This window comes from Bubalus kerabau, chromosome 6 (genome assembly GCF_029407905.1).
Source record: "Bubalus kerabau isolate K-KA32 ecotype Philippines breed swamp buffalo chromosome 6, PCC_UOA_SB_1v2, whole genome shotgun sequence".
Classification (NCBI taxonomy): domain Eukaryota; kingdom Metazoa; phylum Chordata; class Mammalia; order Artiodactyla; family Bovidae; genus Bubalus; species Bubalus kerabau.
Genome location: NC_073629.1, coordinates 74,528,184 through 74,600,272, shown reverse-complemented (window position 1 = coordinate 74,600,272; position 72,089 = coordinate 74,528,184). Strand labels below are relative to the sequence as shown.

At 37.2% G+C, this 72,089-nt stretch overlaps 1 protein-coding gene and 1 long non-coding RNA gene across 5 annotated transcripts in view; one reads left to right on the top strand and one right to left on the bottom strand.

Moving 5' to 3' along the window:
* The window catches only part of ZRANB2 (zinc finger RANBP2-type containing 2), an 18,097-nt gene extending 8,704 nt beyond the window's left edge, over positions 1-9,393 (bottom strand). For all 4 annotated transcript variants that reach the window (XR_008715865.1, XR_008715866.1, XM_055585486.1 and 1 more), the window contains exons 1-5: positions 9,197-9,393; positions 6,646-6,698; positions 6,449-6,557; positions 5,290-5,372; positions 208-284 (exon numbers count right to left, since the gene is read on the bottom strand). Coding sequence is in view for 2 of the 4 variants with exons in the window: in XM_055585486.1 (XP_055441461.1) it covers positions 208-284; positions 5,290-5,372; positions 6,449-6,557; positions 6,646-6,698; positions 9,197-9,252 (378 nt within the window). In the remaining 2 variants the exon portion in view is untranslated. The remainder of the gene's footprint in view (positions 1-207; positions 285-5,289; positions 5,373-6,448; positions 6,558-6,645; positions 6,699-9,196) is intronic.
* Positions 9,394-32,871: 23,478 nt separating this feature from the next.
* LOC129655276 (uncharacterized) lies at positions 32,872-69,862 on the top strand. Its single transcript, XR_008715864.1, has 5 exons — positions 32,872-32,946; positions 33,677-33,781; positions 34,187-34,232; positions 35,487-35,545; positions 69,437-69,862. It is a non-coding gene; the product is annotated as an uncharacterized LOC129655276 (long non-coding RNA).
* Positions 69,863-72,089: the final 2,227 nt, after the last annotated feature.

Here is a 72,089-nt window from a genome sequence, read left to right as displayed (position 1 = left end):
TTATATATTTAGGTGTCAACATGTATTTTTTAGTCAATTTTATGTTTAAGTCAATTATGATTTCCAACAAAATGATAAGCTGCTGTAAAAGACTTAATGTGTACTTACAAAAATGAGATCCATTTAGTATTTTCTTTTTTCATTTATGATACTTTCTAGCATGTTTTTCTAAGTTGCATTCAGCCTACATACTAATGTATATCTTACCTCATCATATTCACCATCAGATTCTTCTCTTTCTATGTATTCAACATTTTCTCTTTCATTAAAACCACCACCATATCCTAAGGAGGGGGGAGCAGAAATTGTTATGGTAATTCACCAAAACCGCCTACAAGTAACAGGAAAAAAAAATGAAATCTTAATCAAAGACATCTGTTTATCCCTTTAATAAATTATTGGTCTCAAAAAAAAAAAAAGTATCACTACAGAGAACAGCCTCAAAGTTGGATATAGCTGGAAAAGTCCCATGGCTACAATTTTAGCTCTTCTCAATTTTAAAATGTCCTGCCTGTATGATTTCAGCAATACATGGAATACATGGATGGACAACATCTCCTTAAATATCTGCTATAACCAAGTTTTAAAACGACTTTCCTCTGTGGTTTTAATCATAATTCTTTTGGGAGAAGTGGGCTCAGTAAGAACTAAAAATCAAATTTCACTGTTTACTAGTTAAAAATAGCTTGAAATCTTTTGATACACTGAAATTTTGCTGGGCTAAAATACAGTTAAGAGCTTGGAAAATAATTATATAGGCAAATATAATGACACAACAAAAAACATAAAAATAGGTTTTAAATACACAGTTAAAAGTCACTCAGTTTTTCTGAAGCAGCCAGTAAACTTTTCAACTGAAAATATTCTAATAAAGACCAATCAAGATCAATACACCATTATTATTTACTGCCACAACTACTATCTACAATTTAGACTTACAGATCTCTGACAGGCTTAACAAAGATAGGAAGAAGAAAGTGAGTGAGTTTTAGAGAAAATGGGATAAGAACTTCTGAAAAATATCTCCCACTGAAAAAAATAAAGAGGTGGTTAAGAGTAATATAACCTAACTATCTCACATATTTCAGAACAGTACCAGCACACAAAGAGTACTTCCCAGTTTTAAGGATTTAATGAATCAGCAAAATGTTAAATTTATAGACAAAAAAAGCATTTTTTAAAAATTTAAGATTTGCAACTTTAAATCTGTCAGTCACAGGCATTAAAAAACTCATCACTTACTCTCTCATCATTTTATAAGAGCCACAAACTAAGATTTTTAGTAGAGAGGATGTAAGTGTTCCAGTAAAATAAGGCAATAAAATTAACTCACTTAAAAAAAATCCCACATTAATGCAGTGTCCTTTCTTTTCCTCACCATACTCTGTACTGGTGAAAACTGCAAAATATCAGTGTCTATCCTCAGAATACTTGATACCATCCCTTTTTTCCTCTTCCTACCTTGTTCCAGACAAAATAGACTCCAATTGTAATATACAAGAATTTCCTCATTTCTATGCATATGACACAACAGTGAAGTGTTTTAAATTATCAATAACAACTTTTCCTAAGTAAAATCCTGGCTCTAGTTTTTCAGAGTATCAAATATTAAAAGAAAAAAAAAATCAAGTAAAATTAGGTATATGATCATCTCAAGAAAATACCTCAGGGATTTCCTTGGTGGTCTAGTGACTAAGATTCCATGTTCCCAAAGCAGGGACCCAGATTCAGTCCCTGGTCAGGGAACTAGATCCTACATACTGGAACTAAAAGCCTCCATGCAACTAAAAGCTAAAAAGCATCCTGCGTGCCAAAATGAACATCAAAGATCCTGCATGCTGCGACTAAGACTAGTAATTTAAAAAAAGAAAAAGGCTCATATTCAATGATAATTTGAGAGATAAATGCTGTAGAAAATTATAATTCAACAATATAGTTTCTTGACTCTAGATACATATTTAATAGCATGGCAGTATGTCCCGAGACGTAAGAGATGTAAAGACTTAAACCTCACAATACTTTGAAGTAGGTAAAAAACTAACGCAAAATGATTCACCTAAGAAAAAAGGAAAAAAAAATTATATAATAGGATGGCTGTAAGCCAACAGTACAGAAAAACTGGACTATTTGTATGTGGAAATGTAAACATATTAAAGCACTACTATTTAAAATCAATAGGCTTTCAGTAGAGTTCTTTGTCCAATCAGTAATCTGAAAGTAAAATAATGGTAAGGCAAACATGGGGAGCCAAAGAATTTATACCAAGATTTAAGAAGCAAACAGGTAGGCAGTTTTGCATAGGAAGCGTGATAGCAAACACAAAGCTATTCTCATGTTCTCTCACACAGTCATAGAAGAACCTAAATAATCTGCTAGCAATACATTATTAAGGTATGTTGTGTGAGTTCATACAACAAATACACCTCATGAAGTCTTTCTATGTGGGAAATCAGTAGCTATAGCATTAGAAAAAAAAAAGCCTTCAGCATCATCTCCACTGAATAACAAGGGAGAGGAATAACTGGTTTATGTGTGTTTCCCTCACTCTACTGGTTTGACACTTTCAGGGAATGTTGTAAAAATTGGTCTTCTTGCTTCGATGCTTGCCACTCCCACCCCCTAATTCTTTTTCTATAAACCAGTAATGTTTAAAAATTAGAAATGTCAATCCCTTATTAAAAATTGTTATTTCCCATTATATTTAGAATGAAATAAAACTTCTTACTATAATTTACATGGCCTTTGCCTATTTCTGAAGTGTCTTCTGGAGCTGCTAGGAATTCACCCAATATGCTAAATTCTTTCAAGTGTCAGGGCCTGATTCATATAAGCTGTTTGCTTTTGCTTGCAATGATCTCTCAACTTGCTACTAACTTTCACTGCTTAGCCTAAACATTGCTCTCTTGAAGACTTCATTAATTTTTGCCTTTACACTTCTAGTTTGCTTAACCAAGTATTCCCCTGCATCATGGCCAATAAATATTTCCTCAATTCTATACTCAATATTTGAGTATAGGAAACAGCACAGTCCTGGCATCACTTATGATACAGTTTATATGAAACAAGCAACCTCTATAGACTTTTAGCAAGTATTAAAATAAAAATTATATCTTAAGATTTGTCTCAAAAAATGTAAAATGTGAGCAAAGATCAGTAAAGGATCAATCAGATTTAAAATAGGCCTGAATTAGGGTTGTGACAATGGAAGTGAAGAGAGAAAAGGGGATGAATGTAACATGTGCTTCAAAGGAAGAACTGAGACACTACTTTGAAAATTCTGAGAATCTATATTTTGATTAATCAGCAGAGAACAAATAATAAAGACAAACTAGACAGCAACAGTATTATTAGTTCACATCTTCAACAATGACAGGCTAAGACAACTACTTATATCAAGGGAAATGGTAAAGGGTCAGGACACAAAAAAGATAATGGGTAAAGGAAAGTGAGGTTATTAAACTTCGACAACTTCAGTTGATAAGATTTTAGCTCTTGCATTAGCGAAGCTTTTAAAGGAGGAATCACAAAACAGGTCAAAGAGAATGTGAATAAATAAAAGGCTTCCAGGGATTACAATTCTTATAACTGTTAAGATTCTGGACTTTTTCCTAAAAGCAATCAAAACAAAATGTTTTAAACAAATGGAGTTTTAGTTTAGAACAAAGAACTCCTGGCAGTGTGGGATATATGTACAACAACAAGGTAGCTGGTTTTTTTTCCCAAAAAGCAAGATAAAGTTGCATCTCTGCCTAGGAAAATGATGGAGTAGACTTGTGGGGGAACAAGAGAGATGAAGGAGTTATTAAGAAGGATGTCCAAGTTTCTGGTTTATGTAACAAGCATATGGCGGGTGGTACCAATCATGAGAAAGAGATCACTAGAAGAGGGCCAGATCCTCGGGGAAAATCGCGAGTTCAGTTTAGATATAATGAGTTTGACATTTACATAGTGATGATGAATAGGCAGCTGAATATACAGGTCAAAGAAGTCTGAGCTAGAGACATAAATTTGGTTATCATGGTGTGCCAGTGCTTACTTAAACTTGGGTCTTCAAGAAAATGCCCAGAAAACAGAGCATAAAAGAGAGCTTAGGAATTGGACCTAGAAGAAACCCAACATTCTGTGACCACGAAAATACAATGTAAAAGGAAACAGAATAACCAACCAGAGGGGTGTATGTGTGTTAATTTAAAAAAAAGGGGGGGGAATATAAACGTTAAAGAGGTAAGAGAAGGAAAAAAAGGCCTTATTAAAAGGCCTTAATCTACAGACAGTGCAACTGTCTAAAGTCAGGGAGGAGAAGGAAACAGGGAAGTAGTTTATTAAGTCTAGGTCTGATAAGGTGACTAATGTATCAACAGAAGGAAGCCTTTGACTGTACAAGTTGCTGAATGACAAAATCAGATGTGAAGTATACTGATAATGTGTTTGCTCTAACTGATGATAATGGGAAACTACATTCTATCAGGTAAATATTTCCACCCAACTACTGACAACACAGAGGCTTCCCTGGTGGTGGCTCAGACAGTAAAGAATCTGCCTGCAATGCAAGAGGCCTGGGTTTAGTCCCTAGATGAGAAAGACCCACTGGAGAAAGGAACGGCAATCCACTCCAGAATTCTTGCCTGGAGAATTCCATGGACAGAGGAGCCTGGCCAGCTATAGTCCATGGGGTCGCAAAGAGTTGGACATGACTGAGACTAATAATGCTGACAATGCAATAACTGACAACACACAGAGTCAATGATGGGTTATTATTTAGACCAATGGTGACCAAATACCATCTAAAACACCTGCAAATTTTTGGGACCCACCACCAAGGAGCTTTGTCAGCTGTTTAGGAATCTGGATTTTCAGTTTCTCAAATGATTCTAATGCATGGCTAACTTTTAGAACTATTGCCTAAACTTTAGACAAATACTTTAAAAGGTGCCCCATGTTTGTTTTTGTCATACTAGGAAATCAAATGAATGAAAAAAATGGAATTATCCTATCATTATTAATAACAAACATTTAGACTATCAAAGGACAGAGAGGAATAAAGCATTTCTAAAACTATCCTAATGTCGAGTAATTATTAGGATACAGTACTCATGTACTGTACTTTGTAAACTGTGAAATTATCATACAAAAGATGACTCTGGATGAGAGAAAAAAAAAATTAAGATAAAAAATATAAGAGCAGAATAAACAATCCTAATTTACTGTGCTCTTATAAAGTGATATAATTATTAGCTTCAATGTTTAGTGGTTTTAAAATCATTTAGTTGGAATGAGTTTGACTCTTACCTGTTCTTTCTTCCAGTTTAGCATACTTTGGAGTATTACACATGTTACATTCTGATCTTCTGGCCCAATTCACATTACTGCAACTTTAAAAGTGAAAAATATCAAATTAGTAGATTATAACATAAGACAAATAGTAAATTTCAAAATATTTAAAAAATTTAAACTGAAAAGTAGAGTGAACTCACTACCATAAAGAAATGTTTACTAAAAGGATGCTACAAAGGAAATGTACTGATGTACCTTTTCTGAGAAGAGAGTATGGTTAGAACAGACTGAACTACTTAAGCAGAGAAGCAAAAGCTATATAGTATGAAGAGTGCTTCTGTCTTTTTATGATAAATCAATGAGAAATTATATTTACAGAGATTCTGCTGTCTTGCGGGGGGGTGGGGGGGAAGGCGGGGAATACCACTTTAAATGAAATGTTCTATTAATTTCCCAGTCTCCAAATTCACCTCAAGAGTAAGGTTATACTCTGCAAATAAAAGTTAAAAAAATTTTTTTCTCTCCTGCAGAATCTTTTCATGCACTGGATCCCAAATTCAGTGACTTAATCTGTTGCTGGAAAATTATTCAATACTAATTTAGTATTTTTAAGATCAGAAATTTGTGTAAGACCCTCTTCTGATTCAGTCCTTTCATGCATATTTGATTCATCTGCTTAAAGAGAAAAGATGGATATTGGAAAAATCAATATAGCACGTAAAAATCAGAAATATTAAGAAACCTAATTAGGAATAATTATCTATAGGATGCAACTTATGATTCTAAAATTACTGTGCAAACAGACAAAAGATATTTCATGATATATTTCACACTAATGATACAGGCTAAAAGTTTTTGAGATTTTTCAAAAATAGGACAAAATAGGTTTTTAGTTCTTTTAAATACCCTTCTCTTTTTGAATGTTAGCTCATCTTGAGATCGATTTACTGGTATACATAATTCATCTTACTAACAACTAACATTACCATTAAAAATAAAGTTTAAAAGTTCTTTATACTTAAATATCAGATACAGAATGAATAACAATCAACAGATCTTTGATTTAAAGTCTACTGTGGCTTGCCAATGTGACTAAAAAGAGTAGGTAGTATTAACAAGTAGTGGCTACATACATTATGGGAAAAAAGTCAGGATGATCGTTTAAAACACATACGTTTTACACTGCCAGTCATTAGCACTAAATAAGCCTCGGCTCTTTTCTGCGAGTGTCTTTCCTATTTCAGTGCCCCCTGCTTTCATCATCTTAGCCTCAGTTGTTTTCTCTGAAAATAGAAAAATGCAGTATGAATCTGCGGAAATAAAGAAATGGTCTGTATAAACAGTCTTAACAGAAGGTCCTTAAGTGCTTACCTCGACCACATCTATTACAGCTAGTTCTTCTAGCAAAGTTTACATTTCCACATCTGAAAATAAAGTAAAAAATACTTAGAGAGACACATATTAAACTTACGTAATTTTAAAGATTCTATTACACAGTTTTTTAATGTGTCCTCCCTATATACCTGGGTCCAGAACTTCTACTTCTCTTTTCATGTTAATGTCAATGTTAACTACAAAAAAAACAAACAAAAAAACCCCTCACAATTTAGGTGGAAAAAATACAAGATTTGAAGTTACAAGTCATGGATAAGAAACTCCAATCTCTCAATTACCAATTACGTGATTCTGGTAAGTCACTTAAGGATCTCTATGCCTCAGTATTCTCAAGTGGCACACATCATTAAGTACAACAAGATACCCTTACAAAGTTTAAGTGAGATGTGAGTCCACTTGAACAATTACTGATGAAGCACCAGGGAGTTCAAAAAGATTCAAAGTAACTTTCATATAGAAAATAAGATTATACAAAATTTTGTTAAGACTTATAATACAAAATCCTAAAGGTGAACCAAGGGGGAGAAAATGGGTAAGTCAGAAATGGCTTCATGGATCTTAATACTACCCTCTTGTTAGAAACAGAAGGTGGGATGGTAAAAAGACAAAGGAAAATTATGACAAAATAGAAAGAGGTTGAATAATTAAAAGAAAACTCAGTTTTGGGGTTATCTATTAAACCTCTGAAACCTAGTTGGAAAACTACAACCAATAATATCAACACATCAAGTAACATATTGTAACTTTACGATGATACTAACAACCAAAAAACATGGGTTCATGAACATGGTTTTTATAGTGCATCTGCAAATCATAAAAGCATGCTAAATGCTCTAAATAACATGTAAAGCTTAAACTTTAAAAAGTTGATTTCTTTTTTTTTTTTTTTAGGTATTATACTAGAATGGAATAAAGATGTCAAGTATGGAAGAGACACTCAACTGAAGCACACCACTAACTAGGTCATTCCCCTCACCCCCCCCCAAATAAAGAATATCCTTTAGGACTCCAATAAGCATTTGAAATACATTCTGAACATGTCTTCTGGATTTATATACATTGTAGAAGTTAGTCTGTTCATATATTTGTAACTGAATTGAAATGCACTCTTAGAAAAACCTTCAAATATTAAATATCATTAATGACACTGTCAAAAGCAAATTATTCTAACAAGTGACCAACAACACAAAAAGTCAGTTGTTTGTTCTACTCAAAATTGACTTGATACCCTTCAAGTAATCTTAATCTTTATGTAATCGAGAAACATCAACTTTTTATGTAAAGAAGCACGATGCTTCATTTCAGTTCAGTTGCTCAATCCTGTCTGACTCTTTGTGACCCCACGGACTGCAGCCCGCCAGGCTTCATTTAAATTGCTCAAAATATGAATGGAAGACATATGCTGCGGAAATAAGCCCTTAATCTTCTTTGACATTTGATTCTAAAACTAATATTTATAGTTATTGATTGATGAGTAAATACTCATTTTATTGCTACATCTTATTGCTCTACACAATCTATGCTGTACCATTTTAAGGGAGATCTTCTGTTTTTTTAAGCAAAGTAAAATAGCCTAGGTAAAGTTACATAAGCAATAGGATTGGAATTAATTTTCAAAGTTTTCACTCTTTACTACCAGGCACTCCATATGCCATCTGTGGCTTGCTTAGAGACAAGTATTCAAAAGTTTTTATTGGAACACGAGATGCGGATTCTTTTTTTTTTGACAATTACTTTTCATAATAATTTTTGTATATCTCCAAATAAATACACCTACTTAAACACCCGCCAATAAAAAATCTTCCTAAACAATTTAATAAAGGACACTGGTTTCAGCAGAGCCACTAAAACACGTGCTTCTTTGAAGCAGGCATTCTCCAGGGCTGAGCAGGCAAAAACACAGACCTCATATGTTTCGGTTCTAAAGAGGCGAAAGGTTCAATTCTTGTGGGGAAATTAAAGACCAATAAAGAAAAAAAAAAAAAAAAGCCAGAATTCCTGCAACCAAAGGAGGTTAGCGTTCGGCAGGAAAAAGTAAACACAATACGGAAAGAAAGTTTGAATTAAAAAAAAAAAAAGAAAAACAGCAAAATGAACTAGGTGAAGCAAACAAATGAGTTCAAGAAAGCAACGTTTTCTGAACAAGAGTCAGGTTCTGCAGGGAAAAGTCACGTGGGGGAGATCCGACACCGAGCTGGCCTCCACGGGGGAGGTTTCCTTATCGCAGAAACCTGGCCGGGGGTGGGGTGGGGAGTGAGGAAAACGGGCGGCCATCTCCTCCCCAAACAGCTGGCTGTCTCGGAGAGAGATAATCGAGGAGACGCTGAAGACTTAATCAAACGAAAGGTTCTTGAAAGACCCCATCGTGAGGAGACTAAGAGCCTCCTTCCCGCCCGGGATCCGGCAGTTCTCCTCCACCACTCGGCTGACGGCATCAGCGACCGTAAAAACGGAAAATGCTCAATCGACTCGAGAAAGCCTCCAACGACAAACCCCGCTTCAAACTCGGGACCCTTCACGAACTCACTTTTTGTCTGGGCAAATCCAGTCACCGTCACTGACTCTGAAATTCTTGGTCGACATCTTGGACGCCGCCACCACCACAACCACCCGCAGCTACGTCTTCACAGGAGGGAGCGGGCCGGGGACTTTTGGCGCTCCGGGGCTGTCCTCACACCGCCTGACTCCTTTCCAACACTGCGACAGGGTTTGATAGTGCGAACACTCGGCCTAGATTGGGTTTGAACGTTATTGTCCAGAAAAAGATGCCTGTGAGATTTTTTTTTTCTGGCCGAAAGAGTTACAATGAAAATATATTATCTAGGACTAAACTAACAGGCGCTGCCAGGACAGCCCAGGCGGGAGGCATTCGTGGCACTAGATGGCTCGGAGAGCCCCCTACAGGCAGGAGGACCTGAAAGGAAAGTACTTCCGCTCAGATGGGCGGGACTAGGGAGGTGGGGCGGAAGTGACTATGACCCTCGGGGGCTGGCAAAGGCGAGTTTCGCTAATCGGTAGGGGTGAAGTGGACTTCTCCTGTTTTTGGAAAAGTGATTTTTAATAAAGTCTCGAGAATTCTGTTCTTTCACCATGCACATAGGATATCGTTTAAAACATATTGTTTTGGGGTACGTAAATAGATGTAACAGATAAGTAATATACACTTGGGAAGTGAGCAGTAATTTTGGAACTAGGAGGTTGCCACTATGGTTAAAAGACCTGTCTTTTCCCCATTCCATTCCCTTGGTTTCCTCCAGAGGTAATACTCACTTGTTGCTGCCGCTACTGCTGCTGCTGCTGCTAAGTCGCTTCAGTCGTGTCCAACTCTGTGCGACCCCATAGACGGCAGCCCACCAGGCTCCCCAGTCCCTGGGATTCTCCAGGCAAGAACACTGGAGTGGGTTGCCATTTCCTTCTCCAATGCATGAAAGTGAAAAGTGAAAGTGAAGTCGCTCAGTCGTGTCCGACTCTAGCGACCCCATGGACTGCAGCCAGGCTCCTCCGTCCATGGGATTTTCCAGGCAAAAGTACTGGAGTGGGGTGCCATTGCCTTCTCCAATACTCACTTGTATTTGGGGTTTATTCATTTGGTTTTAAAAATGTAGTTTATGGCTAATAAACGGTTGAACTTTACAAGGATAGTTTATTGTTATATAATCGTCTGCAGCTTTCTTTTCGTCAACAATATGCTTTTAAAAAGTCGTAGATTGTTGCATGTATTTGTATTTGTTTAATTTTGCTGTTATTTATTGGTAATGTTGCTTCGTGTGACAGTTTATCCCTCTGTTTCTCAACTTTTGTTATAAATTTGGATACAAAAATGCAAGAATTTTTCTAGAGTACAGCTTGTATCTCAGAGAACATTTTCAGCTGCATTCTAATTATTGCTTTATTGGCAGCTGTTTATTTTTCCTTAATAACTGGCCCTATTTTTCCAGTTCTTTGTTTATTGAGTAATTGTGATTTTTATCCAAGACATTTTGAATATTTTGTTGCATAGACTCTGGGTTCTGATTAAAGCCTTTGGGGATTGTTGATTTTTTGTTTGTTTGTTTTCTTTTAGGAGGCCATCAATCCAGTTTGGTTCATATCTTAAGTTGAGTCTCACCTGTGGGTGCTGGTTCCATGTCAGATTGGTTTTCAGAGGCTTTATTGTGTTACATTGAATCTGTTTTATACATACAACACTCAGGAATTATTTTGGAACTTGGGAAGTAATTTAAGTTGTAGTTCACATATCTTTTGCTATGCAGCTTTTTTCTATTCTGCAGGTGCTTAGTTGAAGGTGTGAGCAGAGAACTTAGTCAGATTCATACGAAGAATTAGGGAGTTTGCTTCTCCAGCTCTTCCTGGTTTTGATGTTCCTCTCTGTTTTGCAGAGTCTCATTTTCTTGCTAGAAATATGAGGTTTCTCTTGGAGTTTTAGCTTGGTGCCATAGCTACAGCATCTGACTAGGGCACACACTGGAGCAAAGAGGTGAGAGAAAAGAGCAAAACAAAAGATGAATTCCCTCCCAGAGGTGCCCTTTCCCAATTTCCTTGTCTAGAAAGACACGTTTTTTCTTGGTGTCCTAACTGCCCAAGCCTGGCCCTAACTCTCAGTCAAGACCAGAGGGAAAAAAGGAGAAAAAAAAGCCAAATAATCCCCCACAGACTTTAGCTCGTGGAAGCCCTCTTTCCCCATTCATCTAGCTAGAAATATGGGATTTCTCTCTGTTTTTGTTTCCTGTGCTACCACCACGGTATCACTGGGTGTCAGACCTCCAGTCAAATCTGTAAGAGAAAATAGGAAAAACAAACACAGAAGGCATTTTTCCAAGTTTTGACTTTCCTCCCCAATCTACCTGTTTTTGCTTACTTTTTTTTAGAGTTCTCAGGTAGTTGCTTTTGTTTTTTGCCTTGAACTTTTAGTTGTGATTAGTAGGAAAGATAGGCTGTCATGATCTTACTCCATTTTGGCTGGCACTGCAAGTCAAGGAAATAGAAATTACCACTACACTTCATTAGAATTATTACAATGAAAAATTTAGACAACATCAAGTGTTGGAGAAGGTGTTGAAAAACAACTGGAATTCTTATACACTGCTAGTGGAAGTGTCAGTGGATACATTTACTTTGGAGAGTGTTTATGGATACATTTACTTTGGAAAGTGTTTGTTAGAGTCTATTAAATCTTAGCATATTCATACCCTATGACCTTGCGATTCCACTCCCAAGTGTATTTCCAATAGAAATGCCTGTATATTCACTAAAGAGGTATATAATAGTGTTCATCACTGTACTATAATAGCCCCAGACCAGAAGTTCCCATTTGCTTGTAAATGGTAGCCTGGGTAAATAAATTGTTACAGGTTCACACAGTGGAATTCTATACACCACAGTGACAATAAACAAATTGCCATTACTCTGAAGAGTATAACTGTCACTCACAAATACGGTATTGAATTGGAAAAGCCAGATACAAACTAGCACATGCTATATAATTCCATTTACATGGACTTCAAATCAGGCCAAACTAATCTAGGATTATGGTTACCCTAGGGATTGGGGAGGAGATAGTGTCTGGAACGTGACATGAGCTTTTTGTTAATCCTGATCATATTCTTTGTCATGGTTGGGTTCTGGTTATACAAGTATCTTCATTTTATAAAAACTCAAAAGTTTTTATAAAGCTGTGTGCCCTTATGATTTAGGCATTTTGTTTTTAAACTTCAATGAAGTATAAAAAAATAAATACTTAAATTTGCCCATTTCACCACACCTATCTCACATTCAGTAGATGCTTGCAAAATATTATACTAACTTTAGAGACAAAGGGAATGATCACAGACCCCCTTGTGAGTTTCTGAATATGACTGGTACATGGATGCCTTTTGGCCTTAATGGTAATTAAAGTTTCTTACAGTTGAGATGTTGAATCTGCAGTAACTCATATCAAGTAGTATTACAAAGCTGTTAAGATATATTCTCAGTTCTACAGTTAACTGAGAGTTTGAAGTGGTAGTGGTTAACTTCTGATATTTACATTTTTAAACTCAGAATTTTCTTAAAATATAGATAAATCAGATTTTGTTCATACATGTTCAGATACATGCAGGGGGAAAAAATTGCTATTCAGAGACAATGAAAAATAACTTTTTGAAGTTCCAAATCTTAAAATTCCCTGCATGAGTCACAGTTGAAATATATTAAAACAATGTTTTTTTCAACTGACCGAAATTTTAAAAATTTATAATATATAAATCCCTGTGTTATAAAATATCTGGAATTATAACTTAACAAGCTGCCATAGAATGTTTGCTCTTGAAACAAGTAGGTCTTCCTTAGAAGAATAAGGATTTTATTAAACAAATGAGTAAATCTATGAACTTAATACTCATATCTAAGTAATTCCATAATTTTAATCGGGGGATGTGTGAAAAGTGGAAGCCACTTCTTTGGGTCACAGGAAGCAGCAGTGACCCTAGACAAAGTTGTGGCTGAGTTTTGTTTAGTCTTCAAGATGGAGTGGTGGGTAGTTTTAACCTCCAAAAAGGCACTCATAATTGGAAATTGAGTAATAAAATATCATCATTTGGATTTGAGGTTAGAAATATTAGCATGTGATTGTTTATATCAGCCACCTGGAAATAGAATTAACTCACTCTAAAACCTGGTTTGTGTTTATGATTTAAGGTGAACACAAATCTAATCTATATTCCTGAGGGAATTATTTTAATAATAGCTATTTACTATATATTTGGTATATGTAGAGCTAAGAGCTTTACATTAATTATCACATTTAGACTCCCAACAGTCTTTAGGAAAGATATTATTAGCTTTGTTTACAGATGAGAAATCAAGATTTAGAAAGTATAAGGACCTTGTGAAAGGTTTTGAAATGTAATATATGGTGACTCTGGAGTCAGATTTCTTGGGTTCAGATCTCAGCTCTACTACTTATTAGGCAAATCACTTAAACTAGCTGTATTTTGTTTCTTTATCTTTCTCTAGAGATGATGTTAATAGTATTTTAGAATTGCTAAAAGGATTAAGTGAGAAAGCTCACTTCAGGTGCCAATGGTTGTTACTGTTCAATTAAAGGCTCATAGGTAATAGATGCTAAAGAATCTACTTGCAATGCAGATAGATCCCTGGATTAGGAAGATCTCTGGAGAAGGGAATGACTACCCATTTCCCTCGCCAGTATTTTTGCCTGGAGAATTCCATGGACAGAAGATCCTGGTGGGCAACGGTCCATAGGGCTGCAAAGAGTAGGACATGACTAAGAGACTAACACTTTCCCTTTTCAGGTAATGGATGCTAGGGGTGGTGAATAACATGTAGTTAAAGTACCAAAAAATTAACCAACTGTAGTTAGTAAAATTTTTCTGGGAGAATCACATGTCAACAGAAAAATGGCTTGAGATAAGTCTAGGATAACAGTACACAAAATATAAGGATAAATCTGGCAATGACCAGAGGAGAAGGCTATTTATGTTCAAGGACTGTAACTAATTTTTCAAAGAGAAACATTCCTAGAATAGAGAAGCAATTTCCATTATCCTATTTTGAAAGAAAAGTCCATCAATAGGACCTATTCTCTTTCCTCTAATTGTCATAGACCCTTGAACAAGGGTTTGGACTGCAGGGATCTACTTATATACGTACTTTTTTTCAATAAATACACACAATAATACGTAACCCAGGTTGATTGAACCTGCGAATGTGGAACTGCAGATTGGGAAGGCCAACTGTTGAACCTGAGCATCCACTAATTTTAGTATCTGCATAGAGTTCAGAAACCAATACCCCAAGGAAACCAAGGAACAACTGTATATGCTCATCAAACAACCCTCTAATTGGTAATTTCCTCTCCTGAGTGCATTTAACCTACCGTGGTGAAATACCCAGAGTGAATTGTCCATACAAGTTCTTCTTTCTAGATTTAGCTTTTTATATATTGATAAATTGACATTCTGAGGGGCATATTAATTTCTTATGAGTCGTCTTAACATGGTGATCCCTGAAAGATTGATTTGTTCTAAGTAAGTGAAAGTCACTCAGTTGTGTCCAGCTCTTTGTGACCCCAAGGAGTATGTAGTCCATAGAATTCTCCAGGCCAGAATACTGGAGTGGGTAGTCTCTCCCTTCTCCAGGGGATCTTCTCAACCCAAGGATCGAACCCAGGTCTTCCACATTGCAGGTGGATTCTTTACCAGCTGAGCCACAAGGGAAGCCCTAATTTGTTCTGGAGGAAATAATAAACTTGAGCCTCCAAACCTACAAAACTAAAAATCTGGCTTTGAATATTGCATTAGAGCTCTGTATGCTTGCAAGTAACAAAAATAAAAATAAAATGGCTTAAATAAAAAAAGGAAGGGAGTTAATGTGATAAAGAGAAGGTATTTGATAGGATAGGAAGGCAAGAATACAGCACAGATTCAGAAAGAAACTAAAGGAAGTCATCTCACATCTAAGCAGCATGCTTTCTCCTCTCTTGCTGCTGACTCTGCTTACACATAATTTTCTATTTGCAAACCTCTTTCCCCTGCTATTTAGTTCACAGGACAGACAGAAGCAGTTACCATCATCAGACCTGAGCAATAAGGACTATTAATCCAGCCCTGCTCCTCTGGGGGACAGGTGTGTGAGACACTTTGGAGAGCCTCCAAATGTTCCAAGTCCTCTGTGGTGTCTGGGACCATTGGGCAGAGTCTGAGAGGCAGAACCCAGTCCTGTGTGGGTCCTGGAAATGAAGGCCCTGAAATGTTCTGTTGTCTGCTGGAGACTGGCCAGGTTAGCAGGCCTTTCTGGGCAGGACACCCTAAATCTGTACCAGCACTTTATTAGCCTCAGTCTCTGGTTCTCCTTTTTAGTAGTCTCTCAACAATACCCCCCTCACCGTGCATGGGTCTTCTAGGTCCCTGCAATACCCCCCTCATTGTGTATGGGGTTTGCTAGGTCCCTGAGGAGCTCTAGGTCTTGCACTTGTTTGGTGGCTCTTGGCTCTTCTATTAGTTTTCTAATGCTGTGTAACAAATTACTACAGATTTAGAAGCTTATAGCAACATTTTATTATGTCAGTTTCTGTAGATAGGAAGTCTGGGAATGGATTATTCTTTGCTTAGGATCTCACCGATCACAATCAAAGTATTGACTAGGAGTGTAGTTTCATCTGAGGCTCAGGGTCATCTTCCGTAGTCATTCAAGTTGTTGATTTGGCAAAACCAATACAATATTGTAAAGTTTAAAAATAAAATTAAAAAAAATAAGTAAATACAAGAAAAAAAGTTGTTGATAAAATTCAGTTTCTTGTAGCTAGAGGGCTGGGGCCCCTATCTTCTTGCCAGATATCAGCTGCAGGTTTTCCCTCAGAGACTGCCCTCAGGTCCTAATCACACAGCCCTCCAGCAATGTGGAACATTACTTCTCCAAAGCCTGCAGGAGAATTTCTCTACAATCCCTTCCTGCTGCTGCTAGTATTACTATTACCAACACCACCACTATAACTGCAGTGTTACCTAACAAGGTAATCATAGCAGAAATGATCCAATCACCTTTGCTTTATACGTACTAAGTCGCTTGGAGAAGGCAATGGCACCCCACTCCAGTACTCTTGCCTGGAAAATCCCATGGACCGAGGACCCTGGTAGGCTGCAGTCCGTGGGGTCGCTAAGAGTTGGACATGACTGAGTGACTTCACTTTCACTTTTCACTTTCATGCATTGGAGGAGGAAATGGCACCCCATTCCAGTGTTCTTGCCTGGAGAATCCCATGGACAGAGGAGCCTGGTGGGCTGCCATCTACTTGGTCGCACAGAGTCGGACACGACTGAAGCGACTTAGCAGCAGCAAGTCGCTTCAGTCCTGTCTGACTCTGTGACCCCATGGACTGTAGCTCGAATCCTCTGTTCATGGGATTCTTCAGGCAAGAATACTGTGGTGGGTTGCCATGCCCTCCTCCATGGGATCTTCCCAACCGAGGGATCAAACCCATGTCTTTTATGTCTCCTGCATTGGCAGGTGGGTTCTTTTCCACTAGTGCCACCTGAGAAGGTTATGTTCTATAGTATAAACTAATTGAAGGAGTGACATCTCATCATGTTAACAGGTCCTGCCCAGACTCAAGGGGAGGGTATAACATAGGTCATGTATGTGTACCAGAGGGCAAGAATCTTGGGGGCCATCTTAAAAATTCTGCCTTGGTCTCATTCTGGGCTCTTGAATAGGTAAATATTCCCACAGATGATACTTACACTACTCACTATCTCAAGGCATTGAGAAATCCTTAAACTGACTGTCCACCTTTTTCTCTTTCATAGTCTTTGAAGAACAATATAGTTTACTATAGTGCTTGAGATGTATGACTATTCATAGACATGCAAGTTTCATATACCCCAAGTGTGCATCTCTAAGAAGTTTTTGTCACACATATTTCTTTCTATAATTTAAATGTGCTGAAATGACAAGAAGTTATTAAACATTGTTTACTTAGTACACTTTACAAATTGACATTCCTAGAAATTTAGTGGATTAAAAGATGTGAGTATCCATCTCTAAACACTTCACAAATATCCTGCAACTTAAATGCTCTTTTTGTTCTTTACAAACCATTAATAGGAAGTTATTTCCAGCTGGTGTTTCAGAGTCCTTTATAAATTAATTATAGTATTTACTAGCCATGTGGGAGTGGAGAAGTCTAATTAGGTCAAGGAGGCTAGCCCTGCTTGAGGCTGAAAGGCAAAGCAAGTATAAAGTGTCAGTTGCAAATTTAATGCAGTACTTTGTAGACCACATGTTTTGGAAAAAAAAAATAGTGGATAATACTGAGATTACATGCAAATTTATGGGAAAATCATATCATAATTAGAATAAAAAATGTGTTAAAATCTGTCATAGATCTATGACAAAAATAAGATATTTTAGCTGACACAGGACTTTATGGGTGTTCTATGTCACAGGAGGAATGGGATGTTTGATGTTAACATATTCATTCATTCATTTATTCACTCACTCAGCAAGGCAAGCTATTTTTGCTGCAAAGAAGACAATATGACAGCTTCTTTCTTTAAGGAGAATGCTGGTGAATACAGATGTATAAGAGATAGAAAGTAGTATTGTAAGTGTAATATAGGCATAATTAGAGGGTATTAAGAGTGTTCCTAGGGGCTTCCCTGGTAGCTCAGATGGTAAAGAATCTGCCTGCAGTGCAAGAGACCAAGTTTCGATCCCTGGGTGGGGACGATCCCCTGGAGAAGGGAATGGCAACCCACTCCAGTATTCTTGCCTGGGTAATTCCATGGACAGAGGAGCCTGGTGGGCTACAGTCCATAGGGTCGCAAAGAATCAGACACTACTGAGTGACTAATACAAGAGTGTTCCTAGGTGGAACAACTCTTTGAGTTCATAGGTGAAAAAGGGAAATGCATCAAGGTTATTTCAATACAAGTAACAGAAACCAAAAATGGTTAAAAGGTCTCCCTTCAGGACTGGGTCAAGAATGAGGCAAGCATGAGGCAAGCATGGCACATGAAATTTAAGGAGGCCCTCTTTCTTAGGTGCTGAGCCTAGAGATGTCACCTTAGAGTGCCTCCTTAAATTTTGTGTCTGGGTAACCCTAGTCCTGGCCCAGTCCTTATTCCTTCAGTCTTAACTTTGGTCACAACCCTTTTCTCCTAGTTTTTTTTTTTTTTTCCTTTATAAAAACAGTCAAGAAACTCATGTACACTGACATAAATAACTGAAAACAATTATGTTGACATTCTTTTAAAAGGAATTTTCAGTTTAGTAGAAGTCAAGACCTTAAACTATGACTCAAAAACTCGAATGTTTACAGAGACCAGGCAGTAGCATAAATGAATAGAGCAGGCCAGGGTAAGACATTAGGTAATGGAAAGAGATTGTGACAAACTAGTCAAAGACATTCAATACTGTTTTAGCCAAACAAAAATGCTTGCTGGAGTATTAGGTCAGTAGGACAAGCATTTGTTTCCCTTGCCTAAGGTTAAAGAAATTCAATTGTTATGTTAGAATTTCTGTAGGCAAATAGATGTGAAGATATTAAGAGAACTGGATGGAAAATACCTACCTGAGATAATCTTTGTGAGATTCCTATGAGGCCTTATTAGACATTTCTTTGACTTTCCCACAGACCATGAGATTGGCTTTTCTTGTTCCCATTCTTCACTGTCACTGCTTGTTCTTTTGTCTTTATTCAGTGAGCCATAAGACAAAACTGGGGAATTTTTCACAGCTAGAAACTAGAGAAAAGTAAAGTTTAGGAACAGGACAGTTGGTAGCATCGCTAGAAATCTTAAAAGTCTCTTATCTGGACAAATAGTAGAGTGGACCAAAGCAGTCACAGTTTGTATCTGCTTAATGTGCTTTCCTTTTGTGATCTTATACTCTAGGTGCTTCTTTGGGGAAGGTCTATCATGGTGCTCCCCTTAACCCCAAGCATACTTTGGGATTCTCGTCCCAGGCCATCCAATCAGGATGGACACCCAGTCCCCTGAAGGGGAATTCAGTTCAGTTACTCAGTTGTGTCCGACTCTTTGCACCCCCTTGGACTGCAGCACACCAGGCCTCCCTGTCCGTCACCAACTCCCAGAGCTTGCTCAAACTCATGTCCATTGAGTCAGTGATGCCATCCAACCATCCTATCCTGTGTCGTCCCCTTCTCCTCCAGCCTTTAATCTCCCAGCATCAGGGTCTTTTCCAATGAGTTGGCTCTTCGCATCAGGTGGAACTTCAGCATCAGTCCTTCCAATGAATTTGCCGGACTGATTTCTTTTAGGATTGATTGGTTTGATCTCCTTGCCATCCAAGGGACTCTCAAGAGTCTTCTCCAGCACCACAATTCAAAAATTCTTCAGCACTCACATCCATAGATGACTACTGGGAAAAAACCATAGCTTTGGTTATATGTACCTTTGAGGTATAAAATGGAGATATCTTAGAAATTACATGCTTCATTCTGTGAAATAAAAATCTCCAAATATTCACATAGGTCCTGTCTGTTATTCTGGACTGGTGGATAGAAGGGACCTGGCAAGGATGTCCCAGACCTTTCTCTGCTTTGTCTTTGGCTCTTGATCACCTGTACTCTTGGAATTTTTAGTAAAGCTTGATGCTAGGTAAAATCTCTGATCTGTGTGAGGCTGATTTGATAATCCAGTCCTGAGTTAGCTGGCCTGATCATGATGATTGGTTCAAGAATGAATATATGAATCAGTATAGACCAATAAGAACTATTACCTAGGATTTGATTAGGAATATTGGGAGATAAAAATTCTCTCTCCATTTGAGTTCCCAAGCTGGTAATGGGAGTGTGACAGCCAATATATATAGAGAACACACTCACAAAAACAAGTCAAGGAGAAACAATGAGAAGTGATAGATGTAAAGAATTAAAGCAGGGGTAGAGGATGAGGAGTCAGGATGGGGGTAGGAGGGGTAAAGGATGGAGAGAGAAGGTGAACTGTGGATAAAGCATTTGAGTCCATGAATTTTGTTCTGTCTAAAGCCATGTCTATTTCCTTGACTTCCCAGTTACACAAGCCAAGTCAACACATTCTCTTTTTGCTTAAGCTAAATTACACTGGGTCTCTGTCACTTGCAACACAGGAATTCTGACTAGTATTATAGCTAGAATTTGGTATGGGCTAGATTGGGAGGACTGGGAGCTCCGGAACAAACAAGTCTGCTAGGAAAATAGTTCTCAGAGGTGAAAATCAGATGAGAAACAAGGAAAATACATATCATAAAGTTATTTCAAATTTCTACCTCTAGTTTATACATACATATTATTGAAATTTTAAATAAGATTGCAATGTTATAATAATATTTTAACCATCTTACCCTATGCAGTATGGAGGATGCTCTTTTGCCAGCTGTACCCTGTGTATAATTTCTTTTGGCCTGTGTGACAAGGTCACATACAGTGGCTTGTAGCTTTGGCTTTTGCTTAGAAGGCAAAACTTTATTTTAGCAATTTTCCCTTTATGTTGTAATTACTTATTTGTTTTATTTCTCCCAAATTCCCTATAGATAGTGAATAAATCTTATTTATTTCCTTAATGTCAGCACCTGGGACATAGTTAGTGCTCAGTATTTGTAGAACACAATTTTACTTCTGCTGTCTTTGAAACTATGTGTAAGGCTGATCAGTGTGAAATTGTACAGGCTTGATTCCCTCCCACTCCCTACCAAATGTGCAGAATTATATTACTTGGTATGCAACAAAATGTTTGATTATGATGAATGCTATTATAGTTAAGGCATGTTTCTAACATTTGCTGCAATAAACAAGGAATGACTACTTTAAATTGTTCCACCATTTAGAGTAGTTAGTGGTTAAAATCATGGGCTTTTGGAATTGGAATTCCTGCTCTGCTAACACAACTAGGCCCTGCACTGATGGGTGCAGTGACTGCTCCTCCTTCACCTGATAGGGCCCCAGGATGGACAAGGGAAAGGTAGTTTAAAAACAAACTCAGGGGACCAATTCTTTACTTTCCCAGAAAAGGTCAAAATGCTGCTTCTTATTTTCCTCATTTGTATAATAGGAATAATAATACATCATTTTGTTGTTGTGAGTGTTAAATAAGTACTATATTCTAAACTCTTTGAGAGAAGAGTGTCTAGCATATAGTAATGCCGCATGTTTGCTGTGATTATTCTCATTATTGTTATTCTCCAAATCTGTTTTATCAGAGCCAAATGGGAATGATATTACGTATGTACATGAATTTCAAATAAGGTGATGCATATAAAATACTCAATGGTAAATGCATAATAAGAAATACGTATTGATAGCTATTAGTAGGTGAGTTTGATTACTTGAAAGTTACCATGTGTACCAAACATAATTCCTAATTTTCAAAAACAATAATATAACTCACTTAACATTAAAGTATTAATATAGTCCCACACTTGTAAGTAGTATAAGGTTGGGATTGACAGTACAGGCATGGGAAACAGTTTGCTGAGGTTCAGATGTTGGTGTTACTACATATTATTTGTGTGATCTTGGGCAAGTTATTTAACTTCACTTAGTCATCTTTAATAAAAGGAGAATAATGATAGCACCTACTCCATAATGTGGTTCTGAGGATTAATTGAGGCAATACCTCTAAATTAATAAACACAATGCCAGGAAAATTGTAAGCTGCAAGTAAATGTTGGTTCTTATTGTCTCTCTGAGCCTCAGTCCTACTCAGTGTGAAAATGACGATAACAATGTTTACCTGACCAGGCTGTTATATGGATAATATGTGATAGTGCTAGTGAAAAGGTAAATAGTAGGTATTTGATAAATGCCAGTTTTCTTTCCCACTTTTATGATTCATGAAACAACTTGGAGTTTTACAATGCGTTCAGGTTATCAGTATAAATATCATTTAGATTTCTATGTGTGTGGTTATAGGACAGAAAGGATTAGGTAGAATTTGATCAGTGATACTTATTTAATGCTGTTTATTGAATCAATATCATTCTGTTTGCTTATTGGTCTTTTCTTATAAAGGTAGATTGTATCAGAAATACCTTATTTTGTATATTCTTTTGATTTATGTCACAGATAAATGGCCATTTATTCTATTCAGAGAAGGAGAGAAAAGTAGACTGGTATCCCAGGTTTCTTGCAGCGAGCATTGGTGCACAATCTGCTGGAACTGGGGGAGAATGTTATTAATCAAAAGGTGCACAAAGAGGCAGAGGACTTCATTATGCTGTTTTGCTACCACAACTTGCACCTGGAGCTTTTTAATGACTGTGCCCTTTGGAGACAGGTGGCACTCTGCAAAGTGTAAACCTCTCTAAACCTCTTCTTGTCTCAAACTGACATGTCTTCCTGGTACTGTGAATAATCAATCTAAGTTTTAAATGATGTAAAAGGCTTTGGTAGGACTATAATTAGTTGAATTTTTTTTCCTGGTCTTTAAGAAGTACACATAGCTAGAACAAGGGGAAAAAAAGAATGTCAAGAAACAGCTGGGGGATACATTCACATAATCATTGAAAAAGGCAAGCCTATAAAAGATGATATTGTGTACTGGGTGAACAAGCACAGTAGATGGCAGTTTAGTAACATAAAATATTATTTTATGTTTAGGAGTCATCTTTGTTAAAGACTATCTAGAAAAATATCCTTAAGGGTTATATATTAGTATTTATTGTCATCTTTTTTGGGGGGGAAAGTTCTGTTTGTGATCTCTGCTTATAGAAACAGATTAGTATAAACTTGTCAAATAGCGTAGACTGTAAAGGGGACATTGGAGTACACCAGGGATATTTCACCATATTTTATTTGCATCCAGTTCATTTTGATGCACACATTTTTTGATATTTGAAACTGAAGCACACCAGAATGACTCTCAAATAAAATAATACCACAACCAACCTTTGATTCCCCTGAAAAACTGGCTATAATTTTAGCAGTGACTTAGCATGACTTCATGCATGTTGAATTGTTAAAATATTTAACAAGTTAAGAGCAGTGTGGAAAGGGAGTAGAGACAGAGAGGATATCAGGAAGAAAAGACAAAATTCCCAAGACTATTTGAGTATTAAAAGGAGAAAAAAAATAAGAGCTCACCTTTCCCTGAGATACAAGCTCAAGATTGTGTCTTGTTAAGGCGCTGTGTTGTGCTTAGTTGCTCAGTCGTGTCTGACTCTTTGCGACCCCATGGCCTGTAGCCTGCCAGGCTCCTCTGTCTATGGGGATTCTCCAGGCAAGAATACTGGAGTGGGCTGCCATGCCCTCCTCCAGTTACACAGAATTCACCAAAAAGTTCAGGCATTAGGAAAATTCTGATCCCAGAACAGAAAGCTGACAGTTCTTCCTAAGATGGAATCAGACCATTACACACGCTGTATTGGTTTAATTGAGCATACCTTATTTCCTTCAGCAAAGAGTCTTCTGCCATGGTACCCTATTTTCTTGGGCACCAGTGCTTGACAGATTTCTCACACAAGTAAGCAGTCGAGAGTGATACAATTTTGACATGAAATGTGCTTATACTTTGAAAGCCATTAAACAAGACTTGTTTGCTTATAATTTTCTAATAAAATAAAGGACCTTCTGTGGAAAGCAGTTTTAAAAACACATCATAACATTTTAAGTGTGTAGGTCTTGCAACGTTTATTCCAATTTTCTAGTGACAGACACAGAGTAATAAGATTTCCCTAACAGCTGCTTGGTGCTGGGTACTTGCATGTCACTCAAACTGACAAGATTTTAGGGAAAAAAACACTTTCTTCAGTGTGTTCTCATTTTGAAAGATCAGCCATTGCACATAATTCAATTTTGCTTAATTGCAAAGTATAAACTTCACAAAATATAAATTGTTAAAGGTAATATGATAGAATTAGAAATACACTCTAAACAACTCATTAGATCTCATTCTACAAACTTGTGTGTCCCAGAAAAATTCTAATCCTAAATGCCTGAGAAAAGCTTAGTTCAGTTCACAGTAATATCATAGAATTTTGGATTTGGGAAAAATACATAGCATGTATTTCAAATTAGTACCTACGTTTGAGGATTTTCTCTTTTTGTATATCAGAACTATTTGGATTTAATTCATATTTAAATAATGTATAGCCAGCACCATTCAGGCTACATAGTTTTTTTGTTCACTCATTCATTCTCAACAATTTATCAAGCATTTCACATGTACTGGTATATTCCAGGAATTATGTTAGACATTGGTAATGTAAGAATAAATATTTGACTATTCCTGTCTCTGAGGAGGAACTCAGAGTATAGCTAGTCAGACAAATAAATTAATAGCTATATTGTAGTGCAGTCAACGGAGAAGGCAATGGCACCCCACTCCAGTACTCTTGCCTGGAAAATCCCATGGGCGGAGGAGCCTGGTAGGTTGCAGTCCATGGGGTCGCTAAGAGTCGGACGCAACTGAGCGACTTCACTTTTACTTTTACTTTTACTTTTCACTTTCACGCATTGGAGAAGGAAATGGCAACCCACTCCAGTGTTCTTGCCTGGAGAATCCCAGGAATGGGGGGAGTCTGGTGGGCTGCCGTAGATGGGATCACACAGAGTCGGACACAACTGAAGCGACTTAGCAGCAGCAGCAGCAGCAGTGCAGTCAAGGCTGTGACAGGTTTGTATGCAGTCTAATGGGAAAACAGATGAGGGAGTTATCTCTGTCCTTGGGGGTTCTGAGAGGACAACACAGAGGAAATCATATTTGAGTTGGAGCAAGAATCCTCAGAGGAGAGGTGGGGACTGAGGATGTGGGAAGGAAATAAAGTATGTTGGGAAGACAGAAGAATATGTTTGGAGAATGATAGTGTAGAATCTAGGAATGGTGAAAAATGATGTACAGTTAGACTAAAGGTAATTCAGGGAAAGAAGGCAAACGTCAGATTCTAAAGTGTTTGTAATTAGTTTTTTTTTTCCTTAGTTTGTCATTACTTTTGTAGGAAGTGGACAATTAAATTTTGAAGTGAAGGCAATAATGTGATCTGCTTTGTATTCTTGAAATGCTGTCTCTGACACTGGTCTGAAAGACAGTTTAGATTGGTCATGAGCATTTGGAGTATGCTTTAGTATGCTTGGGCAGTGGAAGTGACAATGGACAAATGCATATATTAAGATACATTTTAGAAATGGAATTAATAGGGCTTTGTGGTCAGTTGCTTGTGAGAGTCAGGTACTAGGGGAAAGGAAAAAGTTAAGGATGACTTCAGGAGGTCTAGTTTGCATAATTAGTTTTGAGGGTTTGGATAGGTATTTATTTAATCCTCTTCACAAGCTTTTGAGGATTATAACAGATGACAGAAACTGAAGCTTTGAAAAGATAAGTAATTTGCCAAAGTTATGTGGGTAGTAAATTTATGAAGGACAGATTCAAGTTAATCCCAGAACCCAAGCTCTTAAACATTGTGCTATTTCTTTCTATACTGGCCAAATGGGCAGTGAAACCCTTTACTGGACTGGGAAATACAGGAGGAAAATCATGGCTTGAATATAGAAGGTAATCAGTTTTACCATTTAACATCTTGACTTTGATACATCAAAAAGTCCAGAAAGTGGAGATATTCAAGAGAGAATTTGAAATACCCATGCTGAAGCTCATGAAAGATTTGGGGTGAAAAAGCTCAGATTTAGTGATGGTTGAAGTCATAAGAGTGACTCAGATGGCCAAGAGAATAGGTGTAGGGGAGAGAATTGCGCAGAAAACTTTCGGTGGCTATGGAGCAAAAGGATTCAGGGGGAGGAGACTGAGAAGACACACTCAAATAGATTATTGGAAAACCAGAATAATATGTATAAGTCTATGAAGTAGAGATTTACTTTTTCTCCCTTGAGTATACATTGGGCAGAAGATTGGCCCCTCATCATATTAATTGTCCATCAGCTTTAAGAATATTGTTATAGTTGTGAAAAACTGTCACTCACAGACTTTGTTTTTTCTGAGATTGACAATCTCTCCCCATTCAGGATCACCATCTTTTGCACCACACAAATTCCATCATCATCCTAGGTCACAAGTCCACATCCTCAATGATGCACCCACTCTCACCTCAATTCCTAGATTGTATCTGAGCCAACTTCACCTCCAACATGTTTCCATATTTTTCCAGAAACAGCTCCACTTGTGAAATGTTTAACCATAAAATTCCAATGACTGGTTCAGTTCAGTCGCTCAGTCATGTCCAGCTCTTCATGATCCCATGGACCACAGCTCACCAGGCCTCCCTGTCCATCACCAACTCCTGGAGTTTGCTCAAACTCATCTACATTGAGTCAGTGATGCCATCCAACCATCTCATCCTCTGTCATCCCCCTTTCCTCCTGCCCTCTATTTCTCTCAGCATCAGGGTCTTTTCCAGTGAGTCAGCTCTTCACATTAGGTGGCCAAAGTATTGGAATTTCAGCTTCAACTTCAGTCCTTCCAATGAATACTCAGGACTGATTTCCTTTAGGATGGACTGGTTGGATTTCCTTGCAGTCCAAGAGACTCTCAAGAGTCTTCTCCAATACCACAGTTCAAAAGCACCAACTCGTCGGCACTAAGCATAGCGTTTTCATTTCTCCCTCGCTCCCTCCCAATAACTCAATTTAGGTTCAACTTAGTTCACATCATGTATTGAGTATCTGTTATATGTTGTGTGTTATATACACACTTGCACTGGCACATTTCACAGAATAGGAAGGGAGTGGATATGCAAACATTTCTTGCAATCCTAGTGTGATAAGTAAAATAATAGGGGTATATTTTAGGTACCGCAGTATGATACAGTGGCAAGTTTGAGCAGTTGCACTTAACTTGAAAATGGAAGATGTATAATTAGTCTATAATTTCATAATCAAACCCTCAAATTTAGTGGCTTAAAATAGCACTGATTTATTTCTCACAATTCTGTGGGTTGACTGGGCTCCACCTACATTCAACTGGTTGCTAGAATGGGCAGGAAGGGTCAGGAACGTATTATTTACATGTCTGGGGGTATAGGTGCTATATGCCAACTCTCCTCCATTGGCCTTTTTCTCTGCATGGTATCTTATACTTCATGTAGCATAGACTGACATTTATAGTATGGTAGTTGGGTTAAGCTGGAACTGTGTGTGCATGCTGAGTCCTTCAGTTGTGTCCAACTCTTTGTGAGCCTGTGGACTGTAGCCCACAAGGCTCCTCTGTCCATGGGATTCTCCAGGCAAGAATACCAGAGTGGGCTGCCATGCCCTTCTCCAGCGGATCTTTCTGACCCAGGGATTGAACCCCCATCTCTTGAGTCTCCCGCATTGGCATGTGGGTTCTTTACCTCTAGTGTCATTGGGAAGCCCAAGCTGGAACTGACACAGTGCCAATTCCTTAGCATTCTATTGGCGTGCTCATAATCAAGGGCTTTTTGTTGGAGCAATAGCATGAGTATATTGGGATGGGATGATAATTGGTGCAAAATATCTTTTGCACACAGATTAACACTGCTAAGTCACTTCAGTCGTGTCCGACTCTGTGAGATCCCATAGATGGCAGCCCACCGGGCTCCTCCATCCCTGGGATTCTCCAGGCAAGAACACTGGGGTGGGTTGCCATTTCCTTCTCCAATGCAGGAAAGTGAAAAGTGAAAGTGAAGTCGCTCAGTTGTGTCCGACTCTTAGCGACTACATGGACTACAGCCTACCAGGCTCCTCCATCCATGGGATTTTCCAGGCAAGAGTACTGGAGTGGGGTGTCATTGCCTTCTCTGGGACAGATTAACACAGGAAACTTTAAAAAGGAAAAGATGGTTGAGATGAGTCTCGAAGTCTGGGCAGTTCATCAGGTGAGTGAGTATTTAAGAGAAGAAGAGGAGCTCTTCAAGAAGGATGGCAGTGACTTGAAAACAGAAAGCATCATAATCATTGGGTAGGCCAGGACACATGGATTCCTTGGAGTATTTGGGGAAGGAATGAGAAACGAACTGACTAGGCAGGCATGATTATAGAAAGCCTTGTTACAGGCAGTAAATTAAACTCTACGTTCCAGGCTGCAGAATGCCCTTCTGCAGGTTTTATGCAGGGAAGCAGCTGATTTTCCCTCTCACTGATTCTTCAACTTTGTCGGCTTCGTATATTGTTGATCAATAAGCTCCTTTGGCTTCATTTCCTTATTCAATCCAACTGACCACCCATAGTGCTTCAGCTGAATCACTCTGTCACCAGTACTCACAATTATCAACACTCTTATGACCTTGTTATTCCATTATTCTAATCCTCAATTCCAGAATAATCTAACCATCTATTTATTCTGATCCTGGAACCAGACATTGAATAATACTGAATCAAAATATATAACCATAAGGAAAACAATCAACAGCCTTATACATTTATGACTTCCAAATACTGATTTTCAATATTATCTAGCAAATTGTGACATATCCTTGCCCAGTCCCTGTGCTGGTAATTTTTTTACTGTTAATAACATTTATGCTTAATGCTGCACTATTTTCTCTTAGTAGATTTCTTTGAATACTTCACAGAGGAAATAGCTATGATAGCTGTGAAAAATTTCTTCACATCTCCTTGAAGTTCATTTATTCTTTTTCTTCTGGATCATCCTGTTCCTTTCCTTCCAATTCCTGCCATCATCCTAGGACATATTTAGCTTCTTCTACATCTTCAAATTAATTTGTACTTCTCATCCATCCTTTCAGTTATTCTTCCTCCTTTCTTTCACCTAAGCTCATGATCTCATGCCTTCTATCTCGTGTAAGTTTTTGCTCTAATAATTAAGCCCTTTCTTAATTGCTTTTTTCAGTCTATCTCTTTCCACAACTTTCTGCTCAGTCTAAAATATGAAAAAAATTCTCTATCATGTAAACATTTTCTTCAGTTTTTCTTCTACCACAATCAGTGTTCCCATTTAATCTTCTTTATTTCATATTTACTCCTTAGCAGCCTGCAACTTCTTGATCAAGTGCCAATCACACTTTCTGACACATGGTACATGTATAGTAAATATGAATTAATGATCAACTTATATTTGCCAATATTATGATTTCTTTTTAGCCCTCTCCTCATCTTTGTTATGGTAGGAGGAATCATTGCATTTTAAGATCTTGCCCTTGGTTCTGTGGAAACTTGCAAACCACACATACATGTGAACATAATGGCTAGGATTGTGTATACCACAGATTTCTTCCAAAATCAATCCTGTTCTACCTACATTTTGGTTTGTTGGGACCTCGCTGTACCAGTCGGTAAACATACTGGATACGATCACTGATTACATATATGAACTTTTTTGAAATTATATTGAAGGTGAAGGTGAAGTCACTCAGTCGTGTCCGACTCTTTGCAACCCCGTGGACTGTAGCCTACCAGGCTTCTCCATCCATGGGATTCTCCAGGCAAGAATACTGGAGTGGGTTACCATTTCCTTCTCCAGGGGGTCTTCCCGACCCAGGGATCGAACCCGGGTCTCCCGCATTGGAGGCAGATGCTTTAACCTCTGAGCCATCAGGGAAGCCCAAAATTATATTATATTACTAAATATTACTAAATAAGAATGATTATTATTTAATCATGTTCTTCTTAAAGTGTGGTACCTATTGAACACATGATAATCACAGGTATTTAGAGCAACAAAAATTTCTCCTATGCTAAACAGATTTTTGCAGAGGCAGGAACCATGGTTTTCTGGCATATAATATAGATAATAAATTTTTGTGGAGTGAGTAGATGAATGTTCCTTATATGTAACCCTAGTCAAAATTTTCTAAACGAACACAGAATGTATTTCTGATATTTCAAATTAAATTGCCATTTGTTATTAGGGCTTAGACTTTTCACACATTCTAAGTGACTTGTTGCTATCCTTATTGAAAGGGGAAAGAACTTTACCAATCAGTCCAGAAATTCACAAGTAAATATTGTTTGTTTTCTCTGGTAAATTTCATCTGTTAGAGTGTTGTTTTAGATAAGGTTTTTCCATAGAAGTATATATAAACTCTTAAAAAATTAAGAATTTGAACTTAAACTACTGCTATAAAACTAGGCACTTATTTGCCTTCAGTTTATTTAACTTTTATCTCAGAAACTGTGAGCTCATTTAATAGTATCAAGTGAAGGAAGCTGGAATAGACTCCCCTGTACTGCATACCTTTGGGACCTTCCTGTGTAATGTTGACATTCAGTCTCGGCCAACCTGACAATAAAATGATCCATTTATCCAACACAAGCAGGCAGAGAAGGAGATACTGCATCTTTCTCTCTGCCTTCCACTCCCAGAGTCAATCCGATGCTTCCTCTGGGCCAAACGCATGCACTTATAAAGCACTTCATCAACAATTTGTCGTGTTTTCTGTTAAATTGGGTTTACTTTTATGTGAATTTTCCCCTAGATAATTTTTCCAAATAGCACAGAAAGTATTTGAGGTGAGCTGAAACTTTTTAATAATAAAGTTTGTGATTTTAAGTGGGCTTCCCTGGTGGCTCAGGGGTAAAAGAATCCACCTGCAATGCAGGAGGCACAGGAAACACAGGTTCGATTCCTGGATCAGGAAGATCCTCTGGAGGAGGGCATGGTAACCCATTGCAATATTCTTGCCTGGAGAATCCTATGGACAGAGGAGTCTGGAGGGTTACAGTACATAGCATGACAAAGAGATGGACACAACTGAAGCGACTTAGCATGCATGTATGTGATTATAATGCCCTAGGACTAAGAAACACTTATCACCAAATAAAAATGACCAGCTTTATCACTATACATACAGGACTACTGAGGAGTTTGGGAAAAATCACTGTTGCTTGCTATATATATATATACACACATACATATATACACATATATACACACACACATATACATATACATATATATATACACATACATATGTATGGGTGAACACCCATACACACATACATGTGTATGTATATACATACACACACATATATATATATGTGTGTGTGTGTGTGTGTGTGTGCCTAAATTTTATTTTATTTTTAAAATTAATTTTATTTTATTTTTTTAGCTGTTCTGGGTCTTCATTACTGTACACTGGCTTTCTCTAGCTGCAGCAAGTGGGTGTACACTTGGTTGCAGTGTGCAGGCTTTTCACTGGAGTGGTTTGTCTTATTGCAGAGCTCAGGCTCAAGGTGTGACAGCTCAGTAGTTGTGGTGCATAGGTTTAGTTGCTCCGTGCCATGTGAAATCTTCCTGGACCAGGGATCAAACTGGTGTATCCTACATTGGCAGGCAGATCCACCATACCACCAGGGAAGTCCATGCCTAAATTTTGAAATCCAACTTTTCAAAGGGGAAGTGTTGTTTAATTAAGGACTTTTATAAATTCCCTGGAGTCTACTCCTTAAAATAATTATTTTAATCACTAAGAGTATTGAGTAAAATTTTTGCTTCCTTAATTCTTCTCCCTGGAATGTCTGTTTACTTTTTTTTTTTTTTAATGAAAGCACCAAAACCAGTTGTTGTTTTACCTAAATAATCTATGACCATATGGTTACTTACTTAGATTTCCTTTTTTCATACTGAACCTAAATCATTCCTTGTTGGTCATGTTTTTTTGCCACTAAAGAATTCTAGAAGGACTAGACAGATTTGAAATACTGAAAAATTCTGACTGTATTATAGGTAATAGTGTGGCTTACATATTTCAATACCATCAAATATATGTGAAACATCAATGCTCTTTTTTCCCAGAAGCCCCAGCTAATATTTCCTAACATGTCAAAAGCTAGACTTGCATTGCATGTACTTCTCCGATCCTATTTATGTAGTCCACTAAGGATCTGTTTCCTACCAAGTACTTAACTTGGATTCAGTCTCTTCCACATTCTAGTGTTTGTCTCTGACAACACCCTTCTTTTGGTATCAATTTCTATATCAGTTATAAATTTTGTTGTTCCAAGTGACAAAAAATCAAACTGGCTTAAGTCAAAACAGGGAAAAGTCCACAGGTGAGTTTTCATACAACTGAAAAGTTCACAAGTAAGCCTGGCTTCATGTGTAACTTGATTCAGAGTTCATGTTACATTATCAAGAGCCCCCTTTGGGTTGCTTCGATTCTCAGGCTGACTTTGTGAGCCTAATGGATAGCGCAGTTACAGTTATCGGATTTTTACATACTAAATCCAATCAAAGCTTCTCTTTTCTCTCAAAGCTGCTGCTTCTTTTTGAGAGCGGATGTCCCAGTGGGGGTGTTTTGGGGGTTAAATGGGGTAATATTTGTTATTTTAATAATTGTTATTATTCCATCAGCTCTATTAATTCTTGTCTTTCTCTGTACCAAGCACTGTGGTCAAATGGATAGACTATGTAGATTATTTTAGGTCCTCTTTTGGAGTTGGAGGTGATTTGTAGGAAATATAAAACTGGTCATTCAGACGTATTTCTCATACATATTTGGCTTTTGTCTATGATCCTGGCTAACAGTTCTCAAAACCCTTGGAATTTCTTCAGTGGTAAGAGCAATGGGAACATCTCATTATAATATCTGGTGTCTTGTCCTCAGTTCCTGAAAACACTTAAGAGCCATAAAGGTGAAATGAGTGTCTTATTATCCATAACAAATCTTTTTCAACCATAGCTGAGTTTATGTTAATGAGGTGACTTTTGGAAGTCCCCTAAAAATGTGGGTGGGGATAGTTACTAGGGGTACCAACCTAAATGAAGGATTGGAACTTTCAATCCCATCCCATGATTTCTGAGGAAGGGCTGGAGGTTGAATCAATCACCAGTGGCCAATGATTCAATTAATCATGCCTATATAATGAAGCCTCTTTTAAACCCCAAAGGAGGACGTTTGGAGAACTTCCAGGTTAGTGAACCAAAATGCTTCTACACACCATCATTTCAGGCTTCAAACCCCAATAGAAATTTTTTAATTTTTTTTTTATTTTTAAATTTTATTTTATTTTTAAACTTTACATAATTTTAAGGGCTTCACCCTACATGTCCCTTTGTGAGGCTATGATTTGTATCCTTTAATATTTTTTGTAATAAACTACAATCTAGCAAGTAAACTAGTTCCCTGAGTTCTGTGGTCTGTTTTAGCAAATTAATGGAACCCTAAGAGGGGACTATGGAAACCTCTGATTTATAGCCAGTTAATCAGAAGCATAGGTACAAACCTGAGTTTGTGATTGGCTCCTGGAGTGGAGGACAGTCTTCTGGGATTGATCCCTTAACTCGTGGAATCTAAAATTATATTTGGGTAGAAAGTGTCAGAATTAAGTTAAATTATAAAACACCTAACTTGTGTCTGAGAATTGCTTGGAGTCTGAGCAAAACCCCCATATATTAGTTTCCACATATAAGTTAGATCATTCAGTCTTTCTCTGACTTATTTCACTTAGCATAATGCCCTGAATGTCCATCCATGTTGCAAATGGAAGAATTTCCTTCTTTTCATGGCTGAATAATATTCCATTGTTTTGTGATTTTTAAGATAGTGATTTTTTTTTCCTTCAGACATATAAGTGGAGTTGCTCGTTTATAAGATAGTTCTATTTTTGATTTTCAAGGTATCTCTATACTTTTTTCTATAGGGGCTGCACCACTTTACATTTTCACCAACAGTATACAAGGATTTCCTTTTCTCCACGTCTGTGATTTGTCATCCCTTGTTGTTTTGAAAGTAGCCATTCTAACAGGTATAAGGTGATACCTCACTGTGGCTTTGATTTGTGTTTCCCTGATGAGTAGTAATGTTGAGTACCTTTTCATATACCCGTTGGCCAGTTGTATATCATCTTTGGAAAAATGTCTGTTTAGTTCTTCTAATCAGATTGTTTGGTTTTATTGCTGTTGAGGTATATTTATTCTTCATATATTTAGAATGTTAACCTCTTATCAAACATAATGATTTGCAGTTATTTTTTTCCCACTTTATATATAGTCTTTAAATTTTGTTTATGGTTTCCTTTGCTGTGCAGAAACCTTTTAGCTTAATGTAGTCCCACTTATTTTTGCTTTTGTTGCCTTTTCTTTTGATAACTAAATTAAAAAAAAAAATCTTTGCCAAGACCAGCGCAAAAATCATATCCCCTATGTTCTAGGTGTTTTATGGTTTGAAGTCCTACTGAAAGAAGCTGAAGTTTTAAAGTAAGTAAGTAAAATTTTATGGTCTCAAGTTGTTAATATATTTTAAATTGATTTTTATGTATGGTGTAAAATAGTGGTATAGTCTCATTCTTTTGAATATGGCTATGAAGTTTCCCCAACACTATTTATTCTTCAGTAGTGTCCTTTTCCTTCAAGACTGTCCTTTTCCCATTGTATATTCTTGGCTCCTTCGTTATAAATTGACTGTATAAGTGTGGGTTTATTTCTGGGTTTCTATTCTTTTCCATCTGGTCTGTGTGTCTGTTTTTACCCCGGAGTAGGAAATGGCAACCCATTCCAGAATTCTTGCCTGGAAAATTCCATGGACAGCAGAGACTGGAGGGCTACGGTCCAAGGGGTAGCAAAGAATTGGACATGACTGAGCATGCGTGCACATCTGTTCTTATGCCAATGCAGATAGGATTTTGATATGAAGAGATATAAAAGATAATTCCTGGTGAGAAACAACATGGGCAAAATAACAAGGAATTTAGAAAGATGGTAACGCTAACCCTGTATGGGAGACATCAAAAGAGACACAGATGTATAGAACAGTCTTTTGGACTCTGTGGGAGAGGGAGAGGGTGGGATGATTTGGGAGAATGGCATTGAAACATGTATAATATCATATAAGAAATGAATCGCCAGTCCAGGTTCGAAGCAGGATACAGGATGCTTGGGACTGGTGCACTGGGACGACCTCAGAGGGATGGTACAGGGAGGGAGGGGGGAGGGGGGATCAGGATGGGGAGCACGTGTACACCCGTGGCGGATTCATGTTGATGTATGGCAAAACCAATACAGTATTGTAAAGTAATTAGCCTCCAATTAAAATAAATAAATTTAAATTAAAAAAAAGAGAAAAAAAAAGAATAAAAATAGAACCTCTTCTGGGATGAGTGAATACATTTGTGTAGTTTGTTATGGACTAGATTTTTTTTTTACTGGCCTTATCTTAAAATTATATGTTGAAACCCTGATCCTTAATGAGAGCGCATCAAGAGATGGGACCTTTGGGACGTAGTTATATCATGTGGGTAAAGTCTTTTTTAGAAAATTTATTTATTTTTTAATTGAAGGATAATTGCTTTACAGAATTTTGTTGTTTTCTCTCAAACATCAACATGAATCAGCCATAGGTGTACATATGTCCCCTCCTTGGGTGAAGTCTTTTTAAGGGATTAGTGTTCTTTTAAAAAAGAGATATGAAAGTGGTTTCCTCCTTTCTTTGCTTTCCATCATGTGAAGACACAGTAAAAAGACGGCTATCTGCAAATCGGGAAGCGAGCCCTCACCAGACATCAAAACTGCAGGTACTTTCCAGCCTCCATCCTGTGAGAAATAAATGTTATTTAAGCCATTCAGTCTATGACAATTTATATAGTGGCCTGAAATGACTAAGATATATTTGAAGCATACCATTTAGCAAGGCAGTTTGAGACAGTGAGATTAGAGAAACAGATGGGGAGAAGATTGTGGCCAACCTTGAGAGCAAAGCTAGGAATGTATATATTTTTTAAAAAGTACAGAGGAATGAATAAAACATAAATATACATCTTAGTGGATTATTACAAAGTTAACACACCAGAGAAACCAGATCTCAAAAATAGAACATTATCAACACACGAAAAGACCCATTTATGCCCCTTCTCAAATGCTGTGCTTCTTTCTTCCTAAAGGAGACATTACTGACTTCTAACACCACAGGCTAATGCTACATGTTTTTGAATTCTATAGAAATGTCATTTGATAGTACCTATTATTTTGTGTCTAAGTCCTTTCATTTAGTATTATTGATGAGATTATACACACAGTTGAATGTATTTGTAGTTTGTGTTTTTTTAAATAAGTATTCCAGTATATGGATATTCACACCACAATTTATTTATCATAATGACTGTTGTTTGTGTAGAATTTGGGGGTTACAGCATGTGCACATACTATTTTACTAGATTCTGAGAATCAGCTTTCTAAAATAGCCTACCTATTTACTTCCACCAGCAGTATCTGTGTAGTCCTATTGCATCACAACTCTCAAACACTTGGAATTTTCAGACTTTTAATTTTTAACCTAGGAAGTTTGGACTTGATTTTGTATGTGTTGTTGAGCCACTGAAGGATTTTGCTTTGGAAAGTGGTGTGAACAGGGGAGATACATTGGGTCACTCATTCACTCACTTCAGTCGCTCAGTCGTGTCCAACTCTTTGCAACCCCATGAACCACAGCACACCAGGGCTCCCTGTCCATCACCAACTCCCAGAGTCCACCCAAACCCATGTCCATTGAGTCAGTGATGCCATCCAACCATCTCATCCTCTGTCGTCCCCTTCTCCTCCTGCCCTCAATCTTTCCCAGAATCAGGGGCTTTTCAAATGAGTCAACTCTTTGCATCAGGTGGCCAAAGTATTGGAGTTTCAGCTTCAACATTAGTCCTTCCAATGAACACCCAGGACTGATCTCCTTTAAGATGGACTGGTTGGATCTAGTGCTGCACAAATTAGAGTATGAGAAAGCTTTGATATGGGGGCCTAGCCCAGCTGGGATGCTATTGTAATGATTTCATAAAAATAATTTGGAAACAAACTAGAATGTTAAAAGAGGGGCTAAAAATAAAGAGAAAAGAGGTGCTTATAAATAATAAGGTTTGGCAGTTAATAACTTTTGGGGATAAAGGAAGCAAAGATGATCAAAGATGATCATATTATTGAGCCTAAATGACTGATAAACTGGTAGAGTCTTAACCAACTTAAGATTTGGGAGAAAAAATTCTCATCCAGGGAAATTGTTTCTAACATAGATTTTGTTATTTATTTTCACTATTTTACCCTTAGTTCAAATTTGTGATAATCTTTTTCTCCAACTCTCCTTTCTCATCATTGCTGTGTAAGAGCATTCCCAGTAGAAGCTAGCTCTGTCAGGGAAGAAAGAATCAAGACTCAAGTAGAATAGTTAAGTTGTGTCTCTCACAGTGCACTCAGTATCTAGAGAAAGCAATGGAAGATTTTCTGTTCTTCAGAAACCTGACAACTTTGGTGTAAGGAATGATAGTAGCTAGGAGAATGACAGGTCTGGGACTTGGGAAGCCTAAGTCCACACAGCTTTTAAAGGAGGAACTATTCTGTGTGCTCATCTCCATCACTATTCTTTCTTTTTCTGTGGCTGTCTTTTCTGTCACTGACATAAGCAATGGCTTATTCCATTTTCGCAATAAATTATTTGTTTAATTGAGTATTCACAGGGATATAGCAAAGAATATATAGGTGCTCCAGGATATGTACTCCTATGACATTTACTTGTCCTGGTATTGAGGTAGTAACTCCAATTGCTTATTTTAATTTTTGAGACAGTTTGCTTGGATAACAGTTCAGGCATTGCTGGGTTTGCCTATCTGTATGAATCCTTATTGAATGGATCTCATTTTGCATAACCTTTTAGTACAGGCTTTCTTTTAACATTTTTTTGTAATATTTTATCTAGAAATATATCCAAAAGCATAGATAGCTCTTTAAGCTTGTTTATGTTGTTTCCTGCAGTAAAATCACTTTGACAAAGGTTTTGCCTTTTGTTTTGTTTTGTTTTGGCCACACCATTTGGTTTCTAGGATCTTAGTTCTGCAACCAGGCACTGAACCCAGGCCCTCAGCAGTGAAAGCAAGGAGTTCTTACCACTGAACTGCCAGGAAATTCCTGACAAAATATAAATTTAAGACAAATTTAAACTTTGTCTTAAATTTATATTTTCCTGGCCTTGATAGCTTCCTGGGTAGCACTAATAAGAAACAGAAGTAATAGTACCTCATATTTCTAGAGTGTTTGAAAATTTACAAGGCACGTTTGCATGTATTTCTATCCACTTACTTTATCACCCTGTGAGTGACTAGTTATTACTTTCATTTTTCAGATGAAGCAATGTAAGCTTAAGGACATAAGTAGTGATATAGTCAGGACTTCAAATCAGATCTTCTAAAGCTAGATTCAGTGCATGTGATGGTTAATTTTATGTGTCAACTTGACTGAACCACAGGATGGCCAGATATCTGGTTAAACATTGCTTTTGGCTGTGTCTGTGAGAGTGTTTCTGGAAGAGATTAGCATTTAAACTGATGGACAGAATAAAACAGAGTGCCCTCCCTTAATGTGGGTGGACATCATGCAACCCATTGAGGGTCTGAGTAGAACAAAATGGAGCACTGGCAAATTCTGTCTCTCTGCCTGACTGTTAAAGCTGAGCCATCAATCTTCTCCTGCCCTCTGAAACTTAGATCATCATCACTCCTGGTTCGTAGGCCTTTATACTCAGGTTGGAATTTATACCAATAAACTTCTTGGGTCCCCAGTGTGTAAACTGCAAATGGTATGACTTTTCAACCTCTCTAATCACATGAGCCTATTCCTTATCTCACTGTTTTACTGTGCCAACTAAAAATTGGCACCTGCCATCTTCCTCTAGAAGAATTAAATCATTAGCTGCAGCAGCTGCTGACTTTCAACACATCCTGAAAGGAGTTCAGGGTGGAAATAAGGAATGAGGCACTCTGTTCTCTGGGTGCTGACAGATAGTTAGATATTTTCAGCAGAAGATTTTATGAGCCCAAATTCTTGTATCTCTTCACATCTAGAAAAGCACTAAAATTATCAGTGGAGATATCTGCTCTTCATGACTAGCAGCAACCTTCCCAAGACTAGCAACAACTTTCTGCAAAAATGTGTGCTTAATTGCATATATTCCCCTTCACCAAAATCATGTACATACTGACCTTTCCCCCCTACTTCTTTGGATTAGTTCCTCCGAGCTATCTGAAACACTCTCTCCTAGACTTTATTCCTCGTTTTGCCCCAAATAAAACTCAACTCACAACTCTCACACTGTGTACTTTTTTTCAGTCGACTATTTTTTTTTTTTTCAGTAGACTATTGGTTTGGTTGGAAAGCTCTGACTAGTACAATATCCTTTATGCATTGCCTCTGCCCTTATCACTTTTTGCATCTAGCTATAAAATTTCCTATTATTCCTCAACAGTTAATCAGGAACTATATTCTTGCCAAGTGAGAACTACCTGTAACATGTGCTTTAGCATTAGACACCATCAGCAATTCTCATAATTATCAGGTTAATTTAATACCTGGAGCCAACCTATATTCAGGAGTTAATGTTATGGCATAAGATTTACTTTTATTTACTTATTTTGTTTGTTTGGCTTAAGCAATATCACCAGCCTGGGTGAACAGAATTCAGTGACCAGCCAGTGAACTTTTATAATAGGAGTGTTTTACATTTGACTTCTTTGTGGCACTAGTGAAAGCTATGAACTTCAGCCTGATCATATTGTTAAAAAGTTGGTTTTCACAGTCTAAGAACGGAGTCAATGCAAATGTAATACTTTTCTTGCAAGAAATAAAATTATTTTCCTAGATATGTTACATAGATCATCAGTATGTAGATTTTCAAGAGATTGGTCATTGGTAAATGTATTAAATAAAATAATCCAAAACAAAGCAAAGAAAGAAAAGGCAACTCTTCTAAAATTTAACATAAAACATCACTGGGCAGAGATAAAAGACTGAATGCAGGTGAAAACAGATGTAATGTTTGTTGATTTATTAGCAGCATGCAACTCGACCATGCAGTGGAGTCTACTGACTGAAATCAATGTGACGGAAAACACAACTCTCTTGAGTGCTGTTCTTCTAGGCTCTTCTAGTGAAAAGGTATTTTTAGTCAACACTATGAAACTCAGAGAACTGTGAAAGGCAATGAGGTATTCTTCACAGAGCAGTGTACCATGTCTATTCTATCACTGAGAGAATAATGACATGAGTTAGAAAAGCTCAACACATATACATTTAAATTCCTGAAAAATGATGGGGGTATACAGTTATTTAATTATTTGGATGCTAATCAGTGAGTATCTCCATATCCAAGCAGATTTATGAACATAGCTAAACTTCCCAGCCTCTATGGGGATTAGAGAATGACCCAGAAAACATGAACAAAGTTCAAGAAAGGGATTTATTAACCAGATTCCAGGATTACAAAGAGTGGTCAATACTTACTCAGGACTATGAGAATGCTCTGAGCCAAAGGGATTGGCAAATATGAACTTTAATTCTGTAGAAGTCAGAGGAAAGAAAGGACTTTTGATTTGCAGAGCCAAAAAATTTTTAGCCAAAAAAATCATATAGAATAAGAACAAAAGCCATTTGAGGATTGATAGATGAAAACTTATAGTGTTCCACCAGATCTGTGGTCTCTGAAGGAGAAGATTTAACTCCGGGACCAAAGATAGTCTCGGTCACTCAGAGCTTTGTGTAATAGAGATTTTATTAAAGTGATAGTGACAGAAAAAACTTCTGACATAGACATCAGAAAGGGATAGAATGATTACCTACCTTGCTAGTTTTAAGTAGGGCATTATATACTTTTCTGCTAGCTGTTGAGAATAGAAAAAATTATTCAAAGCTGTGAAGATTTTTCCCAGACCCTTTCCATAACATACATCCTGGGATGACATCAGCACAAGATTATCCAGAAGGAACAGGTTAACCCAGAGCTCAAGGCTGTGGAAGTTTTACCCAGACCTTCTATCATAACATACATTCTGAGCTCAAAAGAAGCATGTCCTTGAACAGGAGATACTGCTGCCTACGAGGCCTATGTGTCTAAGGCAAAAGAATGTTAAAAAGAGAATGTTCACATCCTCCTTAAAGGGGCCTTAGGCTTGGACTCCTTATCAACCTGCCTAAGTTAACTCTCTCAGAATGAACAGGTGGTTCCTTGACAATTTCCTCATTTGGCCTTGCTAGGGGATAAGATGACGGAGGCTTTTCTTTATGGAACAGTGGATACATGATGAGTGAAAAGGGTCAAGATAGCTAAAAGGACACAGAGCTAAACAGATTATTATAGATTATTTCTCCTTACAATGGACTTTACCAAGTATTCTGTTTTAGCCATGATTTAAAATATGTAACAGCAAAAACGTTACAAATGTAGTCAATTGTCTAGATTTTCCAAAGGATTCTAAACAATGTTTGTCTAATTTTCAAAAACTGAACTTCATTGTACCTCAGAAGCTAGCACAATATTGTGAAACAATACCCCAATAACAAACAAACAAAAAACATAACTAGAGAATTTTGAAATTCAGTTAGTAATACAGAGTTACAGACTCAGAATGAAAGGAAAAAATATCAAGGTTATTTCACTGCTCTTCATACAGAGATCCTTTCTGTAGTGTGCAGGTTGAATGACACTCTACTCTTTGATTCTCTGTTGACAGTTCAGTTCAGTTCAGTCGCTCAGTGGTGTCCAACTCTTTGCGACCCCATGAACCGCAGCACACCAGGCCTCCCTGTCCATCACCAACTACCGGAGTCCACCCAAATCCATGTCCATTGAGTCGGTGATGCCATCCAACCATCTCATCCTCTGTCGTCCCCTTCTCCTCCTGCCCCCAATCCCTCCCAGCATCAGGGTCTTTTCCAATGAGTCAGCTCTTTGCATCAGGTGGCCAAAGTATTGGAGTTTCAGCTTCAACATCAGTCCCTCCAATGAACACCCAGGACTGATCTCCTTTAGAATAGACTGGTTGGATCTCCTTGCAGTCCAAGGGACTCTCAAGAGTCTTCTCCAACACCACAGTTAAAAAGCATCAATTTTTCAGTGCTCAGCTTTCTTTACATCCATACATAACTACTGGAAAAACCGTAGCCTTGACTAGATGGACCTTTGTTGGCAAAGTAATGTCTCTGCTTTTTAATATGCTGTCTAGTGCAGGGTGCATGTTATTTTATAAGGCACCTCATTCTATTTTGTATAGCCTTCTAACATTTTATTTTTTAGCTGCCTAGACAAACTTCCTGATTTTTAGCAGCAATTTGATTTATGTTTGTGAAATACTCTCTTCAGATGCATTCTAGCAGAACTACTAATCATGGCCCTGACCCCACCCTAAATGGGATACCAACAGGACCCATGGTAGACCCACAGTCATTCTCTTCCTTTAATTGAGAAAAGTGACAAATGTCTGGCACTGTTTCATTTCCAGCAGTGGTACCCTGACCAGACTACTTTGTCCCGAGACTATCTGAATTTCTGGCTTTCTCATTTTCCAAATGAACCTGCTCTGTTTTCTTTTTTCATTTCCAAAACTGGTTCACCAGTTTCCTGTCAATCAACTGGGGAGACCATTAAAAATGAAGATTCCCATGCCCCATCCCCTCAAGTATATAATTTAGTAATATGTGGTGAGAGTACAGGAAGTTAAATTTGTAACACACTCCAGGTGACATCGATGTGGTCAGACTATGGGGTGACTTTTGGGAAACACTGTTTAGATGGTATAACTCAAATTTTCACTCCATTTTTTTTTACATTTTATTTTATATTATAGTATAGTTGATTAACAATGTATTAGTTTTAGGTATACAGCAAAGTGAGTCAGTTATACATATACATGTATCTATTCTTTTTAAAATTCTTTTCCCATTTAAGTTCTTACTTAATTATCAGAGTTGCCTGTGATATAGGTCTTTGTTGCTTCAGTCAGTTCAGTCACTCAGTCGTGTCCAACTCTTTGTGACCCCACAGACTGTAGCACGCCAGGCTTCCCTGTCCATCACCAACTCCCCGAGCTAGGTCAAACTCATGTCCACTGAATCGGTGATGTCATCCAACCATCTCATCTTCTGTCATCCCCTTCTACTCCTGCCTTCAATCTTTCCCAGCATCAGGGTCTTTTCCAATGAGTCAGTTCTTTGCATCAGGTGGCCAAAGTATTAGAGTTTCAGCTTCAGCATCAGTCCTTCCAATGAGTATTCAGGACCAATTTCCTTTATGATGAACTGGTTTGATCTCTTTGCAGTCCAAGGAACTCTCAAGAGTCTTCTCCAACAGCATAGTTCAAAAGCATCAATTCTTCAGTGCTAAGCTTTATTTATAGTCCAACTCTCACATCCGTACATGACCACTGGAAAAACCATAGCCTTGACTAGATGGACCTTTGTTGGCAAAGTAATGTCTCTGCTTTTGAATATTCTGTCTAGGTTGGTCATAGCTTTTCTTCCAAGGAGCAAGCGTCTTAATTTCATGGCTGCAGTCACCATCTGCAGTGATTTTGGAGCTCCCCCACAAAATAAAATCTCTCACTGTTGCTCTCTTTGTTGCTTGTCCATTTTAAATATAGCAGTGTGTACACGTCAATCCCAGCAAATATGCCAGCAAATTTGGAAAACTCAGCAATGGCCACAGGAATGGAAAAGGTCAGTTTTCATTCCAATACCAATGAAAGGCGATGCCAAAGAATGCTCAAACTACCGCACAATTGCACTCATCTCACACGCTAGTAAAGTAATGCTCAAAATTCTGCAAACAAGGCTTCAGCAGTACATGAACTGTGAACTTCCAGATGTTCGAGCTGGTTTTAGAAAAGGCAGAGGAACAAGAGATCAAATTGCCAACATCTGCTGGATCATTGAAAAAGCAAGAGAGTTCCAGAAAAACATCTATGTCTGCTTTATTGACTATGCCAAAGCCTTTGACTGTGTGGACCACAATAAACTGTGGGAAATTTTTCATGAGGTGGGAATACCAGACCAGATCACCTGACCTGCCCCTTGAGAAACCTATATGCAGTTCAGGAAGCAACAGTTAGAACTGGACATGCAACAACAGACTGGTTCCAAATAGGAAAAGGAGTACGTCAAGGCTGTATATTGTCACCCTGCTTATTTAACTTATATGCAGAGTACATCATGAGAAACGCTGGGCTGGAAGAAGCACAAGCTGGAATCAAGATTGCTGGGAGAAATATCAATCATCTCAGATATGCAGATGACACCACCCTTATGGCAGAAGAGAAAGTAAAAAGTGTGTTGATGAAAGTGAAAGAGGAGAGTGAAAATGTTGGCTTAAAGCTCAACATTCAGGAAACTAAGATCATGGCATCTGGTCCCATTACTTCATGGCAGATAGATGGGGAAACAGTGGAAACAGTGTCAGACTTTGTTTTTTGGGGCTCCAGAATCACTGCAGATGATGATTGCAGCCATGAAATTAAAAGATGCTTACTCCTTGGAATGAAAGTTATCACCAACCTAGATAACATATTGAAAAGCAGAGATATTACTTTGCCAACAAAGGTCCGTCTAGTCAAGGCTATTGTTTTTCCAGTGGTTATGTATGAATGTGAGAGTTGAACTGTGAAGAAAGCTGAGCACTGAAGAATAGATGCTTTTGAACTGTGGTGTTCCAGAAGACTCTTGAGAGTCCCTTGGACTGCAAGGAGATCCAATCAGTCCATTCTGAAGGAGATCAGTCCTGGGTGTTCATTGGAAGGACTGATGCTGAAGCTGAAACTCCAATAGTTTGGCCACCCCATGCAGAGTTGACTCATTGGAAAAGACCCTGATGCTGGGAGGGATTGGGGGCAGGAGGAGAAGGAGATGACAGAGTATGAGATGGCTGGATGGCATCACCGCCTTGGTGGACATGGGTTTGAGTGAACTCCTGGAGTTGGTGATGGACAGGCTGCGTGCAGCAATTCATTGTGTTGCCAAGAGTTGGACACGACTGAGCGACTGAACTAACTGAACTAACACGTCAATCCTATGCTCCCTAACTGTTCCTCCCCCTTCCCCCGTGTAACCATAAGTTTGTTTTCTAAATCTGTGAGTCTGTTTCTTTTTATAAAATATGCTCATTTGTATTTTTTTTTAGATTCCACATATAAGTGATATCATAGGATATTTCTATTTCAATGTCTGACATGTCAGTTAGCATATATTTTCATTTTAATAGGAAATTTCTGAAAGTGCAAAAGGTTTCCTGACCAACTCACTAAGTGTATGAATCCCAGTTTTTTTTAATTCATTCAATAATTCAACAAACAGACACTGAGCAATGTACTGTATCAGGTATTATGATGAGCATTGGGAGATATAATATCATTAAGATTACATGAAACTTACTGTTTGTGGGCACTGAGGCACTGTAAAGGGAGCCAGGAGAATATCTGAATTTCTAAATCCTATGTGCAGTATGTATCACCAATAATCTTCAAAAGAAATGGACAGCATTCTTTTCTATATTTCTACCTGATTCATATTCCTTGACCATGTAACTGCAGATTTTTAATTCTAGATATGTTCCTTCATGTAGGTACAAAAATCTAAGTAAAACCATAAATCTCAACTCTAAATAATTAGTCTTAGACATAAAAATAAAATTAAATCTTATCCACTTTTTGCCAGGTTTTATGAAATAAGATTTTCTTTTTTTACTGTCCTACTGAAGTACCTCACAGTTACGTACACAATGTACAATTAAAAACAACTGTAGTTAAACAGGATATGAAAATGTTCAGAAGCTCCTTCTTTTAGCTAAAAACAAAAATAACTCTTATGTAAAATACTTGCTTTTAAATTAGGACCAGATTTCATATTATTTTGGATGATTCTAAATTCGCAGTCTTAAGTAAATTTTGAAAACTTATATCCCTTCTCAGAAACTTCTCCTGACCTCTAAAATTTCTCATCATAAGTATAAATAGTTGTAAAATATATAGCTTACAAAAAAGTGTGAACACTGATGTAAAAATTTCATCATTCTTTGAAATGTATCCATTTTGATTTTGATTCCCACCACAATCCATATAAAGATACTTGAACAAACTAATTTTAACAGTTAGAAATTCTTCATTTATTTTTCTTTGAAATTCTATTTCCATATCACAATCCTATTTTCATAAATTCTTTCCATATGAGTCTTTTAGTGATCATTTTTTTCTTGAAAAGTAATTAAAAATTTGTAACCATGTGACCATGTTAAAATTTCTTCTGAATTGGATTTTCATCACACTTTTTAATATAAAATTAACCTAAACAGCATAAATAAATGTTCCTTTAGGTAATAAACATAAAAATGAAGTTTATTAGAAGTGTGTCCATTATTCAGATGGAAGGGTTATTTTTTGTTCTAAATAAAAATATGTGTGTCCATTATTCAGATGGAAGGGTTATTTTTTGTTCTAAATAAAAATATGTGAGTGAATTCAAATTATGTTAGCATGAGACAAAGCTCAGTATCTATCTCCTTTATTTTTGTTTTTTTTTAAGGGTATAAGATCTGAGAAATTGTATACCCATGAATAAGTAGGGAAGAGTGGAGTTTTGTTTTAGCAATGTCACTCAAATGTTTGAACTCCAAGTTATATGCCAAAATCATATAGTTATCTATCATCAAAAATTATCTTTAATGATCTACCAGCTGTCATTTTAATTAGATCTCCCTTCAGTTTTTTTAAAGGCAAAGATTTAAAACCAGTTTCAAATTTTATGATTCAGTTATTAGTCATTTATTTTTTGAACACTAACACTAATATTTTGAATTGTCCTATTGTTTTGAAATCTGGAGATTTTTGCACTCAGGATCAAGGTACCATTGTAAGATGGTAAAATAAATGATAGCTTCAACCTCTCTTTTTTGAAACAACTGGCATGAATATTCTCAGGCAATCAAATTTTGGAAAGAGTACATGTGAAGCATAGGATCTAGAAATTATTTCCTTAAAATTATTTTCCCCAAAGCACACATATCCCAATTTGAAATCTGCTGGTCTAAGCATGTCTCCTTTTAAAGATAGTTGCTGGTTATTTAACATGATGTGAATGTAGATTTGTCTATGCTGGATCAAAGAGACCTTGGCTGGATTGTATATTCCAGAATAGCTACAAAAAGATCCCCGTCCCTCATGTTCTTCTTACGTTGTGACATTGACACCCCTGCCTTTGAAAAGTGGCAATCTATTTTCCCTTCTTCTGGATTTTAGGAGAATTGTGACTATGGGGGAATAATGCCATGTGATTTCTGAGGCTGGGTCATAAAGGGTGATAATGCTTCTGCCTGTCCACTCAGGGTGCTAACTCTTAATACCCTACTTTTATGTTGTGGGGAGGCCAGAACACATGGAACGACTGTGAATAGGTGTTTCAGCTGACAGCCTCATTTGAGGTCCCAGACAATGGCCAGAATCAGCTGCCACATGTGTTTTGTGAGGAAGCCTTTGAAATTATTCTAGCTTCAGCCACCCTAGTCACCTGCATGTGACTGCAGGAGAGACACTGAGCAGGAACCTCAGAACTCAGAGAGAGAATCTTAAAATTATTGCTTTAAGTCACTGAGTGTTAAGAAAATTAATTATGTAGTAATAAAAATCAGAACAGGACCTAACAGAATACCTTAGTAACCAAAATAAATTGACATCCACTCAAATCAGAATGTTTACTTTTACTTGATTTGGGCTAATATCTTTGCATGTTATGAAAATCATAAAGTACATTAGTAGTGCATAAAGATCACAAGGAATATATTAAATGGGTAATGTTTAATTTCATTAAAGGAAATATAGCTTGATTTTCGTGTGTTCCAATTTATTATTGATTAGAGTACTGCAGATATATGAAATTACCCAAAATCTTTATAGTTTATTTTATTTACTCTTTAGACATTTAATTATTATTCTCAAAGTAATACTTACCCTTAAATTTAAAAGCCAAATAGTACTACAAGTCTAAAAGCAAACAAATAAATATAAGCAAACCCCTTCTCATTTTCTTCAAGCAGACACTTTCCATTTCTTTTGGTTGTTTGATCTGGTATTTACCTCTCAATTTCTTATTCTGTACTTTATTGCTAGTTCTGTGTATTTTTGTTTTAAATTTTTGACAGTATCTGTTAGCTTCCTTCTATAAAAGTTTAGCATTATATCTTTTACACTGCTTCTTCAATGCTAATTTCGATGCATGTACCTATTTTCCTCCTGTTCTCCCACTATAGTTATTTCATGGTTTTCTGATACATTCATACTTACAGTTTAAATTTGTGTTATATTATGATTACATTTCTTCTTGCCTTTTCACAAGTTTTTTTTTAATGTCATTTGGTCTGTTACCTAGATCACTATGACTACGTTAGACCCAAACTTTCTCACAGAACTATGAAACAGCTTTTAGTGAAGCTCATGCCTCGCCCCCTCTTCCTGGAGCCCACTACCCTCCTGTACAAATCTGGATTCATTGCTCTCTAGGCCAGGCATCCTAACTGACATTCTAGGCTATCACTGCTGGGAATTTTCTTTCTTTTCTTTCATTTTTCTTTCCCCTAAATTGAATTCCTTGTTTCTTGAGTTTTGTATCTTCTGGTTACTTGGTATATTTCTGTCTTTTTTATCTTTTAATTAATTTATTTATTATTGAAGGATAATTGCTTTACAGAATTTTGTTGTTTTCTGTCAAACCTCAACATGGATCAGCCATAGGTATACATATATCAATAACCTCAGATATGCAGATGACACCACCCTTATGGCAGAAAGTGAAGAAGAACTAATGAGCCTTTTGATCAAAGTGAAAGAGGAGAATGAAAAATTTGGCTTAAAGCTCAACATTCAGAAAACTAAGATCATGGCATCCACTCCCATTGCTTCATGGGAAATAGATGGGGAACCAGTGGAAACAGTGGCTGACTTTATTTTCTTTGGGCTCTAAAATCACTGCAGTTGGTGCTTGCAGCCATGAAATTAAAAGACATTTACTCCTTGGAAGGAAAGTTATGACCAACTAGACAGCATATTAAAAAGCAGAGACATTACTTTGCCATCAAAGGTCCGTCTAGTCAAGGCTATGGTTTTTCCCGTGGTCATGTATGGATGTGAGATTTGGACTATAAAGAAAGCTGAGTGCCGAAGAATTGATGCTTTTGAACTGTGGTGTTGAAGAAGACTCTTGAGAGTCCATTGGACTGCAAGGAGATCCAACCAGTCCATTCTAAAGATCAGTCCTGGGTGTTCATTGGAAGGACTGATGTTGAAGCAGAAACTCCAATACTTTGGCCACCTGATGCAAAGAGCTGACTCATTGGAAAAGACCCTGATGCCGGGAAAGATTGAGGGCAGGAGGAGAAGGGGACGACAGGGGATAAGATGGTTGGATGGCATCACCAACTCGATGGGCATGAGTTTGGGTAAACTCCAGGAGTTGGTGATGGACAGGGAGGCCTGGCGTGCTGCAGTTTATGGGTTGCAAAGAATCAGACACAACTGAGCAACTGAACTGAACTGAACTGATACATATACCCCTCCCTTTTGAACTTCCCTCCCATCTCCCTCCCCATCCCACCCCTCTAGGTTGATACAGAGCCTCTGTTTGAGTTTCCTGAGCCATACAGCAAATTCCCATTTTACATATGGTAATGTAAGTTTCCATGTTACTCTTTCCATACATCTTAGCCTCTCCTCCCCTCTCCCCATGTCTGTAAGTCTATTCTCCATGTCTGTTTCTCCATTGCTGCCCTGTAAATAAATTCTTCAGAAACATTTTTCTAGATTCCATATATGTGTGTTAGAATGCAACATTTATCTTTCTATTTCTGACTCACTTCACTCTGTATAATAGGTTCTAGATTCACCCACCTCATCAGAACTGACTCAAATGCGTTCCTTTTTATGGCCGAGTAATATTCCATTGTGAATATGTACCACAACTTCTTTATCCATTCATCTGGTGATGGGCATCTAGGGTGCTTCCATGTTTTAACTATTGTAAATAGTACTGCAATGAACAATGAGATACATGTGTCTCTTTCAATTTTGGTTTCCTCAGGTTATATGCCAAGGAGTGGGATTGCTGGGTCATATGATGGTTTTATTCCTAGTTTTTTAAGGAATCTCAATATCATCTTCCATAGTTGCTTTATCAGTTTACATTCCCACCAACAGTGCAAGAGCGTTCCCTTTTCTCTACACCCTTTCCAGCACTTATTGTTTGTAGACTTTTTGATTATGGCTATTCTGACTGGTGTGAGGTGATATTTCATTGTGTTTTTGATTTGCATTTCTCTAATAGTAAGCGATGCTGAACATCTTTTCCTGCATTTGTTAGCAATCTGTATGTCTTTGGAGAAATGTCTGTTTAGGTCTTTTCCCCACTTTTTGATTGGGTTGTTTGTTTTCCTGGTATTGAGTTGTATGAGCTGCTTGTATATTTTGGAAATTAATCCTTTGTCAGTTGTTTCATTAGCTATTATTTTCTACCATTCTGAGGTTTGTCTTTTCACCTTGCTTATAGATTCCTTTGCTGTGCAAAAGCTTTTAAGTTTAATCAGGTCCCACTTTTTCACTTGTTTTTATTTCCATTACTCCTGGAGGTGGATCATAGAGGATCTTGCTTTGATTTATGTTGTTGAGTATTCTGCCTATGTTTTCCTCTTAAGGGTTTTATAGTTTCTGGTCTTACAGTTAGGTCTTTAATCCACTTTGAGTTTATCTTTGTGTATGGTGTTAGGAAGTGTTCTAATTTCATTCTTTTACATGTAGCTATCCAGTTTCCCCAGCACCATTTATTGAAGAGGTTGTCTTTGCCCCATTATATATTTTTGCCTTCTTTGTAAAAAAATAAGGTACCCTAGGTGCATGGGTTTATTATGGGCTTTCTATCTTGTTGCGTTGGTCTGTATTTCTGGTTTTGTGCCAGTACCATATTGTCTTGATGACTGTAGCTTTGTAGTATAATCTGAAGTCAGGAAGGTTGATTCCTCCAGCTCAATTCTTCTTTCTCAAGACTTCTTTGGCTATTTGGGGTCTTTCATGTTTCCATATGAATTGTGAAATTTTTTATTCTAGTTCTGTGAAAAATGCCTTTGGTAATTTGATAGGGATTACATTGAATCCGTAGATTATGTTTGGTAGTATAGTCATTTTCACAATATTGATTCTTCCTACCCAGGAACATAGACTATCTCTCCATCTGTTTATGTTGTCTTTGATTTCTTTCATCAGTGCCTTATAATTTTCTGTGTACAGTTCTCTTGTCTCCTTAGGTAAGTTTATTCCTAGATATTTTATTCTTTTTTGTTACAGTGGTGAATGGGATTGATCCTCTAATTTCTCTTTCTGATTTTCATTGTTAGTATATAGAAACACAAGTGATTTCTGTATATTGATTTTGTTTCCTGAAACTTTGCTAAATTCACTGATTAGCCCTAGTAATTTTCTGATACTATCTTTAGGGTTTTCTATGTACAGTGTCATGTCATCTGCAAACAGTGAGAGCTTTACTTCTTCTTTCCCATATGGATTCCTTTTATTTCTTTTTCTTTTCTGATTGCTGTAGCTAGGACTTGCAGAACTATGTTGAATAACAGTGGCAAATGTGGACACCCTTGTCTTGTTTCTGATCTTAGAGGGAATGCTTTCAGTTTTACACCATTGAGAATAATGTTTGCTGTAGGCTTATCATATATGGCCCTTACTCTGTTGAGGTAGGTTCCTTCTATGCCCATTTTTGAAGAGTTTTAATCATAAATGGGTGCTGAATTTTGTCAAAGGCTTTTTCTGCATCTATTGAGATGATCCTATGGTTTTATCTTTCAATTTGTTAATAATGTGTACCACATTGATCACTTTGCATATATTGAAGAATCCTTGCACCCCTGGGATAAGCCCAACTTGATCATGGTGTATAAGCTTTTGATGTGTTGCTGAATTCTGTTCACTAGAATTTTGCTGAGGATTTTTGCATCTATGTTCATCAGTGATATTGGTGTGTAGTTATCTTTTCTTGTGTTGTCTTTGTCTGATTTTGGTATCAGGGTGATGGTGGCCTGATAGAATGAGTTTGGAAGTGTTCTTTCCTCTGAAACTTTTTGTAAGAGTTTTAGAAGGATAGGCATTAGCTCTTCTCTAAATGTTTGATAGACTTCTCCTGTGAAGTCATCTGGCCTGGGCTTTTATTTTTGGGGAGATTTTTGATCACAACTTCAATTTCAGTGCTTGTAATTGGGTTGCTCATAATTTCTATTTCTTCCTGGTTCAGTCTTGGAAGATTGAACTTTTCTAAGAATCTGTCCATTTCTTCCAGGTTATCTATTTTATTGTCATATCAGTCAGTTCAGTTCAGTCGCTCAATCATGTCCAACTCTTTGCGACCCCATGAATCGCAGCACGCCAGGCCTCCCTGTCCATCACCAACTCCCGGAGTCTACCCAAACTCATGTCCATCAAGTCAGTGATGCCATCCAGCCATCTCATCCTCTGTCATCCCCTTCTCCTCCTGCCCCCAATCCCTCCCAGCATCAGGGTCCCTTCCAATGAGTCAACTCTTAGCATGAGGTGGCCAAAGTATTGGAGTTTCAGCTTCAGCATCAGTCCTTCCAATGAACACCCAGGACTGATCTCCTTTAGGATGGACTGGTTGGATCTCCTTGCAGTCCAGGGACTCTCAAGAGTCTTCTCCAACACCACAGTTCAAAAGCATCAATTCTTCAATGCTCAGCTTTCTTAATAGTCCAACTCTCACATTCATACATGACCACTGGAAAAACCATAGCCTTGACTAGACAGACCTTTGTTGGCAAAGTAATGTCTCTGCTTTTTAATATGCTGTTTAGGTTGGTCATAACTTTCTTTCCAAGGAGTAAGCGTCTTAATTTCATGGCTGCAATTACCATCTGCAGTGATTTTGGAGCCCCAAAAAATAAAGTCTGACACCATTTCCACTCTTTCCCCATCTATTTGTCATGAAGTGATGGGACCAGATGCCATGATTTTAGTTTTCTGAATGTTGAGCTTTAAGCCAACTTTTTCACTTTCCTCTTTCATTTTCATCAAGAGGCTCTTTAGTTCCTCTTCACTTCCTGCCATAAGAGTGGTGTCATCTGCATATATGAGGTTACTGATGTTTCTCCCAGCAATCTTGATTCCAGCTTGTGTTTCTTCCAGTCCAGCGTTTCTCATGATGTGCTCTGCATATAAGTTAAATAAGCAGGGTGAAAATATACAGCCTTGGTGTGCTCCTTTTCCTATTTGGAACCAGTCTGTTGTTCCATGTCCAGTTCTAACTGTTGCTTCCTGACCTGCATGTAGGTTTCTCAAGAGGCAGATCAGGTGGTCTGGTATTCCCATCTCTTTCAGAATTTTCCAGTTTATTGTGAGCCACACAGTCAAAGGCTTTGGCATAGTCAATAAAGCAGACATAGATGTTTTTCTGGAACTCTCTTGCTTTTTCCATGATCCAAAAGATGTTGGCAATTTGATCTCTGGTTCCTCTGCCTTTTCTAAATCCAGTTTGAGCATCTAGAAGTTCAAGGTTCATGTGCTGCTGAAGCCTGGCTTGCAGAATTTTGAGCATTACTTTACTAGCGTGTGAGATGAGTGCAATTGTGCGGTAGTTTGAGCATTCTTTGGCATTGCCTTTCTTTGGGATCAGAATCAGAAGTGACCTTTTCCAGTCCTGTGGCCACTGCTGAGTTTTCCAAATTTGCTGGCATATTGAGAGCAGCGCTTTCACAGCATCATCTTTCAGGATTTGAAATAGCTCAACTGGAATTCCATCACCTCCACTAGCTTTGTTCGTAGTGATGCTTCCTAAGGCCCACTTGACTTCAGATTCCAGGATGTCTGGCTCTAGGTGAGTGATCACAGTATCGTGATTATCTTGGTCTTAAGATCTTTTTTGTACAGTTCTGTGTATTTTTGCCACCTAGTCTTTCATAATAGTCTCTTATAATCCTTTGTATTTCAGCATTGTCTATCGTAACTTCTCCTTTTTCATTTCTAATTTTATTGATTGATGAGTCTGGCTAAAGGTTTGTCAATTTTATCTCTCAAAGAACCAGCCTTTAGTTTTATTAATCTTTACTATTGTTTCTTTCACATCTTTTTTCATTTATTTCTGCTTGGATCTTTATGATATCTTTCCTTCCAGTAATTTTGGGGTTTTTTTGTTCTTCTTTTTCCAGTTGTTTTAGGTGTAAAGTTATGTTGTCTGTTCAATGTTTTTCTTATTTTATGAGGCAGGATTGTATTGCTATAAACTTTCCTCTTAGAACTGCTTTTGCAGCATCCCATAAGTTTCGAGTTGTCATGTTTTCATTGTCATTTGTTTTTAGAAATTTTTTGATTTCCCTTTTTATTTCTTCAGTAACCTGTTGGTTATTTAGAAACGTGTTGTTTAATCTCCATGCCTTTGTTTTTCTTATAGTTTTTTTTTCTTGTAACTGATATCTAGTCTCATAGCATTGTGGTCAGAGAAGATGTTTGATATGCTTTCAATTTTATTAAATTTACTGTGGTTTGATTTGTGACCCAAGACGTGGTCTATCCTGGAGAATGTTCCATGTACACCTGAAAAAAAGGTGTATTCTTCTGCATTTGGATGGAATCTCCTGAAGATATCAATGAGATCCATCTCAGTTAATGTATCATTTAAGACTTGTGTTTCCTTATTAATTTTCTATTTTGATGATCTGTCCATTGGTGTGAGTGGGGTGTTAAAGTCTCCTATTATTGTGTTATTGTCAATTTCTCCTTTTTTGTCTGTCAGTATTTGTCTTATATATTGAGGTGCTCCTGTGTTGGGTGTATAGATATTTACAATTGTTATGTCTTCGTCTTGGATTGATCCCTTGATCATTATGTGGTGTCCTTCCTTATCTCTTGTAATTTTCTTTATTTTAAGGTCTATTTTGTCTGATATGAGGATGGCTACTCAGGTTTTATTTTGATTCTCATTTGCATGGAATATATTTTTTCCATCCTCTCACTTTCGGTCTATATGTGTCTTTAGGTCTGAAGTGGTTTCTTGTAGACAGCATATATATGGGTCTTGTTTTTGTATCCATTCAGCCAGTCTGTGTCTTTTGGTTGGAGCATTTAATCTATTTACATTTAAAGTAATTATTGACATGTATGTTCCTATTGCCATTTTCTTAATTGTTTGGGGTTGATTTTGTAGATCTTTTTTCTTCTCTTTTATTTCTTGACTCTATAAGTCCCATTAAAATTTGTTGTAAAGCTAGTTTGGTGGTACTGAATTCTCTTAACTTTTGCTTGTCTAAAAAGCTTTTAACTTCTCCAACAATTTTGAATGAGATCTTTGCTAGGTACAGTAATCATGATTGTAGATTTTTCCTTCAGTCAGCAGTATTGCCTTGCTTCCATGGCTGCCTGGCTTTCCTCTACCAGCATTTCCCACCATGATCCCCACTCTCACATCCCCTCAATCCGTCCCTCCAATGTCAACAGCAGCCCTCACCCTGGGATTATTTCACAATCCCTAAACTCCAGCTTCCAGCTGCTGCACCTTCCAGGGGACCAGCATTCCTGTCTGGGGTATGTATGGCTGTGCCAAAGATTGTCTGATTCTCATTTTATTTAGGCTGCCACAGATCAACTGTTTCACTCTAAGCCTTAAATGTTTCTTCTCTGACTCAGATACTTGCTGCAATGTGGGCATCGGAGCCATGCTTCAGTTCCCAAACCCGCCAAGAGAAGATCCAGTCCTTTTAACACTCCTGTTTTTTTTCCCCTAGTTCCTTCATCCTCCTGAGTTTTTCATGGTTCTATATATTCTTTTCCACTGGTCAGGTACTTCTGTCTGCTCTCAGTTGATGTTCTGCATGCACTTCTGTGTCTGAAGGTGTATTCCTGATGTATCCGTGGAAAGAGATGTACTCCACATCCACCTACTCCTCTGCCATCTTGTTCTCTATTTCTTACTCTTGATGAAGCACATTTTTTGGATTTTTTTTAAACTAAGACTGCATATAAGATAAAGTTTTAAAGATATTGCATGCCAAGAATATTTTAATGCTATCTTTGCATTTGATTGAAGTATAGCTGAGGATAGAGGTTTAGGTTACAGATAACTTTCCCTAAAAAATTTAGAAAACATTGCTTTGTTGATTTCTATTGATTTATTATAATTTTTAAGTCTGAAGCTACTTGGATTTCTGATTTTTAAAAATACATTCCTGACCCTTTTTGATGATTTGCTGTTTAAATCCTTTGCTTCACCTTTTTGAGCTCTACTAATCAGATTTCTCTAGCCTTTCCATCTTACAAAATTGTATTTTTGTAGACAAAATTGTAGACAAAATTTAGTAGACAAAGTTGTCTTGTCTACTGTCCCTCCTGTCTCATTCCCTCTTCAATATTATTTGTTCTTGTGATTTTATACATTGGTTTTTTAATTTACTCTTATTCTAGTGGTATTTTGGGATTGAATGTATATATTTAATCCATCAAGTTTAACCTTAATTCTGTAACTTATTAACATTTTCACTTCAGAGATTTACTAATTTTGCCCTCTGTAAGTTATTTTTAAATTGTACAATTTTACATCATTTATCAAATATGCATATACCTATATATGAAAATTAACTGTATGCATATGTATATATGGGAATTCCAGGTGCTAGTGGTAAAAGAACCTGCCTGCCAATGTGGGAGGTGAAAGAGATGTGGGTTCGATCCCTGGTTTGGAAAGATCCCCTTGAGGAGGGCATGGCAATCCACTTCAGTATTCTTGCCAGAGAATCCCACGAACAGAGAAGTCTGGTGGTCTGTAGTCTGTTTGGCCTCAAAGAGGTGGACAACTGAAGTGACTTAGCATGCATGCATATATGTGTGCATGTGTGTGTTTGTGTGTGTGTGTGTCTGTGTACATATCTTTGCTGTTTTCCCTTGAGTCATTAGTGCTAAAAGAGATAAGAAGGTATATTATTAAGTTTTTATCTGGGAAAACTAGGGAAATACGTAAGGAACTGGCAATGAAATTGGAAAGACTGAAGGAGTAAAGAGGGGAAAGTGAGGTTACCAACCTATCACTTACCTGCTGGAGGGGCAGCAGACGAAATGGGGTTACCCAGAGCCCAAGATTTCCATGCTGAGGAGACTGTTGAGGTTCTACTGTTGCTTTGCCGCAACCATAACTATCACTAACCTTTGCAGGCAGCTAGACTTTCACTTTTCACTTTCATGGATTGGAGAAGGAAATGGCAACCCACTCCAGTGTTCTTGCCCGGAGAATCCCAGGGACAAGGGAGCCTGGTGGGCTGCCATCTATGGGGTCACACAGAGTTGGACATGACTGAAGTGACTTAGCAGTAGCAGTAGTAGGAGTCTATAAAGAAGACTGAGTGCCAAAGAATTGATGCTTTCAAATTTGTGATGCTGGAGAAGACTCTTGAGAGTCCCTTGCGCAGCAAGTAAATCAAATCAATCAATCCTAAAGGAAATCAACCCTGAATATTCATTGGAACGACTGAAGCTGAAGCTCCAATATTTTAACCATCTGATGTGAAGACCGTGATGCTGGGAAAGATTGAAGGCGGAAGGAGAAGGGGATGACAGAGGATGAGATGGCTGGATGGCATCACCGACTCAATGGACATGAGTTTAAGTAAACTCCAGGAGTTGGTGATGGACAGGGAGTCCTGGAATGCTGCAGTCCATGGGGTTGCAAAGAATCAGACACGACTGAGTGACTGAACCGAACTGAACTGAGTGAAGGATACAGAAGCCTGGCATGCATAGTGTCCATGGGGTCACACAGTCAGATATGACTTAATGACTGAACTCAACAAGGAGCCCATATCCCCACTGATGTTGCAGGAACCTGGGAGCCACAGCCTCTTGCTTCAGAGGCTGCAGTTGCTGGAACTGGAGCCAGAAGCATCATACTGCTGAGGCTGATGGGGCACCACCTCTGCCACTGCTGTAGAAATGTACTGCCTAAGCAGGACCCCAGAGCCTGCACATGCCCTGCCCTACTTGCTAATGCAGGAAAAAAAAAAAAAAAACAAAAAACAGATTTTTCTCTCCCTTTTGCCTTTCAGTCCCCCAACAGTGACTTTCATTGGCAGAATCTCACTGGAAAGCATCTGGCAAGGAAGTCTGTGAGATATAGCATAAAGGCTCCCAGCCATCCTGTGATAGAGGAGATTCTAGAAGCCTGGAAATAATGCTGAGAGCCAAATGATGAATAGCCAGCCCAAAGGGCTTAAAGGGAAACTCAGTAACTGACTTGTGAATATTATCATTTCTCTGGGTAGGCATATCTATCTGGCACATCCTCTCAGTGTGATATACATCTATAAATATATTGTATATACATATTTTTAATAGGGGCCTTTGAGAATAAAATCAGAACTGCTTGTAGCAAAGAGATTTGATAATTTTCCAACTGTGAGGAAAACTTTAATGATTATGATATTTCATTGATTATTTTGGCATTTTCAGGGTTTATCTTGTATATTGCTATTTTTGCTGACATTTTAAAGAATTTGGAGCTCATATACAAATTTAATAGGTTGTTAAGTGAGATTTTTCCTGTTGTCTCAGATTTTCAGTTAAGGCCAAAAACTGAGAACAAGAGATGTTAAATTCCTCATAGTCTTAAGATTGCTGTGAAAACAGCCAAAATTAAGTTCAGAAATGATTCCCAGGGCCAGCTAAGACAGAGCAGGACTATTTCCACCAGGCTATGCCTTTCCTCTCACTTTTCTTCTACTTTGGATGCACCTGACTAGAAAAAACAGCTAGCTATTCCCTGCTTCCCAACCCTGGCTTTAGCTTGTCTAGTAAAGTGAATATGATCTTTCAGGTGGATCTGGCTATTTTTGTTGCTAAAATTGAAGATGAAGAAATTTCCATTCAACTTGTCAATATGTAATTGTGGAAAATAGAAGGATGTCTGTATCTCAGGTTCCTGTGGTCCTCTTGTCAGAGATATGAGGAGTTCAATTCTGCTCTCCAAATATTCACTCATGTTTTGAAAAGTCAAGTGGAGGACATAATCATAATATAATACAATATTTGCTTGTTCTTATGCCTTCTAGGCAGAGCTATTCAGAATAAAGGAATGAATGCTATTAACAGTTGATGTCAATATAATACTTGGATGGCATTTGGCAAGAGGAGTCATGAGTGTCTAAATCCTTCTCAGTCTTGGTCATTCTTCCCTGAAAAATCCTCAGAGAAAGTGTGTGTACAGGATATATTGACCAGCAGAGCACAGTGACATCAGTTTGCAACAACTTTGTAACTTCACTCCTAAACTCAAAGCTGAGCAAGTGGGAACTGACCAGAACTCCATAAAAGTTCCTTCATCTATATATACTGAAATGGCTTCAGTAGCATGGAAGTAAAGAAGGTTGAAAGTCTCGTTCTGACCATTTCTATAACAATGTCCAATTAACCTTTGGATCGTACTTTCTCACGTGGTAAGATAGTAAGATCCAAGTGTGCCAAGGTGCAAGACATAAGGACAGCTGAAGACAGAGTCTGTCCCAGTGTCTTAATATGCCCTCCCTGGGCCCTCTTGGGTTGTCAATAAGCCTACTGATTCAGTTGCTTTGTGGAACAGAAAGAGCAGATGAGGAGAAAAAGAAAGAGCAAGGAGAAAGGAGAAAGAGAGGAGCAGGCTTTTCCTTGAAGAGAACAGGTCCTAAGCTTAGCCTTACTTCATCAAGTAAGGGAGTGCAGAAAGATGAAAATGGAAGGAAGAGTTAGCCATCGTTTTCTTCCTTTATTACCATCATAACATCTTAGGAGGAAGAGAACTGGCAGGGTAAGACTTCACACAGTGTGGAACCTTGACCTTTAAGGTCAAGTGTTGAGGTCAGTCCAGATCACAGAGGAACAATCCTCTGTGATCCAGTTTAGAGACCAGAGCCTGATCATCCTGATCAACAATGGGTTTAGTGGGCTTTTGGGTACAGGAGAAGTGAACAAGGCCTAGAATTCCTCAGAGAGCCCAACAAGACCATTTTGCTGATGCCAGCCTTTGAAATGGCCACTGTGGATGATTCAGAAGTTCAAGGTCTCAGGTCCTCATGCTTTAGTGAAGAGCAAGCCTTTATCAAACCTGCTGGGTCAAAATTTTACTGATGGCCCTGGAATTGCTTTATCTTCTCATCAGTTGAAACACTTTCTGTCTGTCTTATTCATTCTTTTTTGTTGAAAATATAAAGTTCATTCTAGTCTTTATAGTGTGTCTTTTCAGATTTGGCCCCATGTTCTCAACTGGATAATGTGCTTATTTGGGCAGGTGCCTTGTCATTTATCTCTTTGTATCCAACACACCAGGGTTTTCTTTTCTTTTCTTTTAAATTTTTTTTGCCACTCCACATGGCATACAGGATCTTTGTTACTCAACCAGGGATCAAACCTGTGCTCTCCACAGCAGAAGCATGGAGTCTTAATCACTGGACCACCAGGGAAGTTCCAACAAAGTGTTTGGAATTGTGTAGGCACAAAGTAAATGTTTGGTGATGATGAAGTTGCCTAGTGTTTGGAGGACGTTATTCAGGTTTCACTAGGGCTTTACCAGCACTTTTTAAAAAATGAAAGCTATTTTCAAATCTCTATTTTGGTATTTTTTCTCAGTATTTCCCTTTCCCAAAAATTGATTTAGCATTTTCAATACAGCTTGATAGACTAAATTTATTTTTTGCCTTTGCACTTATTCTTTTAGAAGAACATATATATGAAGAAAATATATTTGGCAGAAGATATATGTGAGGAACTGCAGAGACAGAAGCCATGTCTTTAGAACTAAAGTGGCACCCAAGGGAAGAACAATAGAAAACCCTTGCTTAGGAGTGACTTAGGCAGGTTGTTAAAATAGGAAGCTGGAATCAGTCCTAGAAGGACAGGTTGAGTTGTTTTTTCATTTTTGTTGTTCCCTTCCTCAGTGCTCTTTCTCAGATCAAAAGGATGATTCTAATGAGAAAATATAAATGGGAAAAATAATGAGAAGTGATCATTCTTTCTTGTGAGCTAAGTTATGTAATGTGCTAAGTTATGTATATCAGCTCGTTTAATCCACACGAACTACTCTATAAAGAAAGCAGTGTCATTGTCTGCAATTAATAAACTGGAAAACTGAGGCTTAGAAACTTTGAGCAATTTGGTTAAATCTTACCACTAGTCATAGCAGAATTTTGAGGAAAACATACCCTAGTCTGGCCCATGACCTTGACAACTATGCTCCACTGTCTCCTGAAGACTGAGTCAAGATAATTGAAGGTTTACTTAGAATTTTGCACCGACACTTTCACTGAGGTTTACAAGTAACTAAGAGACACTTTAGTTTGAATTTTGAGATTGACATGTTTTGCTTACCGTTCTGCACGATAGTCATTTTCTGCTGAAAAGAATGATTTACTTGTATAAAAGAATGACCTGTGATTGGCTTATTGTCAGAAACAAATAAAAAAAGTTATAATAAACATGACAGTTTATTTTGAAGGTGGTGAAAACCTGGAATCAGGTGCAGTATTACCTTTTTTGTATATGTATATAATTTCATTTACCTTGTCTGGAGCATCCATTTTTGTCTGTTTTTTGGAATAATAAATAGAGTTATTTTAACTGAGTGCTAATGTGGTGAGTGCCAGGTGAGAAATTCAATTGAAATGCTGTCACAAGATCCTTTTGTTTTCTTGACAAGAGGTGTCATGTTCCCTTGAATCCTGATACATGGAGTGTGAACTGATAAATAGTTTGGAGATGAAATTGTCAGTCACCATTATCACACTCAAGCAATTATCTTTTCTGGTGGCTTACACTGCCATGAAATGCAAGTTCTGGGGTGTGAAGCTAATAGAAGGAAAAAATATGAATGTGACCATAAATTGGAAGTGTTTAGGTTAGAAAAGCGATATTCCAAAGGGGCTTAAACATAGGGAGGAAGATTTACTGCTGCTTCTGAGACTGAGCAGAGGAAGGAAGCTAGGAAGAGGGAGAAGATCAGAGGTGGATCGAGCAGAAAGCTAAGGAAACTTAATCTTTAGCGTCACTTCCATGATGAAGATCATTCCAGTGAATGCAATTCATCCCAACAGCTGTATACTTTTGTAAAATTTGTGCAAGACATGTAACAGGAATCAATTAAGTCTGCTGTCTTTTTCCACTCTGACTTCTCTTCCATTACATTTCTCCTTCTTTTGAGTGGTTTTGGAATGACCCTAGACATTGTTTGAGGCCTAAGGAAATTTGAGTGGAGAATATGTTTTGTTTTCATGTAATGAAATATATTTATGTGATCCACATCATTACTTCCCATATATTTAAGTTACTGTTTCCTCACTCTGGCATAAGAATAGCTTCTAGAAATACTCCTGTTGCCCACTCTGCCAACTTGATTGATGCTATGATTCATAGGTGTGTGGCCAAATTGATATGAATATGCTTAAGGTGCCCAGCATCTAAAGTATGTGTGCAGTGGAACAAAACAAGGTTTAGGATATAGGCAGCCAGAAGCCAGTCTATAGAACATTTTTCTAATCATCAGATCTGTAAAACTGTAATTGGGGGATTTGGTTTCTATCAGTATTCTCAACTGTCAGAAATATAGTTAACAATACTGTATATAAATTAATCAGATGTATTTTGCTTTTCTTCTGTTGGAAATTGTGTGAAAGAGAACTTCTGTAGGGCAAATCTGTAATGGTTGTACAAATACTGATTATATCTGCAGTAACCATAGACAAAAGAAACTTTATAAGAGAGTGAATAAATTATTTAATATTGTATAACAAACCTTCCAGAACTTTTTGCCTTAAAACAAAGATATTTGTTCTGTGGTTGGCACCTTAGCCTGGGCCTTTCTAAGATGGCTCATCTTACTATTTATGGTGTTTTCTGGGAGTGAACATAAGTCCAAGATCTCACCTGTGTCCAATGCTTTTTCTTCTCCCTACAAGACATTGCATCCTCTATAAAGCACCAAGATATGTTCACATTTACAGAGTGAGCATAGGCAAGGTCTCTTGATGACTGGGCTCATAACTCAGAAAATTATTGACTAGAGATGTATGACTTTTATTACCCAAACGTTATTGATTGGAGATGTACCAATACATTTTTAGAGAGTGATACAGTTAACATTACCATGTGAAGTTGTTGAGCTTAATAAAAAAAAGTCACAGTCCAGCCTAGGTTCAAGGAGTGGGAAAATAGACACCATCTCATTGTGGGTATTGGTGCAAAGAATTAGTGGTCACTTTTTTGTGCTCCACCATATAGCATTTCCCAGTTTGACAAAAAATTTGTACATTTATAGAACAATACTAAGCTGTAACTAAAATAAATGACTAAACTATTAATAATTAAAAAATTAACTCTACTGTGCTGAATTACCATTCTGTTCTCCCTTTATAAAATGGTATTAGAGATTTATTGTCTCATGAAGAGGCAATCAAAGAGTAGGGAGCCAAAAATGGGCATGAAGAGAAGGATCAGTGAAATGTGTCTTTGAGATCCAGTTGAATTCACATTTGGTTTATATGACCCAGATGTCAGTTCTGTTCTGGGGAGCTTATAAGGCCTTGGTTTGAATAAGTTAACATTGCTTAACAGTTGAAGAGATTTTGGGAAAGTTACCTATTCTTTCTTTGAGAAGCAGTTTTTCATCTGATTGAAATGATGATAGTAATTTCCTGCTGAAGAGAATAATTTACTTATATAAAAGAATGACTTGTGATTGGCTTATTGTAAAAAACCAATTTTTTTTTTAAATGTAGTAAACCAAGTTGTTATTTTGAAAGTGGTGAAAACCTGGCATCAGGTGCAGTATCAGCTTCTTTACATACATATATATGTATATATATACATATATATATTTCATTTACCTTGTCTAGAGCTTTTTTTTATATTTTATGGATATTAGTATTTAATAATTTTCTGATATATACTAGGCAGATAGAGATACATTTTTATTGAACTAGCCTGTGTCCTAGGTTCTGTTCTAGGAACTGGGGTTATAGTGGTGAATAAGACAAAATTCACAAAATTCCTACCTTTAAGAAAGTTCTATCTTAGTGAGATGCTTATTTCTAGTAAGAAACTGACTTACTTCTGAAGAGTGTATATTTTAGACCTCAGCACATTTTAGTTCCCTTTCTTAGCATGAAGACATGAATAAAAATATGAGGAAAAATACTTGGACCCACAGTCTATGGAGATTTTTGTACATTTCCTACTTAAAAGTGCACTTTAATTGATCAAAAGGAGTTTAAGGAGAGGAGTTTCTGCGAGTTCACGTATAATGAACTTGCCCAAACTGTAAATGGAGGCTAAATTATTTAGGATTACTCTAATCCAGTTAGCTGGGCAAATTGGGTCTCTGTCACATTTAAAAGACAGATCTTATCAAAAGCAAGTTGTTCTCTTGTTTCCTTAGTATTCTGGAGAATTAAAAGAAAATCTAATTTAGGAAAGCTTTTCTATCTTAAAAAAAAAAAAACAAAACCTCAATACATTGAAAAGGCAACATTAAAAATGCATTCCCTATCTGAATCACAGTTATATTGAAAATACCAAATATTGAGCTTGTACACATTTTCTTTTATCATTTACTCATTCTATAGTAGTAACATTACAATATGCATTAAGCTTATTAATTTATTTTTCTCCTAGAGATGAATAAATTATCCCTATGAAGTAGCCTGGTTGAGGAGGGGGAAACCCTTAATTTTATATTGAAGTTACAATTTCAATGGAGGGCTCATTTTAAATCTTGTCTATCTTTTAACTTTGAGAATTAGTTTAGTGCTTGTGATTAAATATAGTGCTTCTGAAAACACTAGAAATACTAGGGAAAGAGATCAACCTCTTATTTTGTTTTTAATTTAGCTGTAAAGCCTATCAATCTTCAGAGGTTTTAAAAAATATATTTTCTTGGATTTTATAACAGGAATTAAAAGTGATGATGGGCCCAGTGACTTTGTCTACACATGTCTTGGAGGACATGGAATGTTAACTTATTGACTGATAGGTGTTAAAAATACAATGTATAATTAGAGAAACCCATTAACAACAGGTGTGTTCTGCAGCTGCATGTAAATCAATTAAGTCAGAACACACTCTCTCACCATACACACAAAAAAACTCAAAATGGCTTAAAGACTTAAACACCATAAAACTCCTAGAAGAGATCATAGGAAAAACATTCTCTGACATAAATTGTACCAATGTTTTCTTAGATCAGTCTTCAAGGAAATAGAAATAAAAACAAAAATAAACAAATAGACCTAATCAAATTTACTTTTGCACAGCAAAGGAAACCATAAAGAAAATAGATTGAAAAAAAAAAAATAAGCAACTTATAGACTGGAAGGAAATATTTGCAAACCAACAAGGACTTAATTTCCAAAATATACATACAGCTGATGTGACTGACTCAACAACAACAACAAAAAATAACCCAATCAAAAAATAGGCAAAAGAACTAAACTTCATTCTTCAAATGAAAAGATGCTTGACATTGCTAGTTATTAGAGAAATGCAAATCAAAACTACAATGAATTACCACTTCATAATGATGGTCAGAATGACCATCATTAAAAAGTCTACAAATAAATGCTGGAGAGATTGTGGAGCAAAGGGAACCCTCCTACAGTGTTGATAAGAATGTATTAATAAATTGGTGCAGCCTCTGTGGAAAACAATATGAAGATTCCTCAGAAAACAAAAAAATAGAATTACCATATGATCTAGAAATCCTACTCCTAGGCATAACTATGATTCAAAAAGATACATGCACCCCTGTGTTCATTGCAGCACTATTCACAATAGCCAAGACATGGAAACAACTTAAATATCCATCAACGGATGAATGGATAAATGAGATGTGGTATATATGTACTATGCAATACTACTCAGCTATAAAAAATAATGAAATAATACCATTTGCAGCAACATGGATGCGACTAGAGATCATCATACTAAATGAAGTAACTCAGAAGGAGAAAAACCAAAACCATATGATATCACTTATCTATGGAATCTAAAATATGACACAAAGGAATCTATCTATGAAACAGAAGCAGAATCACAGACAGAGAACAGATTGGTGGTTGCCAAGGGGGTAGGAGGTGGGGGGAAGGATGAAATGGGAGGTTGAGGTTAGCAGATATAAGCTTTTATATATAGAATGGATAAACAACAAGGTCCTACTATATTACACAAAGAACTATATTCAATATCCTATGACACACCATAATGGAGAAAATATATATTAAAAAAGGAATACGTATATATGTATAATGGAATCACTTTGCTGTACAGCAGAAATTAACACAACAGCATATCAACTATACTTCAATAAAAATTTGATAAAAAAATAAAAAATAAAATCTCTATGGGGCAGGATTCATATTCGTCTCAAAAAAGATGTTCCTCTAATAGTAATTAGTTATTTTTGCTTATTTCACATATAGTCTAACGGAGAAGGCAATGGCACCCCACTCCAGTACTCTTGCCTGGAAACTCACATGGACGGAGGAGCCTGGTAGGCTGCAGTCCATGGGGTCGCGAAGAGTCGGACACGACTGAGCGACTTCACTTTCACTTTTTCACTTTCCTGCATTGGAGAAGGAAAGGGCAACCCACTCCAGTGTTCTTGCCTGGAGAATCCCAGGGACGGGGGAGCCTGGTGGGCTGCCGTCTATGGGGTCACACAGAGTCGGACACGACTGAAGCGACTTAGCACATATAGTCCAAACTAATTATATAATAGAATTAAATATGTGTTTTCATTTTAAAAGCATGTCTTTTTCTATCTTTCCTATCCAGAATATGGCTTAATGATTCAGCTACACCATTCCCCAGATTGTCTTTTGTATTATTTTTCCTACTGTTTTCTTTAAGAAAAAGAGTTTTTCTCCCTTTACTATTCTTAATTCATTAACAGCTGGTTCTCTCTTTAATTTCACTCTGTTTTGAAGGAGTATTTGAAAAGAGATAACCATATTTGTTTTCATTTCTGTAAACTGAGACTAAGCTCTCTTAAAATAGTAACTTCTACTACAAAATTGATCCATTTTTTCCCCTAGTTGCTCAGTTGCCAAGTCGTGTCCAACTCTTTGTGACCCCGTGGATTGCAGCATGCCAGGCTTCCCTGTCCTTCACTATCTCCTGGACTGCTCAGACTCATGTCCATTGAGTTGGTGATGCCATCCAAGTATTTCATCCTCTGTTACCTGCTACTGCTCCTGCCCTCAATCTTTCCCAGCCTCAGGATCTTTTCCAATGAGTCAGCTCTTCGCATCAGGTGGCCAAAATATTGGAGTTTCAGCTTCAGTGTCAGTCCTTCCCTTCCAATGAATATTCAGGGTTGATTTCCTTTAGGATTGACTGGTTTGATCTCCTTTCTGTCCAAGGGACTCTCAAGAGTCTTCTCTAGCACCCCAGTTCGAAAGCACCAATTCTTCAGTGCTCAGGCTTCTTTATAGTCCAACTCTCACATCCATACATGACTACTGGAAAAACCGTAATAGCTTTGACTAGACAGACCTTTTTTGCCACAGTGATGTCTCTGCTTTTTTTTAATATGCTGTCTAGGTTCATCATAGCTTTTCTTCTGAGGAGCAAGCACTTTTTAAAAATTTATGTATTTTTTAATTGAAGGATAATTGCTTTACAGAATTTTGTTGTTTTCTGTCAGACATCAACATGAATCAGCCATAGGTGTATGGATGTAATTTCATGGCTCCAGTCACTGTCTGTAGTGATTTTGAAGCCCAAGAAAATAAAATTTGTCACTGTTTCCACCTTTTCTCCATCTGTTTGCTATGAAGTGATGGGACCAGATGCCATAATCTTTTCCCTGTACCTTAAATCAAATACCTTTTTAGTATTTGATTGTGAGCATTATAATTAACAACATTATGAGCAGTGTTGTTCAACCTTTTTTGTATTCACACCATTCTTTCTCCAAACTGTCCATTTTGTTCAAGCAAATAGTTTTAATGTTTGGATTTGAATCACCTCAAGTTAGATTGATCAATTCTGTCTCTTTAACCTTTTAGTCATTGTCAGCTCCTTTTAAAAAGACATGTTTTTCTCTATAATGCAAACATTGCCCAAACAGCACAGACCATTAAAAAATTGATAAATTGAACTTTATAAAAATGAAAACCTTTTGCTCATTGAAAGACATCATTAGGAAGATGAAAACACAAATGACATGTATCTGACAAAAGACTCATATCCAGAATACATAAAGAGGTGTTACATCTCAACAATAAGACAAACAATATAATTAAAAATGAGCAAAATATTCAATCAGATACCTTCACTGAAATAGATACAAACGGCATCGCTAGTCATAAGGATAATGCAAATTAAAGTCATGATGAGATGCTACCGCATAAAATGACAATAGGCAGTAATACTAAGTGTTAGTGAGGAGGTGGAACAGCTTGAGCTCTCTTACATTGCTGGTAGAAATACAAAGTGGTACAGCTGTTTTGGAAAACAGTTTGGCAATTTCTTATAAAATTAAACATATACTTATCAAGCTGAGAAATTCTGTTCCTAGTTAGGTATCCAAGAGAAAGAGAAATATATTCGAATGCTTTTAGTCCCTTGATTCCATAATAGCAAAAAAGAAAATGACCCAAGTGTCCTTTAGCTGCTGGATAGATAAATAAATTGTGCTATGTCCATACAATGGAATCCTACTCAGTAGAAGAAAGAACTGCCGATATATACCATAACATGGAACCATCTTGAAAATATCACATGAAGTGAAAAAGCCAGACACAAAAAATTTCATACTATATGATCTCATTTATATGCAATTTTTAGAAAAGGCAAAAACAATAGCAAAAGAAAGCAGACCAGGCTAGGATGGTAAGGGGATTTATTTCAAAAAGATATTACAGACATTTTGGGGAGATGAAGGTGTTCTATATCTTCAGTTTGGTGGTGGTTATACATATTTATACGTTTGCCAAACTTCATTGAACTGTACTAAGTTGATTCTATCCATGTAAGTTATGCTTCAATAAAGCTGTTCAGAAAATATTTATCATAAATAATTTGGAAAATACAGAAAGCCATAAAAACAAATGAAAAATGTATTTCTCATTATGTAATATAGCTGCAATTAATATTTTAGTAAACTTTTACTTGAATAATTGAATATTGCAGAAAATGCAGAATCATGGTTGTACAACTCAGTGAATTTCCACAAAGTAAATATACCCATGTAACTATGACTGAGATAATGAAATAGAACATTAGTTAGCACTCCAGAAGTATGTCTTTTGCTCTCCCCTCAGTAGTAACCCCTCTACTCAGTAACACCACAGCTTAAATTGTCCGTTTTTGAAATTTATGTGTATGGGGTTATTTACATTATATCTAGTTCCTTTAGCTCAAAAATATCTTTGCAAAATTCATCCATGTTTCACATAGCTGTTGTTCACTCATTGCTATTATTTTATAGTTTTAAATTGTATGAAATGCCATAATTTATTTATCCATTATACTGTGTATTATTGTTGAATTATTTCCGGAATTGAGTTGTTAAGGATAAGGTTGCTATTAAAATTCTTATATGTATTATTTGATGAACAGAATGTACATCTGTAGGGTATACACTGAATACCTAAGAATGGGATTGTTGAGAAAGAAGAATGGAACTGGAGGAATCAACCTGCCTGACTTCAGGCTCTACTGCAAAGCCACAGTCATCAAGACAGTATGGTACTGGCACAAAGACAGAAATATAGATCAATGGAACAAAACAGAAAGCCCAGAGATAAATCTACGCACCTATGGACACCTTATCTTTGACAAAAGAGGCAAGAATATACAATGGATTAAAGATAATCTCTTTAACAAGTGATGCTGGGAAAACTGGTCAACCACTTGTAAAAGAATGAAACTAGAACACTTTCTAACACCATACACAAAAATAAACTCAAAATGGATTAAAGATCTAAACGTAAGACCAGAAACTATAAAACTCCTAGAGGAGAACACAGGCAAAACACTCTCTGACATACATCACAGCAGGATCCTCTATGACCCACCTCCCAGAATATTGGAAATAAAAGCAAAAATAAACAAATGGGACCTAATTAAACTTAAAAGCTTCTGCACAACAAAGGAAACTATAAGCAAGGTGAAAAGACAGCCTTCAGAATGGGAGAAAATAATAGCAAATGAAGCAACTGACAAACAACTAATCTCAAAAATATACAAGCAACTCCTACAGCTCAATTCCAGAAAAATAAATGACCCAATCAAAAAATGGACCAAAGAACTAAATAGACACTTCTCCAAAGAAGACATACAGATGGCTAACAAACACATGAAAAGATGCTCAACATCACTCATTATCAGAGAAATGCAAATCAAAACCACAATGAGATACCATTTCACGCCAGTCAGAATGGCTGTGAAACAAAAGTCTACAAGCAATAAATGCTGGAGAGGGTGTGGAGAAAAGGGAACCCTCTTACACTGTTGGTGGGAATGCAAACTAGTACAGCCATTATGGAGAACACTGTGGAGATTCCTTAAAAAACTGGAAATAGAACTGCCTTATGACCCAGCAATCCCACTGCTGGGCATACACACTGAGGAAACCAGAATTGGAAGAGACATGTGTACCCCAGTGTTCACCACAGCACTGTTTATAATAGCCAGGACATGGAAGCAACCTAGATGTCCATCAGCAGACGAATGGATAAGAAAGCTGTGGTACATATATACAATGGAGTATTACTCAGCAATTAAAAAGAATACATTTAATCAGTTCTAATGAGGTGGATGAACCTGGAACCTATTATACAGAGTGAAGTAAGCCAGAAAGAAAAACACCAATACAGTATACTAACACATATATATGGAATTTAGAAAGATGGTAACAATAACCCTGTATACGAGACAGCAAAAGAGACAATGATGTATAGAACAGTCTTTTGGACTCTGTGGGAGAGGGAGAGGATGGGATGATTTGGGAGAATGGCATTGAAACATGTATAATATTATATATGAAACAAGTCACCAGTCCAGGTTTGATGCACGATACTGGATGCTTGGGGTTGGTGCACTGGGATGACCCAGAGGGATGGTACGGGGAGGGAGGAGGGAGGGGGGTTCAGGATGGGGAACATATGTATACCTGTGGCGGATTCATGTTGATATATGGCAAAACTAATACAATATTGTAAAGTTGAAAAAAAAATAGAATGGGATTGCTGGTGCTTTAGAATATGCATATGGATAAATTTAGTAGATCTTTAAAAATAGTTTACCAATTGACTAAACTCTCACCATCAGTGTATGAACACCAGTTAATCCACATATTGTTTTGATGTATTTTTCACAGTTTTACAGAGCAAAATCTCCCGTTTATTTTAAGAATTTGTGATTTTAATAAATTCGTCTCATATTATATACAGAGGCTTGAGTACTAATCTTTGAATTTATTTTTACTTAGCATTATAACATGACTATATCATTAAATATTTTTCAGAAACATGATTGTTAAAGCTGCTTGATGCTTTATCATAAGGTTTTTTCATCCCTTGAAGCTATTCTCTGAGCCTCAGAGAATATTGTTGTTCTATATGACAGTAATTGTCATATCCATGTCATAGGATTTTTATAATTGTGAAAAGTAATAATCTAAAGAGTGCTTTATATATCTGGCATATAACAGATGTTCAACTAAATAGTTCTTTCCCCCTTCTATTACTGTATTCATCTTTCCTAGTGGAGGAGAATAATTCAAATATAATAGGTAGATCTTTCTTTCATCTAGTTTTATAGTTGGATTTTTACTTAAGTTTATCATTTTTGGAGGTGTTGTAAATGTATTGTGTTTTAATTTCAAATTCCAATTGTTACTGGTCTGTAGGAGAGCAATTGCTTTTTGTCTATTAAGCTTATATCCTGCAACCTTGCTATGACCATCTTGAATTAGTTCCAGGAGGCTTTTCTTGTTGTTGTTAATCCTTTGTAATTTTTTAAATATAGACAACCATGTCATTTGTGAACAAAGACAATTTTATTTCTTCTTTCCCAGTCTGTACATCTTTTATTCCTTCTTCTCGTCCTATTGTACTGTCTGGGTCTTCAAGAACATTGTTGATATGAATGGTAAGAAGAGGCAGACTTATCTTTGTTCCAGTCTTAGGGAGGGAAACGTCTAGTTTCTCCACATTAAATGCTGTATTAGCTATTGCTTTTTTACAGGTATTCTTCATCAAGTTCAGGA